The sequence below is a fragment of the Humulus lupulus genome, chromosome 8, assembly GCF_963169125.1.
Source record: "Humulus lupulus chromosome 8, drHumLupu1.1, whole genome shotgun sequence".
Taxonomy (NCBI): Eukaryota; Viridiplantae; Streptophyta; class Magnoliopsida; order Rosales; family Cannabaceae; genus Humulus; species Humulus lupulus.
Genome location: NC_084800.1, coordinates 117,279,953 through 117,351,668, shown reverse-complemented (window position 1 = coordinate 117,351,668; position 71,716 = coordinate 117,279,953). Strand labels below are relative to the sequence as shown.

The 71,716-nt window shown below is 37.3% G+C and overlaps 5 protein-coding genes across 10 annotated transcripts; 1 reads left to right on the top strand and 4 right to left on the bottom strand.

Annotated features, from left to right (window-relative positions):
* Positions 1-25,673: 25,673 nt before the first annotated feature.
* On the top strand, positions 25,674-30,253 carry LOC133798360 (protein DA1-related 2). Its single transcript, XM_062236612.1, has 12 exons — positions 25,674-25,853; positions 26,046-26,212; positions 27,106-27,196; positions 27,297-27,495; positions 27,867-27,987; positions 28,170-28,253; positions 28,363-28,482; positions 28,571-28,783; positions 28,875-28,937; positions 29,044-29,159; positions 29,603-29,661; positions 29,740-30,253. Exons 1-12 carry the CDS (start codon positions 25,808-25,810, stop codon positions 30,051-30,053), a joined length of 1,593 nt encoding a protein of 530 aa, XP_062092596.1. The 5' UTR covers positions 25,674-25,807; the 3' UTR covers positions 30,054-30,253.
* Positions 30,254-30,585: 332 nt separating this feature from the next.
* On the bottom strand, positions 30,586-34,432 carry LOC133798362 (uncharacterized). 5 transcript variants are annotated; one of them, XR_009875835.1, is made up of 9 exons: positions 33,837-34,432; positions 33,503-33,679; positions 33,247-33,396; positions 32,807-32,908; positions 32,656-32,726; positions 32,467-32,534; positions 31,994-32,102; positions 31,778-31,866; positions 30,904-31,041 (listed from the first exon to the last, which is right to left on the bottom strand). XR_009875835.1 is itself a non-coding variant. In XM_062236614.1 (7 exons), exons 1-7 carry the CDS (start codon positions 34,053-34,055, stop codon positions 32,047-32,049), a joined length of 843 nt encoding a protein of 280 aa, XP_062092598.1. In that variant the 5' UTR covers positions 34,056-34,431; the 3' UTR covers positions 30,586-32,046. The 5 variants fall into 5 exon arrangements, 2 of the variants coding, with proteins under 2 accessions (XP_062092598.1, XP_062092597.1); XR_009875833.1 differs by having other exon boundaries at positions 30,586-31,866; XR_009875834.1 differs by lacking the exon at positions 31,778-31,866 and having other exon boundaries at positions 30,903-31,041.
* Positions 34,433-36,026: 1,594 nt separating this feature from the next.
* On the bottom strand, positions 36,027-37,361 carry LOC133795983 (uncharacterized). Its single transcript, XM_062233465.1, has 3 exons — positions 36,872-37,361; positions 36,631-36,768; positions 36,027-36,478 (listed from the first exon to the last, which is right to left on the bottom strand). Exons 1-3 carry the CDS (start codon positions 37,359-37,361, stop codon positions 36,027-36,029), a joined length of 1,080 nt encoding a protein of 359 aa, XP_062089449.1.
* An 88-nt stretch (positions 37,362-37,449) lies between these two features.
* On the bottom strand, positions 37,450-39,770 carry LOC133794038 (L10-interacting MYB domain-containing protein-like). Its single transcript, XM_062231217.1, has 3 exons — positions 39,710-39,770; positions 38,293-38,640; positions 37,450-38,201 (listed from the first exon to the last, which is right to left on the bottom strand). The coding sequence occupies exons 2-3, from the start codon at positions 38,638-38,640 to the stop codon at positions 37,617-37,619; spliced, it is 933 nt and encodes a 310-aa protein (XP_062087201.1). The 5' UTR covers positions 39,710-39,770; the 3' UTR covers positions 37,450-37,616.
* A 28,485-nt stretch (positions 39,771-68,255) lies between these two features.
* Positions 68,256-71,484, bottom strand: LOC133794037 (BEL1-like homeodomain protein 9). Of its 2 annotated transcripts, XM_062231216.1 has the most exons (5): positions 70,570-71,484; positions 69,301-69,499; positions 69,087-69,213; positions 68,934-68,994; positions 68,256-68,845 (listed from the first exon to the last, which is right to left on the bottom strand). In XM_062231216.1, the coding sequence occupies exons 1-5, from the start codon at positions 71,101-71,103 to the stop codon at positions 68,549-68,551; spliced, it is 1,218 nt and encodes a 405-aa protein (XP_062087200.1). In that variant the 5' UTR covers positions 71,104-71,484; the 3' UTR covers positions 68,256-68,548. The 2 variants fall into 2 exon arrangements, with proteins under 2 accessions (XP_062087200.1, XP_062087199.1); XM_062231215.1 differs by having other exon boundaries at positions 69,087-69,499; positions 70,570-71,478.
* Between the last annotated feature and the right edge of the window lie 232 nt (positions 71,485-71,716).

Sequence of the window (71,716 nt, the reverse complement as noted above, 5' to 3'; positions counted from 1 at the left end):
CTACATAACCCGATATATTATTACCGTTGCTATTTCGTGCTCTTTTGTCATTGTCGGCCTGCTTACTATCAGGATGCTTTCTCTTCTGACCATTATTGTTGTGTTGGTGGTTGTTGTTGTGGTTCTGACAATTTTGCGTCTGATTCTGTTGCTTGGGTTCAAACTTGCTGGCCTCCTCCTTACTAACATTTGCTTGGAGTCTTTCCACCTCTATAGCCATTTCTAGAGCATCGGCATAAGAAGTGGTTCCAGGATTTTCTAGCTTGACTCCTAGCTCAATATTTGGTCTGAATCCCCTGGCAAAATTGGTGACCCTCAAGAAATCAGTTGGAACTAACTCTGGTGTGAACTTGGCTAGATGATCGAACTGTCGAGCATACTTGACTACTGTCAGATTGCCCTGCTTTAGACTGGCAAACTCATCCACCCTCGTAGCGATGATTGGCAAGTTGTGATACTTTTTGTGAAATAGCTCCATAAATCTAGCCTAAATCATGGTGGCGACGTCATGAGTTTGTTGTACCAAATCCCACCAGATTCTAGCATCCTTTTTTAGAAGAGAAGAAACGCAGGATATGCGATCTGTGTTGCCGAGGTTCATGTGTGCTAGGATCGGCTCTACATTCTAGAGCCATTCTTCCGCCTCAAAGGGGTCGGTTGTCCCTTCAAAGTTTGGAGCGTGCTACTTACGGAAACGCTCATAGACTGGCTCTATGTACTAAGCTGGATAAGGCGCATAGTTTTCCATCGACCATCCCCCATATGGACCTACTTGCTGGGTGCTTGAGCCGCTGGCTGAGGCTGGGGCTAAGTTTGAGGTTGTGGCTGAGTCTGTTGTCGTTGTTGCTGCAGCAGTTCTTCTACTTGCTGACATAGTCAGACAATCTCAGCGGGGTTGTCAACTGGAGGCACTGCATTTCTGTTGGAAGCAACATTGGTAGCACGCGTTCCTCTTCTTCGGACTGAAGGGGATTCGTTAGTCTCCTTGGCGGCGCTGGAGGCATTTCTGGCTGTGCGTGCAGACCTTCTGAGCGACATCTTTAGCAAAGTTCTAACATTCGAGAAAAACATGTTAGAACTTACCCTAATAGGCTCTAAGGCAAAACTTAGTCTAAGCAAACATAACTTGAACCTATCAGTTATGATTTCTTATGAAAAAAAATTATATAAGCCATCTTTATAATAAATGTGTGTTTCTATACTTAGAAAAATAAGCCATCTTTATTATTTTCTAAGTCTGTTTCTAACCATCTTATATGACTTAATTCTCAGGCTCGAAACTCGTCTCTGTTCCAAAGTTAACAATATTGAGGGAGGGCTGCGATTAGTAAAAATTTTCCCACTACTGTGGCCCCCTAAACTCTCAATACAAAACCCGATCCATTGATTTGTATCCACCCTCACCGAACTTATTCATTATTTATTGAAATTATTCTGAGTTTATTATGATTGTAAAAAAAAAATCAAACTCATACATGCCATTCAAAAATAACAACTTTATTCATTTAGAAAAATATTTTCACTTATTACAATCATAAATTCACAAATAAATAAATATGGAAATGAATAAACTAAACTAAAAAAATAACTAGGGTAAATCTAAAAATCAGGATCTTCTACATCTGACCCTTCATCCAACATATCATCATCTATTTCTTCATAATCATCATTACTATGAGCCTCGAAACTACCTCGGGGAATTTTTATTAAGATATTATGCTTTTGTTCATCAGTGAATTGAAATTCAAACTTAAAGGTGAACCTTAGTATAAGGAAATAATATCTCATGGCTACCGGTAAATCATCTTCATCATCTATAGCCTCCCATAATTCTTCTAATGTTGAAATTACAGAAGGAAAATATTTAAAAAGCCTAATTACTAGGACATATTTTTTGTGGCTCTCATCATAATTTGCCTATTGATTTGAAGGTGAACTATCTCTTTGTGAAGCAAGATCAATCTATGAGTGATTATTTCTAGCACTCTTATTGTATTCCTTGACTCTCTAATCATTTTCAATGCCTTAATGGCTCGGATATCTTGATAGGTCAAAGTTGTATTCATTCTTAACTGAAAACATAATGACTAAAACGTTAGCTATTAACATAAACATAATGATCATAACATAAACACTTAAATTGGTGGTTAGATTCGAAGCTTGTGCGTGTGTATCAAGGAGAACTTCATGCATATGAACTGTGGGCTCTGATACCAACTGTAATGCTCCGACTAATTCTAGACCTCAGACCATTAAAAACTACTAAACATAACTACTATTTTTTAATACATTCAATAAATAATAGAAACTTTATTAAAAATCCAAAATACAGTAGGAATACAAAATATGAGTATGGGGTCCCATTGTTTAATACATAAAACATAAACTTTAATTATTTAAATACTAAGTGCGGAAATACATAAAATCATAAATTAAAAGACTTGAAACAACTTCATCCTCGATCTTCCAGTAGTCCATTCAATCAGTCCTCTCCCAATACACATGCCAAGCTGCCACGAATCCATTCGGCCTTCCAAGTTTATTTTCTTGCACCATCTAAAATAAAAAAGAATGAGCCTAATGCCCAACAAGAAAAATCTACTAGAAACATATATCATACATCATAAGACTATATCATAAAACATATACTATAAGACATATACTAGGGTTGTTCATCAAACTGCCCAAACCGCCCGCACTGCACCACACCGCAAAAAAAATGTGGTTTGAAATTCTTCGCGGTGCGGTCGCGGTTTGAATTTTCACTAAACCGCGCGGTGCGGTGCGGTGCGGTGCGGTTTGCGGTTTTGAATTATTAAAATGCGGTTCAAACCGCACCGCACCGCATATTATAAAAATACTATTTTTTTATATTTATTTAAGTCTAATATGTTAAAGCCCAACCCAAATCCCACTAATTTTAGGGCAACACTCTCTTTTTTCACTCAGCCGTAGGGACCTCCTTTGCCACTCGTTCTTCTTCTTTGCTCTGTGAAAAAAAAAAATTGTTCATGCTCATGCCATTGTTCATCTCTCTCTCATTCTCACCATAGTTTTGTACATCTCTCTCTCTCCATTTCTCTCTTCTATATTTCACCTCTCATCCATGAACGTTCCAGGTATGGTATTTGTTCCTATATATATAATGATTATTTATTATAGTTTAATTATTTGGCGGTAGTCCAAACCACCCAAACCGCACCACACCGCACCATTTTTTTGCGGTGCGGTTTCTGCGATTTTTTAGTTTCGCGGTGCGGGTGCGGTTTGGAAAATTAGAAAAACCGCATGTGCAGGTTGGTTTGAAAAAATGGTCAAAAACCGCACCACCCGCACCGCGTACAGCCCTAACATATACTATAAAACATATGACGTAAAAACGTATATCATATAGGACTACAACATTAATGGCCATTAACTCATTACCATGGCATGTGATAAAACAATCTAGGTCCTCAGTCTACTAATTGAGGTAGGTTAGATCACAAAGTAGTATATGATAACCCATCTAGGTCCTCGATCTACTAATCGAGGTAGGGTAAATCATAACCATAAACCACGATAATGATAAAAAAATCTTGGGGTTTGCTATCTGAGAAACTATAACATAAAACATATTAATGAATATATATATAACATATCAACATAACATAATATATCACATAAACATATCATAACACGTATAATCTAACCTAGTTTCCTTACCACAAACCGGGATATTGGAGACAAGAACGGGATTGGAATACTCCTAAAACCAACAGTAAAAATCATGAGTTTCTAAAGTAAAAGAGATGAAAAATAGATCTAAACCATCAAGATAGAAACTTACCGAAGAACCTTAAGTTTTAAGAACTTAAATACCTAACTAAGAAGTCATAAAATCAAGTTAGGACTTGAAAGAAAATGAAAGAACTACGATGAACTAAATATGAGGATAAGAATACCTTGATAGACTAGAACTTCGATCTAGACCTCAATACTGAAATGTCACTCTATTGTAATGACCCAACTATTTCTAAGACCTTGGACCATTAAAACTACTAGACATAGCTACCACTTTTGAGAAACACATACATAAGAAATAATCATAACTCTATTAAAACCCCCAAAATAATATTGTGCATATTACAAAATAAAATTTAAAATACAGTATGGGTACCCATTGTTTGATAAAACATAAAACATAAACTTTAAATACTAGTTGCAAAATTACATCAAAAACATAATTTAAAAGACTAAAAATTCAACGTCATCCTCGATCGACATGCAGTCCATTCATTCCATTCATCCTCAACACAAACCAAGCTACCAAGAATCATTTCGCCTCCATATCTATTTTCCTACATCACACTAAAAATAAAGGAGTGAGCCTAATGCCCAACAAGGAAAATCTACTAACAATCATATAACATAAATCATAAACATAAGGCTATATAATAATCATATGACTATAAAAACATATATCATATAGGACTACAATGGCCATCATACTTCTTGGGGCTTGTTAGCTAAGCAAGTCATATGCCCATAAATTTGTGGGTCTTGCTAGCTAAGCAAGTCATATGCCCATAAATTCTTGGGGCTTGCTAGCTAAACAAGTCATATGCCCAAGGACTATTAAAACATACTATACATATACATATCATAACATATAAGCACATAAAAGCTATCCTATTTTCCTTACCAAAAGCCGGGATATTTGGGAACAAGAACGGGATTTAGAAACTCCTATAAACCAACAGTAAAATGGTGAGAATCTCTAAAGAATAAAGATGAAGTGAGAACTAAACCATCAAAAAGAAGCTTACCAAGAAGAACCTTAAGTTTCAAGAACTTAAATACCTAATCAAGAATCAATAACAAGAGTTAGGATCTGAATAAAAGAAACTAAAGAAAACTATAGAATCATAAAGAACTGGACTTAAGGTATAGGAATACCTTGAATAACCTTATGGATTGGTCTAAACCTCAATACTAAAATCACACTATTTCCCACTTCCCAAGTGTTTATAAAAGCTTAGAATGATAAAGCTTTAACCCAAAACCCAAGTGTATCTCTCTACAGTAACACTAGTACCTTGGAGGCTCTGATCAAATGTTTGAAGAATGAAGAAAATGGCTGAGCACTAAGTTCTGTTTATAGAGTTCAAGGAGTCAAACTAACCCATTTTAATATGAATAAATAAATGATTATAAAATGAAAAATATTTGAATTTTCGTTCAACTGACGCCCAGAACTCGGTCAAAATCGTTCAAAGGCAGGTCTAAGTGGTTAAACGTATTTTTAAAATTCAAAAATCAAACTTCCAAAAATACATTCATGGAGCCGATATATCGCCTCCTGCTATATTCCCGAGCCTCGTTCGATCGTTTGTGCAAAGTCAACGTGTTTTCCGTATCTTCCGTAGACGATATATCGGCCCCTATGCTAAGATATATCGGCATACGTAGATATATTAAACACGTATTTGCACTTTTTCAGCATAATTTGAATTGATAAATAGCTTTGACTAAGTCATAATACAATCCTAATAGCTGCTAGAAGGTTCTAGAGCTTCTAGATCTTTCTTCTATTAAAATTATTCATCAAAATACTTAATTCCTTAATAATCATGATTATAACAAGTGTCATGCTCTTATTGGCTCTATCTAAACCTTAGGTTATAACAAATAATATATCTAGGACCAGCAATATTAATCAAACTTTATGTTATAATTAATATTCTTAAAGTATAGGTTAAACTTATAAAATCCATAACTGTTGCTATGAGTATCCAACTAAGCCCCGACTTGAACCTAAATCCACGGTAACTAACATACTACTAACTAATACTAATTACTACCACTACTACTATCTAGCTAGGCTAAGTAAACATTCTGGGACTCTACATCTATTTTACATCCCAAGTGTTTATAAAGCTTAGATTGAAAAGCGTTTAAATCCCAAACCCTAGTATTTTCTCTCTAGAGTAAACTTAGCAGCTTGGAGGCTCTGAAGAATGCTTGAATGATGAGTGAAATGGCTGAGTACTAGGTCCTATTTATTGATTTCAAGGAGTGAAACTAACCCCTTTGAAAATGAATAAATAAATGAATATAAATTGAAAAGATTTGAATTTTCGTTTCAACAGATGCCCAGAACTCGGTCAAAAACGTTCAAGCGTAAGTCCATGTGGTTAAGGGTTGTTTCTAGCTCGGATTCCACGAAGTTTCAAAAACCAACCCAAGGGCTGATATATCGCCCAACCCTAGGCGATATATCGCCTAAGCCTATGCCCCGAGCCTTCGTGGTTTCGTTCGTGCGAAGTCGACCTGTTATCCGTATCTTCTGTAGGCGACATATCGACCCCTATAGCTGCGATATATTGGCATACGCAGATATTTTAAACACGTTTTTGCACACTTTTAGCATATTTGAAGTTTGTTAAAACAACTTTGACTGAGTTAAACGTAATCCTAACAACTGCTAGAAGGTCCTGGAGCTTCTAGATTCATCCGTTATTAATTAATTTATCTAAAATCCTTAAATCCTTACATAAACATGCTTGTGACAAGTGTCATGCTCTTAATTATTCTATCTAAACCTTAGGTTATAATAAATAATATTTCTAAACTATAGGTTAAACTTATAAAATCCATAACTATTTCTATGAATTTCCAAAAACATCTCGTCTTGAACAAATATCCACGAAAACTAAAATACTACAAGCTATTACTAACTACTACTACTATCTAGCTAAGTAAAATTCTGAGACCCTACATATGATTAATGAAAATTTTTATTTTTGTTTCTATATAATAAAATGTGCCCACTACGCCAATTTCATTGCATGCTCTGAATGTTTTTCCAATACCCTTGTACACTGATCGCAGGCTTTTGGGGTTTTACATCAATGAAATCACTAAGTCAACGTTGGTTATTACCATTCTCTGGGGCCGAACCACTATAACTTCCTTGTGTCGTTTACATTCTTGTATTCAGCTCTATAATCCTTATCGTTTGTCGTGACTCCGTGTCGTTGACTAAATCATGGGTCAACAAACGTCAAAGGAATATGTAACGCCCTGGATAGCCAAGACCGTTAAATTGTGTGTTTATAAAAGTGCTAGACTTGCTAATCAAGTCGTTTAATCAAGAATGTGTTACTGAAACTGTAAAGGAACTAGGGTTAAAATGTTTTGGTCTAAAAAGTCACATTTCTCATAAAGAAACATTTCCTGTTCGCATGGGATCCCAAAAGTATTAAGATTAAAACCATTCATAAAAGATTCAAGAAATAAATACAGTATTAGCCATATTAAGGCAAAATAGACAACTAGGCAATCTCTGTCCTGATCCACTCCTCGGCCATGGCGACCGAACAGCTGGTTATGTACATTCAACCCCGCAGCTCTCCATCTCAGGACTGGTCTAACTTGCCTTTGCCTTTACCTGCACCACGTAGCACCCGTGAGCCAAGGCTCAGCAAGAAAACACAGCAACAACAGAGCATAAGCAATCAACAAACAATTCAATATCTCATTTTGCATATCATATTCTCAACCATATAAACATTCAGAATAATCAAGCATTCAGCATGCTAAACATATCAACCCATATCATATATCAATTTACAAATGATAACTAGGGTTAGCGCCCTCAGGCCGCACCCTCCGTTATCCCACTGACTCCGGCCCGCTTAAACTGAGCTCAGTGAATATTAAGCTGTCCTCGGCTACCAGTGGCCAAGTCGCGCCCTGTGCGCAAATATTGTCTACGGCACCCTTAGGCCGCTATCACATGTCTCAGGGAATAATACCATCATTGAAATTATAAAGATATCGGGAGCACTTAGTCCCATCACAAACATATAAACGGGTGCAGTTTTCTTACCTTTAGATTCGCTAGCTTTGTTCACTTGATTCCTTGAGCACGATCCCTCACGAGCCCTAGCGCTCACCTAATCACAACCGTAGATCAAAGTCATCACCAAACCTCAAGTCCAAAACCTAGCCTCGAGACTAATCCCGAGCTCTTGGGAAGTCCTAATTCCCCCAAACAGGGTGGTGGAATCGAACCCCGAACCCTTGCTCAAAAACCCTTGTAAATAACCCTAAAATCCCTTTCAGAAGACAGGGTAGCGCTACAATGCTCATTGGAGGGCGCTACAGCACTACAAATAGAAACAAAATTCCCTCAGCAAGCTTGGCCTAGCGCTACAGCGCCCAAAGGCTAGCGCTGTAGCGCTAGTCACAGACAAGTAATACCTCATTTTCCTTTCTTGCGATTTCCTCGAGCCAAACTCAACCAAAACTTCTCCAAACCTTTACCAAACTTAAAAACAAGCTTATTAACACACTCCACTCATCCCAAGCATCCCAAATACTCAAAACCCAAGCACATGCATCCCTAATCTCAAAATTCACCATAGTTGACCCTAAACTCAGAAACTCAGCAGAACCCATCAAAACTTCAAAGTTAAAAGCTTAGAATTTTATACCTTTAATGGGATTTCGACTTTGAGTTAGCTTCTTGACCTCCTTAGCTTGCTCCTCCTCAAACCTTGGCTTGAATTCCCCTAAAGTTCCCATCAACTCAGCTTAGACACCATAGCTTAAACCAGCCAAACCAGAAACTGAAAACTCTAAAGGCTTACCTCAAATATTGATGTGTTCTTGCTAATCCTTTGCCAGCCCTTCAAGCTTAGCTTAGTACTCTTGTTACCCAGCTTAACCTAGCTCCCTTCTGAGTTTTTCTCCAAGAAGAATGAAGAGAAATGGTGAGAGAACCACAAACCGACCCTAAGAGAACTACTCTGTTTTCCTTCCTTTTATTTTTCTTTCTTTTCCTTCTTTTCTTTCTTTCCTCAGCCTTCTGCCTTTTTCTACAATTTCCACTAAGTATAAAGCCTCAGCACACTTATCTCTTGTAAGACAATTGACCATTATGCCCTCCCTTTTAATTTTAAACCTTTAAGTGCATCTAGGGCATTTTAGTCATTTTACCCAATTCCCGCTAATTCCTCGAGTGTCTCTAATATTTTCCACTTACCTCCCGATACCTAATTAATCACCAATTATATTCCTCGATGTCAAAATAGACTCCAATATACTCACTAAATTCCCATTTATACCCCCAGGCTCGCCCTGTGCCGGGTATAAATCCCCGTCGTGACTTTTCCACTAAACCGCTCACTAAGATCGTCTCGAGTCACATATCACAAATATATCCACATAATAATGTGGTCTCAACAATTATCACATATATAAATACAGTTATGCCCATAATGGCCAAAATTACGATTATGCCCTTCTAACCTAATCAGGGCCTACATGCATACTAATACACATAGTCATGCATCTCGAATATTCAAATAGTCATATAACATGCTTTAGATCATAATCATGCAGTTTACTCATTAAAGTCACACATAATTCCCATTATGCCCTCCAGGCACACTAATCAAGGCCCTTAAGCCTTATTGGCGAATTTGGGTCGTTACAGAATAATACCCGTGAGAGTGTATCTTTTTAAGCTCGAGATCACGGGACATCTGAAAGAAAAAATGAGCAGTTAAGTACTTGGTCAAAGAAAATGGACACTAAGATACTCATATTAACATAGAATAGAGGGTACTACTCGCGAAGGCAAAAGGGACATAATTGAAACCCAAAAAGAAGGGACTGGAACTTTAACATTTGTTAACCTTAGGAACCACAAATAATGACATACACAAAAAATTCCTACATAAAATATACAGATACCCACCATCCTAGACAGGCATACCAAGGATAGTAGGAAAAGAGAAACTTACGTGCTAGGAATTGCTTGTATGTTTGATATGTGGTCTCACGTGGATATGGCGATGTCCTTTGACTTTAAATATTCTTTGCAAGCTATTGGGGTGGTTAATCAGCTCAAGACCCGACAATAAGCAGATGAATGATGAGCAACTGAAAAGGTGAAAATGGCAAAAAATTGCAAGCTGAGTTTTCAAAATTAGAAATCTACGACCAGATTTAAAGCCCAAGTACTCAAGTGCCATCCGACAACCCATATTGGGAAAGACAGTCTTAAGACTCAGATTGATATGACAGCCTACCCCCTAAGCATAATGAGTAGGTGCAGTCGTAGAGACCCGACCACTCGACGGGCGACGCACGTCTCTTCATTTAATGCAATCACAGAGGTCAACCACCCAATATGTGACACGTATCTTCCATTGGGAGCTTGACATGAACCCTGAGGGTGCACTGATGACTAACATGTATCCTTCCAACCACATGTTTTCTGACCTGGTTTTCGAATGGATTATTGCCACATGTCCGTTAGTGATAAGTCTCCACTGTATGAAATACACTAGAGACTTGGGGGAAAATGTTTCAAGCATTTCTCTGGGATTAATTCCACATCAGCAATCTATACACGTGGCCAATAGCCTCACGTTCTTCGAGGAATCCATGGAGGGATGCCACATCAGTTGTATTCAAGAAAGTCATCAGAAATCTCTCGAGTAACTACGTCTTTGAGAAGAGAGCTCGGAATAAGAGGCAAACACACGGGGTCTCCCGGGATATAACTTCTTAGAAATTCCCCCGAGGAAGTACTCGGGAAGAAATGTTTATGTTGATCCCTCGAAGAACCTGACAAACCTCATTAAGAAACGGATCAAGGGATTTCCTGGAAGGCTTAAGGACCACAAGATATACCAAGTGTTGACCTCAGCTTCAAGGTGGTCCCCTGCACCTTTTTGTTAGTATTTTGGGGACCACACCTTTATCATAAAGAAACGGTCTAAAGGTGATTGCCACCCAGCCGACCTCATTACTCGTCGACACATGTTAGGTGTCTTATGCATAACCCCCACTTAATTGGGACATAAATGTAGACGTTTCATCTTTAATTACTTAGTTGTAATCCCTCCACGTGACTTATAAATAGGGCATGAAAGAGTAATTTGTAGGGATCTGAAACCCTATTTTTTGGACTCTCATTTTTATCTTGGAGCAAGACTATCCTCTACCCAAGCTGTAAAACCCTAATAGGCTTATGATTCTAGCAAGCCTTCTTCAATGCAAATGACTCGTGGACTAGGCCTCGTTAACGGTCGAACCACGTTCTATTTTGTTTTCTACAAGATCTTCTATTAATTTTGTAGTTGATTAAAATTTGGGTCAACAACCTCCTAAAATAAACTATCTTAATACTTTACAAATAAAAAATAAGATTTCCATATTTTGTTTTATATCAATTTATCTTTTACACCAAAATACAACAATAATATAAAATATCACACACAAACATAAACAAAAATTCACTAATTATTATTCTAATTTTCTAAATATTAATTAATCCTAATATTTTATAAACACATTCACATTTATATACACATATATATATAATAAATGTATATATACCAAAACATTTATAACTAGCCACCCAAAAAATGAGAAAAGATAAATATATACATGATTTTGTATTGTTAATCCTCCCGAACTCGGATATTTTGCCTCCTTGCTTGTGAAAAAAAATCACTACACTCAATAATATATAATCTTATATAACCGACCACACCCAAAAAAAATGAGATTTTTTTTCAACCACTTAGAACTGAAGATTGTGGTTGTTTGCTTGAATAAATGGAGAAAGGGAACACCATCGTTAGAGTTGTCGTCACCACCGCCTGCATCCATGAATAAAGGGAGGGAGAGAATAGGTCAGCTGCCAAAAAAATAAAGGAAACACAAAAAAAAATGGGGAAAACTTATCAATAGGGTTGAGATATTGAAGGGGCTTGGCCAAAAATGGCGTTTCACACCGATAGAGGGATCGAAATAGGAACTCTTTGATTGGGATGCGAATTAAATCAGATAACAAAAAAGGCAATCAATGCAATGGGGAAGAAGAGGGCTTTTGTTTCGATATATATGCAGACCTGATAACTCTATGATATAGAGTTATTTATCTTAATTTTAAACTTGATTTTATAAGAAAAGAGTGATGAATTGAGCATTTAGTTGTTGAATTTTTAATTAATTTCATCTTTGTATCTTGTGTAGTTTAATTTTACAGTTGAGTTTTGTATTTACTTATTTTGGAATTAAATAATTAATTTGCTTTCATTTTCTATGTAAAAGGCGTCTAAACTAGTAAGGAAAACATGGCAAAAAGAAATTGGTAAATGTTGAAATGTGCATAATTGCTAAAAAGATTGCTGCAGCATTCTGGAGCTGTGTGGACAATTACATCCCAGCTGTAATAGGTCATTTTAAATTAGCTTGGACAGCTGGCTTGTAGTGGGAAAAGTGCCACATGGCGTACTTGTGTCGGGAGAGAGATGGACCAAATAGGAGTGGGCCTAAAAGTGAAAAGAAGGATATGTACTTTCTAAAATGGAAAAAGAAGTAAAATATACCCTATAATATTTAATAAGGACCAAGCTAAAAATAAAAAGTGAAGGAAGCCACCATTTTAGAAGTAGAATCCTAGAGTTGCCATAGCACTTAAGTACAAAAGAAAAAGAGAATGAAGAAGAAGAAAAGAAGGACAATGTGGAGTTAATTATTCCCCATCATCTTGAGAATTTGTTTGTGTTCTTATTTCTCTCTAACTTTTGTATTTTCTATTGTTGAATAGCTATTTTAGTAACTCATGGATTTTTAGATTTGAATCTGGGCAAAATATTGATTTAGGGAAATTTAGTAATCCAACTCCACTTTTCATTGGTGAATCTATTTTTGTTGTTATTTCCAACTTATTGGTGATTATTATAAGCATTTTTAAATTTATTTTATTTTAGTTTAAGCTTTCAAAAATCATTCCAATTAATTTTGCTTTATCCATGTTGTTAAGTATTGATTTTACCTTATTTATTGCTAACTCAATCCTTGTGGAGACAATACTCACTTATCATTATATTACTTGTTGATTGTGTATACTTGCACATTATTGATCAAATTATATCACAAAAAGTTTTTGGCGCCGTTGTCGTGGATTGGATTTAGTGAGATTTTGTTTGTTGAAATCAGTTGCTTTTCAATATGGTTTCTTATTTTTTCTTTTGTTTATTTTTATTTTTCTATTTTACGCTTTTGTTCGTTGATTTCTTACGAGGTACTTAAGAAGTCACATCAACAAGTCCTCTTGAATTTCATTCAACATGACTTGGAGCCTTTGTACAAACCATGGTGGAGATACAAGGAGTTGCTAATGAGGTTCCCATATCACAATTTCTCTAAAGAGTGTCAACTTGAAGTCTTTCTTAATGGGTTGAATGCCACAACAAGAGAGTGGGTAGAAAAAGGAGATGATACCACCAATTTCTACCAAGTATCCGTGGATGAAGCTTATTGGATGTTGGAAGACATGGAAGAATACAATGAATAATGGAATTGGAATTTTTCTATGACCAACCATATATGGGAGAGCAATTGCAAAAATATGGAGCCAACTTTTGACACTTGCACTCAAGGACCAAATGAGGAGAATTTAAATTTTCAAAAATTAATCATAGAAGAGGAACCTCGCCAAGTGGCTCAATCAAGTTTGTTGGAGGCATTGATGATGGAGTTTATGGATAAAAATGATGCCTTGATTAAGAGCCAATATGCATCCTTGAAGAAGTTGGAGAATCAAATTGGTTATTGGCCAAAGAGTTGTTTAGTGATATGAAAAATGCAAGGGGAAATGAGCAAAGTGAGGAGTTCATTTTGAGAAGTGGTGAAGAGTTAGAGACGCTTTGGGAAAATTTTGAGCGGCGAAAGGAGTCGACTTCATTCCAAAGTAGCAAAGAAAAAGGAGAGAAAATAGTCAAGTTAAGTTTGTCAAGTTCTATCTCTACCCAAGATGTTGAGAAAATGTTTGAGCAAAATAAAGCTGAAAAGTTAAATGGCAACCCACCACCACCCCTTATGCAACACTTACAAGAACAATGAGTCCTCGATTCTCAACTATGGAAGCCACTAGTCATGGAAGCATACACATATGAAGATCCGTTTTGGCCACCACCTCCTCTGCCATCAATAGCATTGTATCTTGGTGTCCATCACACTCATTCATAAAAACCAAGTCGAGTTGAGTGCATGAGCCCTTCAATCCCACTTCTCACCAAGCTTGAGGATGTCCATGATGAAGAACCATATGTGAGGGCTTATGCCACTCTCTATGGGCGAAAGCCGCTCTTTGATGAGCATTTTTCAACAAAGTCAAGCTGAAGACTTTAAATCAAGCACATCTTGGAGGCAACCCAAGTTTCCAAACTATGTTTTTAATTTTGTTTTACTAATTTAGTTAATTTCATTGCATTTCCTTTATTGAATATTTTTATTTTTGTTAGGTGTATTTCAAGAAAGAAAAAAAATAGTTTTTATTTTTCCTTATTTTTCTTGATTTTCTTCTTTCACTTGGTCTTTGGTGTTTCATTTTATGGTGCAGGAGTTTGGTTTAGAAAGATGGTGATTTGGAGTGAACAATTCAAGTTTTGGAATGTTTTGGAGGTGTGGTAGGTGAACAAAAAGGTGGGGAGCTAAAGAAAGAAAATTTGAAATTCTGGGTTGCAATGCTTCGAAAAATGCTGCAGCAATCTGGGCTAAGTGCACAACATGTTTATGCCATTTTGGTGGTTTTAGGCAGAGAGATCTGTGATGTGTCGCCACCTACTGGGCGACACATTACCTGCAATTTTGACAAAAAAAAAACAATCAAAAAATAAAGCAAAAGACTCAAACACCCAGCCCGTTACATTCCTTTTTCTTCTACTCCTATCCACCATTTGTAACCCTAGTTGCCACCCTTCTTATCTCCACCACCTTGACCCACCATCACCTTTGGCTTGCACCATCACCACTGTAATGCCCTGCTACCTTAGAGCTGTTAAAAGTGAGTTTAAAATGTAACAATCACTCACTAATTCAGTTTTAGGTTAAAAGTGTAGCTAAGTTGAGATAAAAACCCGTGCTCAGTCATTAAATAGAAAATATTTGGATACTCATTGAAAATATCATAAATTTTTACAGTTGGGAACCCAAAACGCTGTTTAGAAATATTTACAACTCAAAATACATTTAAGGTCAACTAAACGATAAAATTCAGGTTAATACATATCATTTCCCAAAAATAACCCTAGCCGTGGCAACCAGGCAGGCCGAACATGTACACGTTGCTTCACGCTCTCCGTATTCATGGTTGGTCGACCTTTCCCTCGCCCTTACATGCACCTGTGAGCTGAAGCCCAGCAAGAAAACTCAACACAAACATTTAACGTATGCATATCTATCAATCAACATATAACAAGCAGCCAACAGGCTGAACACATAGCAGCCAAGCCATCCCAGACGCTTTACCAAGCCCTAGGTTCGCGGTCTACACCGTGAGGATGACTCATGCATCCAAGAAGGGTCTCACCCTAACGGCTTGCACTCCGCATGCTCAATGTCGTTCCTGGCCCTTTGTCGTACTCGGCCTTGCACTCCACATGCTTAACGCCATTCCTGGCCCCTTGCCATATTCGGCTTCCTGCCATTCTCGGCCTTCGTCATTCCCGGCCTTCTCCATTCATTCACAAATATGAAATACATAGCATATAATCTACAAATACATAATATAAACAATAGGGCTACGCCCTGCAATTCAATCACATAGGGTCGTGCCCTGTAATACAAACTATAGGCCCACGTCCTGCTTTACGGGTACAACAGTTTGCCTTAAATTTTTGGTTCATGAGCCAAAAACCTTCTCGGGGTCCAAAAAACCCCTAAGAGTCGTGGCCCCATGACCTTGTGTCGCGGCCCGCCTCAACCAGAGGCTCAGCCTCCCTAAACCTTAGACACGCGTCGCGGCCCAGCCATTGTGGCACCGTGGCCCGCCCATGTAGCAGGGCCCTCCTTGGCTCCCATTTGTTCTAGAGGGTCGCGACACACCAAGAATAGAGCCGTGACCCACCCCCTTTGAACCCAGAAAACCTCCATTTTCAGCAGCCAAATCCTATCCCATTTAACCCAAAATCATCCCAATAACATAGTTCAATCAGCACAACAATTCTATTATGTTCCCAACAACAAAACCCAACAGAAAACTAATCCCAAAACTCACCCAAATAACCAAGAGAAATTCACAATTTAGCTCACAAGCATAAACTTATAATTCTAACCAAAACTCAACAGAATTCAATTTGATCATTAGGTTTTAAAGCTTACCTTTGAACTTAATTAAGTCTCTGAATTAATCCCCTGAGTTCCAACTACTAGCCTTCCAAACTCAAGCCTTGAGTTCCTCCCTTGATCCCAAAGAAGATTAGCTCTTCTTCTCCTTCTTTTCCTAGCTTCTGGTTTCCTCTAAAGCTTCCAAAAGAAAACTCAAGTATATGCCTAAGTGTGAGTAACGTGAAAGACTTCTCCTCAACCAAGTCTATCCACCCTTAAGGCCAAATTACCACTTTGCCCCTTCTCCTAATAAAATTCCTATACTAACCTCAAGGGCAATTTTGTCATTTACCCAAATCCCGTTAAGTCTCCGAGTATTCCTATAAATCCCCATTTAACCCCGACATGTCCAAATGATTACTAAATTACTACCTGTTACTCCATAAATTCCAAACACATATTATATACCCAAAATACCCTCAGGCTCCTCCCGAGCCGTGCATTTGACCTTGTTGTGACTTTCTAGCTAAACCACTCCCTAGGACTGTCTCGGATCGTGCATCACAAATATATCACCACTCACATATGTAAAGATCACAATATACACAAATATTGCATTTATGGCCCTCAACAAGCTAAAATTACAAACATGCCCCTAACAACCAAATGGGGCCCACATGCATATTTAATTCACCTAAACATGCAGTTCTAATCACATACTCATCAAATTCACATATCAATATAATAAATCAAGTATTTCCTTCCAGGCACGCTAATCAAGGCCCTAAGCCTTATTAGCAAATTTGTGATGCTACAACCACTACCACCTCCGACCACCACCCTGTTGAACTCAGCCGCATCTCCGAGCCTCCCAAGCACGCGAAATCCACCCAAGCCCCAAAGGCCTGCACCTCTGTTCTTTCCATCCGAGAGAACCCAGCCCAGTCGTAAGCTCCTAGCAACCCAAGCCCCTAAGAGCGAGCCCAAGCGTACCCCAAATCGACCTACCCCAGGTCGTTGTCGCTTCCCCCTCTTGCGCAGCCCAGGTGTGCGCATTCGAGAGCTCCAACATGCCGAACCCACTCACACCACCCTCACTCCCCCAGATTCAAGAGCCCAATACGCGATTCCAACCGTCGAGCTCAACCTTATATGAGAAAAACCCAAAAGCATTCCAAACATCAAAGTCGTAACTCAAGCTCCAAAGTTCAACCCAAAACCCAGCGCCTAAATCTCTTCATCTCTAGCCTTTCCCGTCTAAACTCGACCCCTGAAACTTATCTAATGCATTTTCGCTCTTAACAGTTCAAGTTGCTCATCACTTGAGACCTTTGTGATTTGGAAATTTCAATGAGTTACCTTGCTTTTTTGTTGTGATTCAGAATAATGTCCTTTCTCATAGACTTAATACTCTCACTACTCCATTATTTTGCAATATGTCCATATTTCCACTGCTATTTGGGTCTCCAAATTTTTTAGCATGCCAACCTCTTGATTGGCTATTCCAGATTTGGCTGACTATTTGTGCTTCACCAAGCTATTTTGGGTCGTTCATTGAAGTAATTTTTTCTAATAGTAGTGTGCTTTTGGGTAATATTTGTTATCTTTCCTCTCATGTAGCTAATTTATTGATGGTGGTATGAGAGATCATTTCGGGGCTTGGATAACTCATACTATTGCAAATTTGGTTAGAGAATTTCATTGAATCCTCTTGCAAATTTTCCAGATTTTTGCTCAGCCACCACCATCTTTTTGAATGAGAATTTCTCAACTCAACTCTCTACTTTTGATTTGTTTTGTGATTCTATCTGTCTGTGATTAGCTTTTGTTTGAAGTTTTGGATGGATTTCTTAATTTATGACTTTGTTGATGATCTGTTTGGTGCTATTGTTTTTGTTAATAGTTTCTAATTTTGTCTTTGGTCATGGAGCAGGTGCAATAAAAAATGCATCCCCCTTGAATGTGGAGATGTGGTTGTTTAGTCATTTTGGTTATCTTGGTTAATTTCAGTCATTTAGTATTGTGTTTGTGCTTTGTGAGTTTGTGTTGTGGTGTTGGTCATGTAATTTGTCATTGTCTTTCTTTTGTTGTTTTTGTTGTCTTTGAGAGGACATTGCTTACTTTAGTAGTATTTTACTTGGAGCTCGATGATGAACAATCTAAAAAAAATGCATTCATGTCACAAATCCATCCCCTCGCCTTTTGTTTAGTGTTATAGGCTCGTAGTACTCAAGTGTTAATGGAGTTTGAAAAATCTTGATGATAATGTTGACCCCCATTTTGTGTGCATAGCTTGACCAATAATTTCTTGAACCCTTAAAGTTAGCTAGACTTTTGAGACAACTTAAGTTTCTAGAACTGCTTAGTGGTTCCTTTGAGGTGAAATCCTAGACAACACTAATCCAATGACATGATTTAGGCCATCTTTTGACCATTTGAGCCTTTCAAGCCACCCATGTTATACTTTTTATCCCTAGTCGCCCCATTGAGCTTAGTTAACTCATTTTCTTTCTTTACCACATGTTAGCCTAGCTATATACACTTCTGTTTACCATACCCTTTGAGCACCTTGGTCTTTCTTGGATATATGTTGAGTGTTGCATCATGAGGGAGGGTGATAGGAGTGTGCCTTTGTTGAGTGGTTTTTTGGTGAGTGCTTACATTGTTTTCCTTTCTTGTTTTCAACATTAGGCACAATGTTGATTATTAAGTTTGGGGGGAGTGTGTGTCTCATCTTAATGTTTTCTTTCCATGTATATATGCTTATAATTGAAAAAAAAAAAAAGTGAAAAAAAAATAGTGTTTGTGCAAAGAGTGAACCCCTAGAAAAAAATGAAGAAAAAAACAAAATAGAAAAATAAAAAGAGTTTGAAAATTATCTACATATAGTTAAAAGCAAGTTTGGGGGTGTAGGATCTTAAAAAAAAAATTATGTGTCATTTTCTTTCTTTCTTTCTATTTAGCAATAAAGGATAATGGCAAGAGTAACATTGATTTTTGTGGGTTAATCTTTTGGGAAAGTGTTGGTGAGCTCTTACTTGGTCTTAGGAAATTAAGGTGCTTTTAATGTGTCTTGAGCCTAATATGACGTCTTTTAACCACCCTCACCTAAGCCTTACATTACAAACTTAATAAAGTCCTTTCGATCTTTGGTTTAGTGTATGTCTACATTAGTGGAGAGGGAATCGTTAAGTCAACCTATGGAGGCAATTATTAGGCTTTAGGATCAAGGTTTAGTTTGCTTTGGGAGAGAATTGAGAATGTTTGGGAAGAGCTATGTATGCACTTTAGGGAGAAACACTTGATTCTTGGTTTGATAGCATCATTAGCATTTGAGGAATTTGGTTGAAAGCACTTACAAGAGGCATCATTCCATCATCATCATTTTCAATAAAGTTTCTGAGAGCATATCTCTTATTAAGCCAAATACTAAGTAAGCTTCTCCTCTTTGTAGTTGTGTATTTTGTTTTTTTTTTTTTTTGTTGTGTTGTCTTGTAGTTAGTTAGTTTTTCTAGTATTTTTTTTTTCTAGATTCATCACTTGAGGACGAGAAATTACTTAAGTTTGAGGATGTGATAATTCTAGGATATAGAGTTATTTATCCTACTTTTAAACTTGATTTTATAAGAAAAGAGTGATGAATTGAGCATTTAGTTGTTGAATTTTTAATTACTTTCATCTTTGTGTCTTGTGTAATTTAATTTTAGAGTTGAGTTTTGTATTTAGCTATTTTAGAATTAAATAATTAATTTGCTTTCATTTTCTATGTAAAATGAGTCTAAACTAGTAAAGAAAGCAAAAGGGATGAAAAGATGGCAAAAAGAAATTGGTAAATGCTGAAATATGCATAATTGCTAAAAAGATTGCTACAACATTCTGGAGCTGCGTAGACAATTACAGCCCAGCTGTAAAATGTCATTTTAAATTGGTTTGGATAGCTGGCTTGTAGTAGGAAAAGTGCCACATGGCATACTTGTGTCAGGAGAGAGATGGACCAAATAGGAGTGGGCCTAAAAGTGGAAAGAAGGATATGGGCTTTCTAAAAGGGAAAAAGAAGTAAAATATGCCCTATCATATTTAATAAGGACCAAGTTGAAAATAAAAGGCAGGCGTAGGCAGCCACCATTTTAGAAGGAGAATTCTAGAGCTGCCATAGCAGAAAGTACAGAAGAAAAAGAGAATGAAGAAGAAGAAAAGAAGGACAACATGGAGTTATTCCCCATCTTCTTGAGAATTTGTTCTTGTTCTTATTTCTCTCTAACTTTTGTATTTTCTATTGTTGAATATCTATTTTTGTAACTCGTGGATTATAGATTTGAATTTGGGTTTGTGTTTACTAAATTAGTTACGAGCTAATAAACTTTTTGAGACTTGGATTGCTAATGAGCCCTAAATCATAGTTATGAAGTTTTAATGCATTATTAAGTTAAATCTCTCTTTTTTCATCCAAGTGTGTTTAATGCCTATTTCTTGTTGTTGCTTGGCCATCAATGGCAAGTTGATTAACTAGATTTAATGCTGGAAATATTAGATTTAGTGAAAATTACTTGGTTGATGCAAGATATTAGCATTTGTTAGGTTGTATTTAGTGAATAATATAGGGATATATTATTTGCCTTGCATAACTCATGAAAATTTATACTTATATTTGTATTCTTACATTTGAATTGGCATAGGAATATGTTTAATTAGGAGGAGGAACTTTAGTCATATGATTTGGAAAAATCCTATGAAATTATTGAGAATTTTTGTTACTCTAGCAAGTTTTGCTAAAAATAATGTTGTAGCATTTTGGGCAGAATAATGATTTAGGGGAATTTAGTTATCCAAATCTACTTTTCATTGGTGAATCTATTTTCGCTCTTATTTCTTGCTTAATGGTAATTATTTTAAGCATTTTTAAATTTATTTTATTTTTAGTTTAGGATTTCAAAAATCATTCCAATTAATTTTGCTTTATCCAAGTTGTTAAGTATTGATTTTACCTAATTTGTTGCTAACTCAATCCCTGTGGATACGATACTCACTTATCATTATATTACGTGTTGATTGTGTACACTTGCACATTATTGATCAAATTATATCACAACAAGACCCTACTGTGAAGACAAAGTTGTCACCCAATGCTGTCCCTGTAAAGCTATACGGTGTCGTTTTTGTTAATGAAACTCACGTCTCTATGATGTCCATTTTTTCTATAGCGACAACGTGTTGTTGCGACCTATAGCAACGACATATCATCGATGAATACCTTTTTGATTTTCGGAGGATGCAACCAATATCCCACCATGAGTGGGTGCTAAAATTTTCGTTCTCTATGGCATCGCCATAGAGTTAGATATTTTTGCCTGTAAGCAACACTCCCTCGAAAAGATACCGCAAAAAATTTCAAGTTCTAAAGCGTCAATTAGTCGTCGGTATAGTTAATTCATTTCCCCGCCAAAGATATGCGCCAAATTTTGGAACCTATGGCGACGAAATGTCGTTGCAATAGGGAATAAATTAAATAAAAAATAAAAATATTTTTACTTGGTCATTTTAGGACATTTTATGTGACGACAACTGTGTTGTTGCAGTAGATGTGGTCGCAGTAAGACCATCTTCTTGTATTGATGAGAGTAGAGGAACAATTTGTTTTGAATAATAGACACACTGTTTGCAAGGGTAGAACCTAGCGTAAAGGTGGAAGTTTAAAGTTGAGCACGTGATAGGTCGATCAACCACCATTGTCAAGAAAGATTATTGGCATTCCCCAACGGATGACAGTATTTTAATCAATACAGATGTTGCTGTTAATAGGAAGGAAAATGTGTGTACTATAGGTGTGGTAAAGATAGAACAATTATAGTTAGAGCTTGTTAATGTAAGTGCAATAATCAGTCTCTCAGCCTTTTGGCGGTGGAGCTCCTTGCTATATAGCATGATTTAAAGCTAGCTAAGGATATGCACTTTGAAAGCTTTTCTATTTCCTCTAATTGTCTTGTAGCAATCAACTTGTTAAATGGGAAGTCTTCTAACTAGGTTGATTTGGATTAGCTAGTCAAGGAGAACAGTGATGATTTTTTATTTTGGGGTTCTCTTAGCTTCTATTTTATCCAAAAATCAACCAATTCTTTAACATATTTTTTCGCAAGATATGCATTAAAAAGTAAAGCTTCAGCTAGCTAGAGTGAGGGTTTTCCCTCAATGGCCTCTCATTCTTATTTATCTTGCTGGCCTTTCCTTATTTTGTTTTCCGTGGTCTTTGTAATTTTTTCTTCAAAAAAATAAGTTTATCAAATTTGAATGTGAATTATCCTCAATAAATGAGAACTAGAAGTGTTCATTGATGGATTTGGTCGAATTATAACATATTTTAATCAAGTTAATGTAAAAATTGGATTGCAAAAATCTAACTCTAACCCATCTATTTAAGAAAAAAAATTAACACGTCTAATGTTTTAAGCGGTTTGGTCGGGTTAACCCGTCCAAACCAATCTTAAGTTCTTTTAAAAAAAAATTCAAATATTTAGATTCAATAAACTAAAAGTATAACATACATCTATCAAACATTTATTTTAAATTGAAACTTTTTTTTGACAAATTTCTAAATTGAAACTTTAAAACATTATTATGAATTCATTTTTAAAAATTTAAAAACAATATTTAATATTATATATAATATATGTAATAATATACGTAATATATATGTATGAATCAATAAAAAAAAATTAATCAATTTATTCGGATTATATTAGGTGGGTTTGTATAAGTTACAAACCATCCAACATAATAATTAAGCAGTTTTAATTTTTATTGGTTTATTCGGGTAGCATTTTTGTCGGTTTGGTTTAGATAATTTATTCAAGTTGGACTGTCGGCAACAAATTTTGCACGACCCATTATTGTTATTTTGTCATTTTTGACTATTTATCTTTATTCTTTTATAAATAGGGAAATTAAAATTATTTGTATAGAAGCTGACTTTTTGCTTACTAAAGGTTTGTAGTGTGCTTAGAAAGCTTTAAACAATAACAAATGTAGGACTTCTTAAGCTGGATCACATTAATATTATTAAAAATAATAACAGTAGAACACATTTGTAACATCAAATTGAAAACCTATACACATATATAACACGTGAAAAAATGGCTTCACTTGGGCGACTCGGTCCCCTTTGTATTCATGTTCTAATTGCTCATCTCGGAATAAAAAATGAAAAGACAAAGGAGAGGCTAAAGCTTAAGTCTTGATCATGAATTTCGCTACCAAGGTGGAAAAAGAGCTCTTGGAAAAAAAAAATTCAATATAGTTAATGTGGTATTTTGTATTTTGTTCTTAAGGAGATAATAAGATTCTTCCATTGACTTTAATTCTTTTGAAAAGTCCATTGACTTTAATTTATTATCATATCATTAAGTTAAGTCTAAGACAGCAACATCGTTTCCAATCTATATATAAGAGAAGCTGCCCAAGTACTCTACATTACATATAGTATTTCCCATTTTTGAAAATTATATTTTAAATTAAAAAGTATTCAGTTTGTTAAATTGGTTTTTTAAAATTAAATATATATATATTCTTTTTGATCTCGGAACTTCCTGATCATGTAACTGGTTTCTCCCCAGTAACAAATAACCAAGCTTGTTTGGTAGTGCAGTTGCCACATACATATTGTATGTTGAAAAATATAGACAGTGTAATTTTTTAGTGTAAATTATGAGGTTCCCATATTATTAACAAAGAGATGAAAAATTGAAATTTAATTATATGAAAGAGGTGAAGCAAATAATATATAAATATATATAACGGATCATGTTGACAACTAATGGACATGTCAAAAGAAAGGAAATACAAATTAATATTGCTTCTTCTTTGTTAAAAGTGCTTCTCAATTTTATTTAGTTAATCGTTGCATTGTATTAATTGTTGGGTAACCGAGAATTTTAATCCACTTAGAGAAAATACGACAGAACAACCCATGAGAATATATATATATGTGTGTGTGTACACATTCATGACATAAAAAGTGGATTCCTGCATCTGTTTTGAGCTGTGTTTGAGATCAAAAAGATCAACTAGAGAGATGTACTATTTTCCTTTACTAACTCCTTATTAGAGAATGTCACAATCATGCCCAAATTTAAACAAAAAGAATGAAAACGTATCTCATTCCATGGAAAAGCTAGCTAGCTATGGCATAAATAAATAAAAATTAATAACCCTTTGCTTTCATGTTTGACAACCTAAAAGCATAAGAATTTAGAATATAATTTGCAACTTCTAAATATTGTAAATGGAACATTTCCTATTCTAATAAACATCAATTTTATATAAACCCTCACTCTTATTAATTTACCACAGACATAATATTTTTTAAAAAAAATAATAATCATAAAAACATTGAAATCTCAAGCTTATTATATTCTTTATGAGATGCTTTGTAAACAAAAAGCCTTATGACATACATAAATATATTTATATATATATATTGTAAAGTATTTTTTTGACATCTGGCTACGTGATACATAACTTTTGAGAGTTGTGGTATTGCTATTTGGTATTTTAAGGTATTCAACACTATATAAGCTGATACTATATAGTTGATTAGTGATAATTTATAATACTTATTAAATTTAAATATGTGGGATACGGTATTAGAATGTATCAATAATGATACCCACTTTCTTGTGGTATTGAGCATTGGTGGTGCCTCTTAGCAAGTTGAATTTAACATATTTTAAAAAAAAATATTAAGAGTATTGATAGTGTCCAATACTATATGAAAGTGGTGTATTATTATTTGTGTAATTTAATATGAAAATCACATTATTTAAATTTATAATTAATAGAGTATTGCTGAAGAATTATCGGAGCCACCTAAGGTCACAAATAGCGTTACCCTAATTTAAAAGTTTAATTTGTTTTTGACAATTATTCACAGGGAATGAAGTCCTTTGTGATTTTGACTTAGATTGGGAAAGTCGTAATTGTAAGTCAGCGACCTAAATAGAAAGAAAAGAAAAGAAACGTCCCAAACAGTCCTCCTTCAGACAACTGTACCACCACGAGAAATTCCGTGGCATATCTGTAAATTGAGAGAATTCCCAAACCCTTTTTCAAAATAACAACGGCCGCATTTTTGTTAAGAAACATCAAAACCAGAAAGCAAGAACAATTCTTTTACGCGCCAAAAAATAAAAATAAAACAGAAGTTAAGTGTGCACGAAAGGAAAAAAAAAAACTTTTGTTATAAATCTTGTTAGCGCTACTTGGCATAAAAGTTTTGATGTCTTCTGATTCTGAAAGAGAGAGAGAGAGAAGAGTAGGGTTGTCCTCCACCGTTGCTTTATTGTGCTCCGCCTCAGCAGATTCCCGCTTTCTCTCACTCTTTCTCTTCTGCTAGATAGCTTTATCAAGTCAAGAATCTTGTCTTCTCTTCTCTTTCTCTCTCTAAAATCATTGTCCTCTCTCTCTCTCTCATATATTCTCTTTCTTTCCTTACAAAATAAATAAACAAATAAATAAACAAATATAAAATTAACGATGTCTAATGCCGTGTTCTTCTTCTCCTTTATTTTCAAGCCGTTGCTTGAAATTTGTTTTCTCTCTCTCCATTTCTCTGGTTCTGTTCTCTGTTTTCTCTCTCTGTGCGTCACTGTCGAATTTTAGGTTCCTTATTCCGGCGAAGCCTATATAGTTCGATATCATGACTTCTTCTGAAGTCACTCATCTCTCTCAGCCTTGCATTTACGGTAGGAATATATGTATACATACATTTATATATATATACATACACACACATATATTCTAATTATTTTGATCCTCAGATAGTTCGGTTCCACATCAAATTTGTACAGTTTTATTTCTAAAAGTTTTTGTAAAAATTAATCTTCTTGATTGAATTGGATTGGATTTAACTGATTTTATAATGTTTGTGGTTGCAGGGGACATTGTTTCTTCTTATGGTGAGAGGAAATCCCGCTTTATGAAATGGCTCACTAAGCTTTTCAAAGGCGGTTCGAGTAGAAGAGGAGGAAGCGGCGGCGGCGGCAATAATCCACAGCTTATTGGCGACGAAAACATGTCTTGGCGCGCACCAATTAGATCCTTGGTGAGATTTTTTTTTAAATTATATTTATTCTTTTCGTATTATTCTTGCGTTATGTGTGAACTTGTATAATTATTAGAATAAGTCATTATCATCTTTATGTTATTCTATACTTCCATTACACATTAATCATCGATGGCAACTCTTCCATTAAACAGCTGATAAATCAATTACGAAATTTATCTTCGATTTTATAACATGATTAGCTTCCCTATCCGAATAAATTAATTTGGAATTATAAATTAATATTTTTTTCGCATTGAAATTTATGATGCTCATCAACTCAACTTATACAAATATTAGATGTAAAATTTAACATATTTGTATTAATATACGATGACGAGCATTTTCGGTTAAATTAATGTATTAATCTTAAACAGTAAAGATTTAGTTTGTTTTTTAATGTACTTTTGGGCATGTAAATTCGGTGTTTCGCTGATATATTAAATGTTTAATCAAGAAAGTTTGTTTGCGGCTTGTATATTTTAATAGTCTTGTAATACATACAAATATTTAATTTTGATGTGTAGTTTGGTCAAGTGTAAGACACTTCAACACCTTTTTTTAAAAAAAACATTATAATTTCTATTATGTACGGATACTGATACTTCCAATAATTGTTTTGCACCAAATGTTCCTCAAACTTTGGTTGCAGAGCAATATAGCTCTGTTGTAATTTTAAGTCTAAGACAGAACATCGACAATGTATGTGTACGATATTTTCCCTCTCTTGTATAGTGGAACAATGCATTCATCTTGGAACCTTTCAACATAAAGAAAGCCAGTGCTGTATTCTGATGCATTCTCTTGATTTCATAAACCACCAATTTATTAAAGAAGTAAATTCTTCTCTATAGGCAACATTGTCACTAAGTTGTTATGGTTTGTTTCATCAGGGTGATCATCGCCCCAGAGCTCGGAAGGAGAGCGATGAGTTGGAACATGCAATTGCGCTATCTTTGGCTGACGATTTGAGAAGACCAACAGGTATGTTTTTCGATATCTATGTGTGTAAACATATATGTTTGTGTATGTTCCCAAGGGATAATATTGAGATTCAGCCTACTCTTTTTATAATCTCTCTCAGGGCGTAGATGGCGGCGAGACCACGATGAAGATTTTGCCAGGGCACTTCACGATAGTCTGGCTTCGCCATATTCTTCTCCGCGTTCTCGTCCACACCCACACCCACATCCTCATCCACATATTCCTTCACACCCCACTCCGTATGTCCCTGCACACCCACCTTCTCATCCCCCTCAGCAGTATTACCCTTGGGGATACAAGTAAGATTTCTCAATCCAAACAATTAATGCATGATTTTTGTGTGTCAAATGATTAATGACAAGCAGCTTGAGATATAAAATGAGTTCATTACTTTTTAACTGTATTAGTTGAACATTGTAATCTATTTAAAAGATCTTTCAAAGCCTCTTCTCTTGTGATACATTTTAATCTCAGATAAGTAGTCCAAGAAGATTCTTTGTTGTTATTTTCTTATGGTTTGCTAATTTTCTTTGGACCTTTAAACGATTTGGAGAGGAGAATTTGAATCCTTATAGCTCTGTTCTGCTTCAATCCCATTTGATGTGTATTTTGAGTCCAAAGTAGTGAGATTTTTTTTCTTTTTTTTTTTTGATAAATGGCTCGTTCACAGAATATGTGGTGGCTGCAAACGTGAAATACGTTATGGAAATTATCTAGGATGCATGGGAACGTACTACCATCCTCCGTGCTTCCGCTGTCATTCTTGCGAACAGCCAATAACTGAGAATGAGGTACATTTTTGGTCCCTGCCATCTAACTCCTAAGCTTTTCATGTTAATGTTTTCTTTTTATTAATTTTCAACTTTCATTTTGTTCTTGAACTAGTTTTATTACATTTGAACTTCATATTATAAGGTTGCCAAGTCTTATATCAATAATCCAGCTCTTACAGTTGTTTTTTTCTTGATCCAAGTTCTCTCTGTCAGGAAAAGATCCATATCACAAGACCTGCTTCAAAGAGCTGGCTCATCCCAAGTGTGATGTCTGCCATCACTTTGTAAGAAAAAGTTCACTTTTGCTCATTTATAATTGTTCATCATCAAAACTTGGATTGCTTCCATTTGATTAAGATTGACAGTGAGTTATTTTGTTTTAACAAATTTCAGATACCGACCAATCGAGCTGGTTTAATTGAGTATAGGTGCCACCCCTTTTGGTCTCAAAAATACTGTCCTTCACATGAACATGACGACACAGCTCGCTGCTGCAGTTGTGAGCGCTTAGAGGTACTAATCTAAGCCACTAGATTTGATCTTCTAATCAAATTGTGCTATGTACAAATTTCCTCCTCCTAATTTTTTTCCGCTCGTGAAGTCCTGGGATGCAAGATATATTTCATTGGGAGATGGACGGAGTTTATGCTTCGAGTGCATGGAATCTGCTATTATGGATACTGGTGATTGTCAGCCCCTTTACCATGCCATCAGAGACTTTTACGAAGGACTGAACATGAAACTAGATCAGCAAATCCCCATGCTTCTGGTTGAAAGACACGCACTTAATGAAGCAATAGTTGGAGAGAAAGGCGTAAGTGATGTTTCTCCATACATTTATGTGATCTTTAGTATCTCTTTGGTTTGTGGATATATCACTGATAGGGGGCTTTGTTTATTTTCAGGGTATACATCACATGCCTGAGACAAGGGGTTTATGCCTTTCTGAAGAGCAGACTGTCACTAGTGTATGATATTATTAGATAACGTACTATTTGGTTTTTCTTCCTTATAATGTCTCAAATGATGAAAAGAAAAGGTACCAATGGTTTATTTTATGTTCTGAATGATCAGATACTCAGAAGGCCGAAAATCGGAGGTCACCAATTTATAGGAATGAGAACTCAACCTCAAAAGCTGACTCGAAGATGTGAAGTAACAGCTATTCTTGTTCTCTATGGTCTTCCAAGGTGACTTTCCAAATTTCCTTGTAGATTTTCAGTCATCCTTGTTTTTGTAGTTTTATCTAGTCTCATAATTTTGCAATTTTGTGATTCTTTGTTTAGTTTGTAGGTTATCATATAACAAAATACAGTCTCCAATTATGCTGTTATAAATATAGGAATAAGCGTATATGCCAAAATAGATTGCTACGATGCTAGGAGGAATATTGTAGGCAAAATGTTTTTCGCGCGTTGGAACAGTTAATCGAAAAATATGATTCAAAGGGCTGTTATTCTTTTCAAATTAAGTCGAGATCAAAAGGTTCAGGAAAATTTCCTTTTAAACTTTGGATCTAAAAACAACTGCCCTTAAACTCAAATTTACAATGCTAGACATATTTGTAATTAGTTTTCTCATTTTATTTTTATTTTATTTTATTTTTTTGTTTAAAATTCCTTTCTGGATGCAGATTACTAACTGGTGCTATTCTTGCCCATGAGTTGATGCATGGCTGGCTACGCCTTAAAGGTAAAAAGGATATACCAAGCTTTTCTTCGATCCATCATTTAGGGGTATTTTTTTCTCATTCAACTTAAAATGATACAGGTTTTCGTAACCTTAATCCGGAAGTAGAGGAAGGTATCTGTCAGGTGCTTTCCCACATGTGGCTTGAATCGGAAGTAATGCCAGTGTCTCGAAACATGCCTTCAACATCAACAGCTTCTTCTTCCTCCTCATCTAAGAAAGGCGGAAAGTCAAACGCCGAAAGCAAACTCGGAGAGTTTTTCATGCACCAAATTGCCCACGATGCGTCTCCAGCATATGGGGGAGGGTTCAGGGCAGCAAATGCAGCAGTCAACAAGTATGGTTTACCTCCTACTCTGAAACACATTCATCTCACGGGAACTTTCCCCTTGTAATGAGAATTTCGAATCATTCTCTCTTTATCTCTGTTAGTTGCCTTACATGCCCATTGGAGATATTCTTTTTCTCCCCTAAAAAAAAATTAAGCTGCCTACTAAAGCTTCAAGCAGCACCCCTTCTAATTTCATGGGGTCCTGCAAGGATACAAGCTAAGAAATGAGTCCCTCAATCTAATAAAGATTCATAATGTTATTTTTATTGATCTAGAAACAGAAATTACCTTCGTTTGATTCTTTATTTTGAAATGTCATTGAACATGATATTATGACGTTAATTCAATAAGAGGTGGGATTTGGAAAGTGCAACTCGCACATACATGTACATACACAAAAAAATATACATGCCGTGTAATAAGAAACTTCGAATAACGCATCAAATGGTATATCACTACAAGATACTTGGAGTAAACACAACCTCCAGCCTTCAAATTGAACAATTCCAACCCAGGCTTCCCTGTCCTGTTTTATATGGTAAAGACGATAAACCATCTCCGATTGAAACTAAAATGCAAATAGGAAAGATCGGGAATCATGGAGAACAAGTATGCTGCCATAAACTTATAATTTGTAATATGAAATATGAAATCTATACATGGAAAAATGTAATTCTCACGGTAGTGTCACGATATTAAGATTAACTACTATGAGAATCCAGAAAAAGAAAATGAGCTCTGTTGTTACAAAACAGTCAGTTCCAATAGTCTCCCCACCTTAGTTGCAGTTCCCAGTGTTATTATCAGCTACTATAGATTATCGTCAGCATCTGCTAAGAGCATCTTCAGGGTCTCGTAAGTCATAAAACAAATTCCAACACCAGGCACCACCTTGTAGTATTCTGGCAGAATTCCCCGGTACAGGCCACGCAGACCTTCAGTCCTATAAATGTGTTTAAATGTACCTAGAAGGCCTGTTGTGTAGACACGAGCTCGACCACCTGCTCCCTCTAACTGTTTTCTTCTTCTAACAAGATCCAATGGGAAAGTTGCTGCACAGTTGTAGTAAAGAACAAAATAAAATGACCTGTAGATATTCTAGTGCAGCCAAATGGGACTCTTCCAATGCACTTGATTTGAGAAGGTTAGGAATGACCTTTCCAATTCTCAAGGTAAGGAAATAGGAAAAGAAAAATCCATTATAATAAAAATCTAAAAAACAAATGCTTCTTAATATACATACAGCCAGCATCACACCATTAGACTAGAAAGACATCATACAGAACATTTGATATCATCGTGCAACAAAAATTCAGTGCATGAAAGCAGCCTATAGGTGAGAAAACAGGAGGTGTGGGTCATGTTTTAGGCTACAGTGTCAGTAACATGCTGCCATGTCAAAAGAGGATACTATCATACTAGAGTCTTGGTTCTACAGATTAGTAGTCACAAAAACGAAGTTAAACCAGAGATTGTCAAAATTAGGACCTATGTGAACACTAAACACAACACTACAAAGCCATACTCAGCTATCTCAAAGCTACTAGTGACCAGGATTGAGATCAGCATGAAAGTTTTGTTCTCTACTGCACAATATCCAACACTTGCAAAAGAACCACTTGATTAAAATTAGATTCAGCAATTTTTATTATGACATTTTGATTGTGTTGTGTGTAATCTATATATTAGCAGATCATTGAACAGAGTACTCCCATAAGCGGTGGCGAGGCTTGCAAAATCCAATACACTTGAAGTCATTGGAAAAGGAACGCCAAGTGAGAAGCATACCTCAAAGAGGACACCTCTCACATTGATAATTGAGATAACATAGGTTCACCTGAAAGTAGTGCCCCCCAATAAAGGAACCCACTGCAAGGCTTGGGAGACACGTCATTGAATAAAATGTGGAAAGATGAGGTTAATCCAAGTAAAGATCTTTATATAACATAAAGTTGGATGATTGACAAAAGAAAAGAAAAAACAATTTCTTATCGTCATTCTTACTAAAACTTTCAAATGCCAGATTAAAAAAAACCACTCCAGTCTGGTCTCAGGTTCTAGGGGTCAATCTGGTTAGATAATTGGTGCAGAGCCTGCACCACACCTTGTTTCTCTGCAAGCAAAAGCATAGTAGACAGCTATAGGTATTACTTATCTATTACAAAATGTCTAATTATGAAAATAAAAGTAATCCAACCAAAATCTCATTTGCACTTAGCAGTGGGTTTGGATGCACTTGTTTGAGGCTAGTCTAAAAATTAACAACAAAGAAAGGTCATCATTAACTAAAACAAATTTTACCCAAAGAAACAAGACAAAAAATAGAGAGAACTACGCACAGAAAAATAAAAAACACCTACCAAGGGAAATTTGGTACTAACATGAAGTCTAAGAATAAAAGCTACTGTACAATTAAAAATTTCCATTAAAGCTTCAAAGTATATATCAATCAAGCTGGTTTACAATCAATCACTCACCTGTCGATGATGCAATTCCTGAAAGACTGCCGCAAGCCAAACTAACTAGGACAGGAGAATCATGAGGCCTGCAGTTAAAAACGGAATTGTAAAGATATTAGCATTGAACATAAGAAAAAGAATATTACAAAAGACAACCAGGAAAAGTCGTATTAACACCCCAGAAACACTAAATCAATATCTGCCTACCTATGCAACTGCCAATGAGATCTCAAACTCTCGTACACTGAAAAGCTTAGAGCTATGTTGGGGCCAACACCCTGCATTAATACAGAACAGCAATCAGATACGCACTAAAAGATAAGTAGCACAAATAAACTGAAAATACTTCCAAGCATACCAAGAGAGTTGCTCCAAGTCCTTTATATAGTCCCAAAATTCCCTCCTCGCACGTAATAGTTCGCAAAGCATGCCCAATACCTCTATAATAGATCATATTTGTCTGCAAGTTTCAAAACCAAGTTTTCAAGCAAGATGCGAATAAACATACAAAACACAATGAATTAAAAGCAACGACAAACTAATTTTTCAAGTAATTATAAAGTCCTCCTGCAGAAGCCTAGCAAATTCTACAATCTTTGGGAGACAGAAAATAAGTCCCATAAAGAATCCAACCTAGACCTCGCAGGAAGAAACCATGCGTCTGATCACTGGACCTAATTGATTGGTACTAAATTTCCAAATATTTTGTCAACCCATCTTTTCCGCCCAACAAAAAGGGAATTAGTACCGAAAAATGGTAAAGGAAAACAATGATTCAATGCAAACCAAATTTATTACCTGGGCAGCTAGGCGTGTTCTCACAAGATCCAATGGATATGTGGCTGTGGCTGCTGTTATTCCTGCCATGCCACCACCTACAAAATGTACACAGAGGTTCGTACTCATATTTTCCCTATGATTTTCTAGTCCTGGAATCATTTGTAGTAACTGCACCAATAAACAAAAAAAGGGAAACAAAATCAAAACCAGCTAAAATGGGCAACTAAATTTGAGAGGAAACAAAAAAAGGCAAGATACACTGTTTTCTCCAAACCTTTTTGTAGTGTTCATACGCATAAAAGTTAGCTGAAGAATACGGAAGACGATGAGCTATTGTAACTAGATTTCCCTTCCAGAAAGCTCGAAATCCTTCTTCACCAACGATTCGTGAAGCCTCACGCCATATGCTTGCCTTGCTCAATGTAGCAACATCAGAGTGCATACCTTGCACCTGTATTATTAATTATTACGACATTCACATAAAATTCACAATTTTGATTGATAATAATCAAAACAACTATTCTTTCCCCCCAAACATATATAGATATACATATATATGATGTTAATTAAACATTAAAATTCCATCAAAACAAATAAATAAGCCGAACCTGAAAGAGAATAGTAAGTCTAGCAAGCGGGGCCGTACAGGTCTTACTTAATGCTCCGGCTACGCCTCCGGCGAGAAGCTGAGATAGGGTACTGATCTGAGACAGCTGGAGCGACTGCGGCGGTGGCGGCTTTGACTGTGGCACCGCCACGCTTCCATGGACAGTATTCAAAGCTCTCTGACCTTCGACCACCATCCCCACTCTAGCCTCCGTCTGCATAGTTAATCAAGAATCTAAACCTCCCCCCCACTCTCCCTCTTTCTAAAACCAGTGAAAACGTCACGGAGTCAGAAATTTCAGAAACCTCAAATAACCAATACAAATATGACGAAACCCTCAGGAAGAAGACTCCTCAACTCAAACTCCGAAACTATTCTTCTTCCTCTTCTTCAACCTCTAAACCTCCCTCATTCCCAAAGCAACAGTCTTCGGTTTCTCTGTTATTGCGTTCCTTTAAAGCAGAGGTATTTCCACAAACGACGTCGTTCCAGTGCAACTCAAAGTAAAAAAGCGGTAAATAGTTCGGCTTCGACGCCCTCGGTCCTACAATAGTCGGAGCCCTAGCCAAATTCTTCTTAGAGTGCAATCGTAAATTTTAGTACCATATTCTTGATTGGTAACATGTGGTTACGTGGCAATTTATATATGAGGCCTTATATTGTTTAATATAGGAGCGGATACACAGAAATAGAATCCAGTTACGGGATATCACAATAATAGTTTTGGAATATTCGTGGAATAGAGTTGGTGTGTGCGCGGATGCCAGTTGTGAGATTTTATCGTTAAGTCGGTCAAGAGAGTCCTTTCTGATGTTGCCACGTGCAAACAACGTTGGAAAACGGCGAAGTCAGGTTTCGCAATTTTTCTTATTAAACTTTATATTTTAATAAGGTAAGGTTCACCATGTTGTAGCGCCATCACAGGAGTCAGGAGGAGTACTGGTAGCGCTGACTGCTCTTCTAACACATCTTTTAAAATGTTTTTCCAAAATATATATTTTTTTATTTTATTTTTAAGTTTTACATCATATTATACTTCTATTTTTAAGTTTTACATTATATTATATATGAAATTTTTTTTTCTATATAATTTAAATATTATATTTTTAAACATTTTTATTCATTTTAAATATTTTCTATAAGTATCAATAATATTCTTATATATTTTAATATTTACAATATCTACTCATATATAATATCACGTAATTATATTATAATATAAATTTATCCTAATTTATAGGATAAACTAAAATATCAATAAATCTAAAAAAAATTACAAATAAGAAATGTATTATTATCAAAGTATATCTTGAGAGTATTTATTGAAAATATTTAAATATAATATTTTTGGAAAGATTAAGAAAAGAGAGAGAAGTGAAAAATTAATAAAATATTGTGTTGAAGGATGAATAGTATACATTAGATATAGCTTTTTACTGTAGATGTATCTAAAAATATTTGTAAAATGAATCATCCAATGTATACCTCTTCTTCTTAGTTTTAGCTGTTTTTTCAATTTTTGGTAATATGGCTCACCAGTTGGGAGTGCTCTTACCAAGAGTGATGATTATTTTTGGAATAAGGACCAACAACAGCACTGCTGCACCCAAAAATTTCGTTTTAGAATGTGCATGAATATCAAAATATAAATAAAATGTAGTAAATTGTAAAATTTACAAGACATAAATGTAAAAATTTACATAAAAAGTACTAAACTATAAAGGGCCAGTTTGGTATAGCTGTGCTGTGGGAAAAAGCAGCTGTAGCTGTGCTGCGAGAAAAAGCTGTTGAGTGTTTGGTAAATTATAACTTTAGAAATACTGTGAGTTGGAAAAGTTGTATATAAGTGTTTGGTAAACTAGATTATTAGATAGCTGTTAAATACAGAATGACCAAAATAGGTATCATATGTATTTAACTAATTTTGTTTGAATAAATTTATACATATTAACATATTTATAATTATTTTTTATTTTATTAAAAATAATAATGATTTTTTATAATATTTAATTCTTTTAATATATGCGTATAATAAAATGATTAATTAAATTTTAAAAAATAAAAAATCAACATAAATATTGTCTATTTTTAAATTATTATAAATTTTGATCATAACAAATAATTTAAATTTAGTCAATTTGATACGACAAAATACAAAACTTAAATAAAATAAAATAGATAAGAATATAGTTTAATTATATCCCATTAAACTTGCAGCAATCAGATCTCTAGTATTGTCCATTTCATTTAAATTTGAAGCTCTAACTGTCTCATCTTCATCTTCAATATTAGTTTGATCTTCTACACAATAATATGGATTATCTCTAATTTTCTCAAAATGTCGATCACGTTTTGCATGCCTTCGAATGTAATTATGCAAGGTCATTGATGCAATCACTATTTTCACTTGCTTCTGATATGGATAACTAGGCATATCTCTTAATATTTTCCATCTTTTCTTCCATACTCCAAAAGTTCTTTCAATAACACTTCGAAGAGAAGAATGTGTCTGGTTGAATACCTCTTTATAACCAATAGGTTTGCTACCTCGTTGAAATTGTGGTAGATAGTATCTTTGGCCTTTATATGGTCCTAAAAAACCTGTAATTTGTGGGTATTCCGCATCCACTAAATAATATTTTCCTGTCAAATAAAATATAAAAATATAATTACAAAATTATAAAGACTTTAATATTTTGTAAATGTGTTTAGATGACAACCTTGGGGAGGTTTTGGAAAATTTGAAGTTGAATCACGTAAAGTTGTATAGAAAATTCTTGTATCATGAGCAAAACCTTCCCACCCAGCATATGCATATATAAATTGCATATCAAAATTACATATTGCCATGACATTCTGAGTTGGTATCCCTTTTCTACCAACAAATGGTACTTGATCTTCAGGTGGAATTACAGCATTCACATGTACACCGTCTATTGCGCCAATACAGTTTTAGAAAAAAAAATACAAGATTATAAAAATATACTCTAGTTAGAAAAAAAATTATTAAAAAATTGTATAATTTTAAAGTATGACTTACCTTAAAATGAGGCATATATCTAGAATCTTTCAATATCTCTTCAGGAACATCTTTAAATTCTGGGTCTGGTGGTTTTAATACATCTACACTCATATGACATAAAACATCTAAAACCTTGTTGAAATATCGACTAACTGTCTCGCCTGAGTGTTGGAATCGCTCTTGTGTTAATCGGTTTCCAGCACCGTGACCTAATGTAAATAAAAACATGCCTAATATCTCAAGAGCACACATTCTCTTTGAACCCTTAAATCCATAATTAGCTTCCAATTCATCGCATAATTTAATGAAAACATCTTTCTCCATCCTAAACATGCTATAACATCTACTTTCATTTCCTTTTAATATTTCCATCAACCACATATGACCAGTTTGAGAAGAATTCATACAAGGTGTCTTTTCAATATATGTTGTATAATAATGTTGAACAAAGTATGTAGTTATAGACGCCGATTGTAACTCAATCTCCTCATCTGTGTCTGCCATTATTTCTAATTTAAAATAAACCTGTGTATATTAAAGAGTATATAAAATACATGCCAAATAGCCATAAATTCTTCATAACAAATGCAAGTGAAAAACATAATAAAGCATATTTATATTAAATAGTGACAACACCAAGTCTTGAGAGCAATTTAAAAAAAAAGTCTGTAAAGAAATAACATAATAAACATATACTAACGTCATAACACAAAGTTTAGAAAATAAATACTACTACTACTATAAGTCATAGTATTATAATTATCCCAGAGTATGCTCATTCTTGAGCCAAGTAAGCATCAACTCAGGTTCTTCCAATGAAGCAAACATCTCTCTCTTCTCTTTCATGATAAACAAGCGAGTTGCAAATAAATACAAGCTGCTCCCTTTCTCAATTCCAGGCAAAGAATTTAAAATTTTCATAACTTCGGTAATACTATTCTCCTTTCTAGCTGTTTCAATATTTCTACTCCTTGTCTCCACAGCATCAGCAAGGCGACCAATTTGTTCAAATATCATTAAAGGCCCTGTCTTCTTCATTTTTCCTTTTCCATGTTTCATTGCTTTATTTTGTTTCTCAAGTGGCTCGGCTAATCTCTTGTTATTTTTCTCTCTAAGAAATCTATCAGTATTAGGCATCTCTAGATCATCGTCACTACTCTCAAGTTGTTCATGTAAGGTTTCAATATTGTTAAAAGGTTTTTCAGACTCAGATGGAATTATTCCAGATGAAGGTGTCCAAACATACTCTCCTGTAGCAACAGTGTTCATGAAAATCCTATCTAATTTTTCCTCTACCTCTGGTTCAATTCCCCGAATGCGAAACTTTGCAGCATCGGGATGACTCTACAAAAAAAATTTGTTAATTAAATGTAACATTTATGAAAAAAAAAAGTCTTTTAGTTTCATATAAATATTTAACAAGATTATAATGTACCTGTAATTTACTATTCCACCAATCTTCAGTTGCATCAATTGTATTCTTTTTTATATTCCATCCTAAGCCAGTTTCTTTTCCCTTGAGTTGCTTCCAAAGCTTCCATTCATTTTTTAATCCATCCCACTTATTTTTCAATTGTGGTCTAGTGTAATCTCTTCCAGTTGCTTTCTTCATATTTGTAATCAAGTTTACATATCCAACTTTATCTAAATAAGTAGTAGGACGATGCCCATCATCAACCTCTTTGATACAGAAGTCTAAGAAAAAATTCAAACTCTCTGAATTCCATATTGCTTTACTTCTTGGTACGTCACTCTTGGTGCAAATATTATTTTCATTTTCCATCTAATAAAAGTGAAATGATAAGTATAAAAAAAATACAAAAGTAAAATGATGTATCCATATACGCAACAACTCTTATCAATCACTACCATCTATGTAAAACTAAATAATTCAACTAAAGTTCAACATATCCAACTTCAAGACTATTCTTAAAGAATCCCTTGGGAGAAGATAAAACACACACATATGTACATTCATATACATGTAAAAAGGTTACTATAAATCAACTTTTGAAGTGAGAAAATTAAGTAAAAATAAAAGAACTAAAAAGATATTTTTGTTATGTATATGGCAACCATAAATGATTCATCTTTGAATGTAAAAATTGTATTTTTAATGTCCACTTCTCGGCTGAGAGAGCAGACAACCATAAATGAAATTATTTTAATTATAGATATTGTTAGACAAAATATATCTCCTTTATATTGTTTATTTCACTCAAAACAAAAAGATAGAAATCTAATCTAGTTTTTGTATTAAAAAAGCATATCTATTCTTTCATGGTAATTCTTATTCTTTATTATTAAAGTTTATTTAGAAAAAAGATTAAAAAAAAAAAGGTTGTGTACTCTCTCTCTGTGTCGTACTCTATTGGCACCCATCACTCTGTATTTTTCTTGGTCAATCACAAAGGCTCCTTTTTCAGTCAGTGTTGAATATTCAACTCTACATATGACTTTAATTCTCTCAGTATTGAATATAATTCTATATACGACTTTAATTCTCTCTCTCTCTCTCCTCTGCGTCCTACTCTATATATCCATTAGAAACAAAAAAAATCTATCTCCTCTGCGTCGTACTCTATATATCCATTAGAAACAAAAAAAAACCAAATGCACTCTATATATCCATTAGAAACAAAAAAGGAAATGCATCAAAATAAACCATTAAACAAGTCCAACCCATATATATATATATATATACACACAAATATACTGGTATGAAAAAGATCGAATAACCCAGTATCATAGAAACAATAATCAAACCACTGTACAAATATATATATATATATAAAATGCCCTTTAATAAATCTGTGTTTAATATAGTATTAAAAAAAAAGTTAGAGAAATACCTTGACTTGATTGTGCTGGAGTTTTTGACAGAGAAGTGTAGTCCGTGAGGAAGAAGGAAGAAGAAATGGTGAAGCAAGGTGAAGAAGATTTAACGATTGAAAAAGAAGACCTAATAATTCTAATTTAAATGAGGGTATTTTGGTCCAAAAAAAATATCATTAAACCACAATTTCAGCTTCCCGTATAAGCTAAAATCCCAAAGTTGGTGTGGGCCAACTTTGATAAAAAGCTATAATTTTAACCTAAATTCCTAAAAAAGCTATTTTTTTTATTTTACCAAACACTTTTTAGTCAATAGCTTTTTTAAAAAGTGCTTTGGGTTTTTCAAAAAGCCATTCCAAACGGGGCCAAAGTTTAAAATGCATAAATGTCAAAATTTACATAAAAATGATTAAATTGTAAAAATAATATTAAACTTTTATTTTGAAAAAAAAAATGAGTGTGGGCATCAGCCCACCTTATGGCCTGTTTGCCATTGTTTTCTGTTTTTTGTTTTTTGTTTTCAAAATTGTGTTATCAGAAATGAGAACAGAAAACTATTTTTGTAGTTTTCAAAAAACAAGAGGTGTTTGGTTAATGTTTTCTAAAAACAATTTTTTAGTTTTTTTTTAAATCTTAAATAAAAAATTAACAAATATATTTATAAAGAGAAAAATATTTTAAAAGTTTTTAATAAATAATGAGATAAAATAATTTGAAAGAAAAAATGATGAAAAATAAGAAGTGAGAAAGTAAGGAAAGAAAATTTGACAACAATAGAAAACAACTTTTTGTTGTTCTCAAAATTTTATGTTTTTTGTAATTTTGTTTTTAAAAATTATTTTCTGAAAACAATGCCAAACATCCAAACTTGTTTTCAAAAAACTGTTTTTAGCTTTTAAAAACAAAAAACAGTTTTTTAGTTAAGGTGCCAAACACCCTCTTAGTCTCCATGTGGATCCGTCAGTGCCAACAGGTGTGGCAAACTTCAAAATTTGATTGCATAATTTTTAAGGCAATAATAATTTGATTGCACAAAGTTTGACTCTCAATCATCGGAAAACAAACATTCATGCAAATAATTATTTGATTGCACAAGTCCAATAATTGTTTGCATGGGACTTGTTTTGAGTACAACTAATATTCACTTGATTGACTTGTTGTTACCTATTGAACCTAACACTAGTTGAATAACTAGTGTTAAGATATGTTACCATCAATCGTGAATCTCTTTAGGGAGTTTAAGTCTCATTCCTCGAGATGATGCAGCAACTAAGTCTCTCGTTAGTGGCTTAGTGAAAGGATCCGCTAGATTTTCACTTGTTCTCACATAGGATATTGAGATGATTCCTCTTTGAATCAATTCTCTTACATATCCATGTCTTAGACTAATGTGTCTAGACTTCCCATTATACACTCCATTGTATGCTCTAGCCAATGTCGCTTGGCTATCACAATGTATCGATATAGTAGATACATTCTCTTTTATTAGGGTATCTCTATCAACATATCCCTTAACCATTCGGCATCTTTGTCGATAGCAGCCAGAGCTATAAACTCTGCTTCCATAGTGGAATGAGATATACAGGTTTGTTTCTTGGAACCCCAAGAAATTGCACCCCCACCAAGTGTAAATACCCAACCAGTTGTGGACAAGTTGTCCCCAAGATTGGATATCCAGCTTGCATCTCTATATCCTTCTAAGATTGAAGGAAATTTGGAGTAATGAAGGCTTAGTTCTTTGGTTTTCTTGAGATAGCCTAGGACTCTTCCAATAGCCTTCCAGTGATCCATACTTGGATTAATTGTAAACCTACTAAGTTTACTTACTGCAAATGCTATATCAGGTCTAGTACATTGAGCAGTGTACATTAGACTTTCTATAGCACTAGCGTACTCCAATTGAGCCACCGCTCTTCCTTCATTCTTCTCTAGTTTTACACTATGATCGAATGGAGTATTGGTATCTTTAACCTTGAGATGGTTAAATTTGTTCAATACTTTCTCAACATAGTGGGCTTGACCCAATGCAAAACCCCCCACTATGTTTCTTTACTTTGATACCAAGTATGGTGTCAACTTCTCCAAGATCTTTCATCTTGAAGGTTGATGAAAACAACCTCTTCGTTTCTTCTATCCCTTTCATGCTATCACTTAGAATAAGCATGTCATCCACATATAAGCAAACAATGATCACATATTCCTTACAAGTTTTTGAATACAAACACTTGTCTCCATTGTTATGTCTAAACCCATTAGACATGATGGCTTGATCAAACTTCTCATGCCATTGCTTAGGAGCTTGTTTCAATCCATATCAGGATTTTACAAGTCTACACACTTTATGTTCATATTTTGGTAGGACAAACCCTTCGGGTTGTTCTATATAGACCTCCTCATTGAGGTCACCATTAATGAATGCTGTTTTGACATCCATTTGATGAACATACAAGTTGTGTATAGAAGCTAAAGCGAACAAAATTCTTATAGAAGTTGTTCTTGCAACAGGGGCATAGGTATCAAAATAATTGATACCCTCCTTTTGCCTAAACCCTTTAGCTACTAATCTAGCTTTAAAGGTTTGGATAGTGTCGTCAGTGTGGTATTTTCTCCTAAATACCCACTTACACCCAATTGGCTTATGTAATGCCCCGAATTCTCCGATGTGGTTTAGTGGCGGTTTAGTTGGCCGGGAGGGCCGTAATTGTTTAATTACGCCATTAAATGAATATATGCATGTTTATGTGAATTATATTATAATATGATGATATATGCATGCATGTGGGTCCACATTTGAAATATGATGCTATTTTGCTAATTTGGCCCATTGAGGGTAAATTTGTGTATTTGGGTGCATGATGTGATTTGTGAATGAGATTCCATTATTATGGAGATATATTCGAGCTATTCGGAATGAGACAGTCATTTTTAGTGGATTAGCGGTTTTGTCATAACGGGGTCAATTTTAGGGTAATAGGAATGTTTATTTGATGATAAATTGGGAATATTTGAAATCAGGGTGAAATTCTGGAAGTTTTGACTATAATGTCCCCGGGGGTGATTTCGGGACCCCGAGCATTAGGTTTTATTTGAGGTTACTTAAGCTTGAAGTAGTTGTCAGATAGAACGTACGATTAGAAAACCTCTCGTTCTCCTTCGTTAGTTCATTTTTGCCACCTGAAGCATATTTGAAGAAATCTTAAGTTCTAGGAGTCAGAATCGAGCGAGGATTGAGGCATAGCGATCCTAGGAAAGATTAGAAGCTTCTTGACCGAAGGATTTGACGGAAAACAACCTAATCGAAGGTAATCTAAGTTTGAAGTTTTGAGTTTTTAAAGTTTCTAAGCTTTGAATTGGACTTTGTGAATTGTTGAGTTTTCGATTCGTTTGAACCTTGGGTTTTGAGGTTCTTGGAGCATTGGGAAGCTTAGGAATCTTGTTTTGATGATTGGGGAATGTTTAGGTATGATTTTGGAGGTTTTGGAGTGTTAAAAACACGTTTGGGAATGACCCAGAGTTGAGGGTCGCGGCCCTGTTCTTGGGGTGCCGCGGCCCTGCTTTGAAGAAGCAGGTGGGGGGGGGGGGGGGGGGGGAGATGTACCTGCTGGGCGCCGCGGCCCTTGCTTCAGGGAACTCTGGGGGCCGCGGCCCAAGGTGCTAGGGCCGCAGCCCTTGCCCAGTTTTCGCCCCGTTTGCTCGTTTTGACCCCGGGAACCTAGTTTTAGGCCTCATGAGTGTCCCTACTACTTGGATTAGTTTGAATTTGTAACGACCCCAAATTCACTATTAAGGCTTAAGGGCCTGGAGTAGCGTGCCTGGAGGGCATAATGGGATTTGGTGTGTGTCTTTAATGAGTTTTATGCATGATTATGATTTAATGCACGTTATATGACTATTTGATTATTTGAGATGCATGACTATGTGAATTAGTATGCATGTAGACCTGATTGTCTTAAAAAGAGCATAATTGTAATCTGGCCATTTTAGGGCATAACTGTGATAATTGTATTATGTGATTTGTGCCATGTGAGTGTGGTGTTTTTATCAGGATGCACGCATCGAGACGGTCCTAGTGAGCCAATTAGTCTAAAAGTCACAACGGGATTTTATACCCGGCTCGGGAGGAGCCTAGGGGTACTTTAGGAATTTCGTAAGTTGAAGTGAGAACTAATGGCTATAGTTTTGGCGATTGAGTAACCTGGGTAACCATTTGTAACTGCTGTGAGTAACAAGTTTTAGATAGAAAATGGTAGAAATGAAATAGAAGTGAAAGGACTTATGTGCCCTTGAAGGTTTAGTTAGGAAGGGTTATTAGGAAGGGATAAATTGGTCATTTGGCAAGGCAATTAGACAATTTTCAGCTGGGTTTATGGGGTACACGGTTTGGGCATTGGGTCATTTGGTGTTTTGATAAAATTGGAAGAGAAGAAAAAGAAGAAGAAGAAAGAAAGGCTAGGGCAAGAAGAAGAAAGGAGAAGAGGTGTAGAAGGGGCTGAAGTGGGAGCTTAGGAGGAGATCAAGGAAGCTTTTAGGGTGGATTCTCCACTTGAGGTAAGGATCTTATGCATATTTAAGTTTGATTTCTGTTTTGACTTGTGAATCTAAAGCTTGGGTTAGTTTTTTTGAGTTTTGGTTTGAGTTGCTGAAATTAGAATCAAGGGGTGGATTTTTGGGTGTGATGGTGTTTTGCTCTTGATTCTAGTATCTATAGGTTGTTAGATGGTTCATATGAGGTTTTGATTTGATTTTGGGGTTTAGGTATTTGTTTGGGGTGATTTGGAGAGGTTGAAGCTCGGGAAAAACGCATGGGAAAACCCAGAAAATCTGGGTTCGCGAAGGAACGCCGCGGCCCTGTTCTTGGGCGCCGCGGCGCGAGGATGCTTCAAGATGAGGGCCAAGCTGCTGGGCGCCGCGGCCCTTGAAGGGAGTGCCGCGGCCCTAGGTCATTTTGGCAGCCAAAAAGTTGGGTTTTTAGGGCTTTTGCCCGGGGACACGGGGGATGGTTCCGATGTTTTGTGTTATGGATTTAGAGGTCCCGGGAGTGCGGGATTGGTCCCGGGAAGTGGTCTTGGGCTTGGTTAGTATTAAAAGTGTTTTATGTGTGTTGTGACTAGGATTTCGGGGAGGCTCGTACTAGAGGACCGTGCTTGTGACCTTGGTGCATCGGAAAGCTCGGGATACAGGTAAGAAAACCGTAACACCCGAGAATAGGGCATGGGCCCACAGTGTGATTGCAGGGCATGACCCTAGATTGTATTATGTGCAAATGTGTAATCTTAGATGAACTATTATATGTTTGAATGTTTATTTCAAAATGTATTATACGTGCTATTATAATGAAATGAACGGCTAAGGCCGAGAGCGGCGAAGGCCGGGTACGGCCTTGGGGCCGGAAGTAACACTCAGCACATGGGATGCTTATAACCAGGGTGGGACCCACGGGATACATGAGTTATCCTTACGGTGAGGACCGAGACCCCAGGCTTTGGTAAGGCCTCTGGGGCGGCATGGCCGTGCTTGTTTAAGACTGATGGCTTTCCTATTTATCAGTGTATTATGTCAGCTATATTATTTGCATATGTTATGTACTATTTGGGTTTTCTTGCTGGGCTTCGGCTCACGGGTGCTCCGTGTTGCAGGTAAAAGCAAAGAGTCAATCAACCGGCCATGAGTATGGAGAGCGTGGGGGTGGCGCGTACATGTTCGGCCTGCCCGACTGCTTTGGTTGGGGGCATTTTTGTATATGGCTGTATTTACCATTCTTTTGATAGTTGATCAAGTGTAAATCTAATTTTGAGTTGTAAATATTTTGTAAACCTTATTTTGGGATCCCAGATGTTTTATACTTAACGTTTTCAATGAAGCTAAACATTTTAAAAGAGTACAGCCTTAAACTTTGATTTATTCACACTTTTGGTTTTAGAAACCACTTAGAGTCAGTCAAAAGCACGATTTCTGTCTTCAACTCACTAAGTAGCGGCTCTAAGGTAGTAGGGCGTTACAGAATTGATCTCTTGGAGGCTAGATATTGGTTTGAGAACCTTTGATTATCATGTTATTGATGGTATCCTATAATGTGTTATGATTAGGTAACCGCTAAAGGACTAAAAGCTAAACCGTTCTCAAGGGTCGTTCTTTTGTTCATTCTAGCTCGAATCAGAGGTAAGAAAACTACACCCCAAATGTGACATGCATGGTTATTCATGAGGCATGTTGGTTGTATAAATGTGGACATGAATTGATTGCGGAATACTTAGCAAATGTTGCTCACTTGTGCATGGTATTGACTCATTAGTCAGATTTGGCAAAGGTGCTAGTATCAACTGTGAAGCTGTGACTCATTAGTCAGGTTTGGCAGTGGTACTGGGCATTGGTCACACTGCGCTGACTCATTAGTCAGGACGGCCTTAGCGTGTTCAACGCAAGCTAATAAAGATTAGATCTAATGGACTTTCTGCATTGAATGACTCAAAGAGCATTAATGCCGGACCGACCTCAAGTTCGATGAATATTATAAGCGCTTGAAGGCTAGTGGCTTACCCAGCAGCCACTCTTCCATTTGAATTAGTGACCTGCTTGTCAGTCACTCAATATGGTTTACCAGAACCTGTTGAAGGCTAATGGCTTACCCAACATCACTCTTCCATTTGAATTAGTGACTTGCTTGTCAGTCACTCAGTATGGTTTACCAGAACCTCAAGTGATATTCACTCATTTGTTTGAAAGCTATGAACTCTGCGTGATTATAATGATAATCATTTGATGATGTTTACATATAATGCAATGTTTTCTTGTTTGGCTTTGGCTCATGGGTGCTATGTGGTGCAGGTAAAGGGAAAGAAAAGCTCACCTAGCCTTGAGTGGAGAGCTTAGGTGGTGATGTGTACATATGCGGCCGCTTGACCACCACGGCCAAGGAGTTCTCAGAGGAACTAGGGGATTTACCCTATTTTTGCCGCTTAGGTCGGCGGGGTTTGAAATTTTGGAATAGTAATGACCTTTTTGAGTTGTGAATAACTTGTAAATGTTCTTGTGGGCCCATGAACAGTTTTATGTATCAAATAAAACATATCCTTTTCCTTTTATTTGGTTTTCACCTTAACTTGTTAATAACACTTAGCACACGTTTTTAACCAAAGGACTCAGGCAATGAGTCAAATTTTCGGTTCACTGTTCACCGTAACTGTTCTGGGGTAACCAGGGCGTTACAACTTGGTATCAGAGCAATGCCAAGGTTAAGGTTCCTGTAGACTAACTGGGCATGCACACACATCACTGAAGTCAAGCTCGACTCATGGTTTGGTAACTATTTATGTAGTTATGAGCATAACTGCCTAAATGTGGTGCATATGCTTTACCTGTATGCATGAGACACTGTGTTGAACCTGTGCCCTTGAAATATTATGAATTGTTATGTGATACATGCTGAGTGCTGAATGCCATAAACATGTATCTGCTTGTGAATATTGAATGACTGTGGAATATGATAATTGTCTGCTTGTTCTTGGACTATGAGGCAGCAAGAGGTTTAGTTATTACTACCTGACTGGCCGTATTGATCAATGTTTCAGCAAGGTATATCAGAAATAAGAATGAATCCAGAACAGACAGATACTACAGCTGGCCAAAGTGATCAGGGCCAGAATAATAATAACAGCTAGGGTCAGGAAAATGACCAATCTCAGATTCCATAGCCAGCTCCTGCAAACTGGCAGCAGTTGTTTAATGAGTTGCAGGCGACAGTGTTGAAACAAGGAGAGGAGCTTCGTCTCCTGAGATAGCAACAAGTGCATGCAGTGGTTAGTGTATCAGAGGCACCTCCTGTGTCGGTGCCATCAACAGAACAGCTGCCTGAGGTAGGAAATAAATGGGAACCTCTTTATGAAAGGTTCAGGAAGCAACAACCTCCTGTTTTTTAGGGCAGTGCAGATCCTGCCAATGCAGAACAATGGATGAGTATGATTACCACTATCCTTGACTTTATGAGGGTAGCTGGTAATGAGAGGGTGGCCTGTGCTACCTATATGTTTCGGGAGGATGCCCGGATTTGGTGGGAAGTGATTACCTAGACCAAGAATGTGAATGCCCTGAGCTCGGAGGAGTTTCAGACCTTGTTTAATGAAAATTATTATAATAATGCTATCAAGGCAGCTAAAGCTGAGGAGTTTATTCGGCTAGTTCAGGGAAGTTTATCAGTTACTGAATATGCCTTAAAATTTGACCGTTTGGCAAAGTTTGCCAAGGAACTGGTGCCCACTGATGGGACCAGGAGAGAGAGATTCCTTCAGGGGCTACAGCCCAGACTAGCCCGTGATGTACGTATTACCACTGTGGCAGGGGTTACTACCTATGCACAGGTGGTTGAGAAGGCACTCACAGCTGAGAGTGCAGAGCCCAAGATCTGGCGTGACAGTGCAACCAGAAAGGATTCCAGGATGACAGTTCCTCCATTTGTGGGTTCTGGTAGGGGTGTTGGCCCCAGTGATCAAAAAAGGAAGGTTCCTGATACCTTCTGTAACGCCCCAACTCCTGGGACCGTTACGGTGTGCCTTGTAAACAGTGCTAAACTAACTAATCGAGTCATTTGGCCAAAACGTGATCTAAGTATGATTAGCGGTTTAGGGTTTAAACACTGTGGTTATGATGTAACGTTTAATATATACATTGGGATCCCAAAAATATAAATTTCAGAGTTTATTACAGAAAATATTTACTACAAGCCGTTCTAAGCGGCAAAACAGGGTTCAACCCTAGTTCCACTTTAAACCTCGGCCGTAGCGGTCGAGCAGCTGCATATGTACACATCATCACCTAAGCTCTCCAACTCAAGGATGGTCTAGCTTCCTCTTGCCTTTACCTGCACCACGTAGCACCCGTGAGCCGAAGCCCAGCAAGAAAACACAATAAAGCTTGATATAATATTAACAACGATCATAATAACCATTCAGGACTATCAGTCCAAGCAAATAGGTGACAATAGCCAATAGTCACAATAATGAGCATCGCTCCCTCTAGCCATGTGACGATAGGGTCACCAGGGCTAAACTGATAAGTGATACTTTCATAAGTTGGATCAGGACAGGTGCATGGTGAATGGTCACCAACATAACCTTCCTCCCGACTCTAGAGTCGTGCTATGGACAACGTCCCCTAGCCATGTGACAAACAGTCACCGGGGTCATATACCTTGGCTATAAACATCTGGTCATAGACCAGGCAAGCGCTTATAATTTTCATTGACCTTCTGGTCGATCCAGCATTAATACCCCATATGAGTCATTCAATTCCAACCTCAATTAGATCTAATCTCCCGACTCTAGAGTCGTAACTATGGACAGCGTCCCCTAGCCATGTGACAAACAGTCACCGGGGTCATATACCTTGGCTATAGTCATCTGGTCGTAGACTAGGCAAGCGCTTATAGTTTTCATTGACTTCCAGTCGGTCCAGCATTAATACCCCATATGAGTCATTCAATGCCGACCTCAATTAGATCTAATCTCCACTTGGCCCGGCGTTTACAACGCACAGCCACTTCTGACCCTTGGGTCAGTGAAACACCACCAGTGCTCAGCCCGTTGTGAACTTAACTAATAAGTCACAGCTTCACAGACGGATCTGACACCATTGTCGATTCTGACTAATAAGTCAGCGCCATACATAGGTAAGCCATGCCACCAAACATATATCACATGTATGTTATCCATAAACAAGGTATTCAGCATGCTTACTTAACAGGTATTAGTACAATTAGGACTATGCATAAACACAGAGGCTCAAGCTCTGAACGATATCATACACGGTATACAAAGCATGTCCTAATCACATGTTTCTCATGCATCATATGCAATATATCCAGCAATTCAACATGCACCAATAATAGCCATTCATGTCACGTTTAATAGTCAACCAACATGCATCAAGAATAGCCATGCATGTCATACATAATAATCAACCAACATGCATCAATAATAGCCATGCATGTCACATATACACAGGGTGCAGTTTTCTTACCTTTGGTCCAAGCACAGGTTACCAACAAATGAGCAACAAGCACGATCCTGATTCCAAGCCTCTAGTGATAACCTAGTCACAACCACAAATGGTAATCCAATGGGTTCAAGTTCTAAAACCAAACCCGGAACCAAGACCTAGCCTCCGAGACATCAAACGCCACCCATCCGGGTAGTAGGAATGATCCTGAGGCCTAAGGTTTGAGTTCCCATGACTAAAAACCCATAAAACCCAAGTCTCAAATCACCCAAAAACACAACAAAACACAAAATCCAATTCAAGCTTAAAAACTTTAAAAACTTGGAACTTAAAAACTTGAATTACCTCCGATTAAGTTGTTTCCAACTAAATCTTCCGGCTAATAAGCTTCTAATCTTTCCTAGGATCGCTATGCCTCGATCATCGCTTGAATCCGAGTCCTAGAACTCCAGTTATCTTCGAAAAAGCGATCGGAAGACAAAAAGGGAACTTTTAGGGAGAGAGAACGTATAGAACGTTCTTTTTATTCTTTTAAAAGGTTACTTCAAGCTTAAGTAGCCTCAACCAAATCATAATGCTCGGGGTCCCGAAAACACCCCCGGGGACAAAATAGTCAAAACCTCCAGAATTTCCCCCTGATCTTACTAACTCCCAATTTATCACCAAATATTAATTCCCATTACCCAATAACTCGGTAATGCTCTAAATACCCCTTGACTTACTCCAAGTCAAGCTTAAACCCCGTTGTGACTTTCCCACTAGCTTACCTCCTAGGATCGTCTTGTGCTGGGTAACCCTGGCATAACCAAATAATAATAAAGCACCACACCCATTTCACATATATGCCAAAAATGCCCGAAATGGCCAACATATGAAAATCACCCAATTAATCACAATTCGGTTCACATGCATATTTAATACACCTAAACATGCATATTATCATTAAATAGCATAATAAATCAATTATGGCCCTCCCGGCCTCCTAATCAAGGTCTTAATCCTTATTAGGAAATTTGGGGCATTACAACTATCCCCTCCTTACAGAAATTTCGTCCTCGAAATTTATCTGAACAGCCCGAAATAAGAATTCCGCACAACCGATTCCAGTTTCCCAGGTCATTCTCTTGACCTCACTGTTTCTGCAATATACTTTAAATCATGGTATACTTTGTTCCTCAGAACCTTGTAACTCAACTCATGAGTTCTTTTAACCCATGTCCACTGCATGGAGACACATAAAACAATGTACAACCGTCGGAATCAAAACTATGGTCCAACAAAAGAAAATCTGATCAGTCCTATCTAGGACTCAAACTGTCATACCAATCTAGACTCAACTTGCCTTTATTCATCACCTCTTTCCATGGTGATTCTTTAGGAAGACATAACTTCCTACCTGGAACTCCATGTTCCCGCTTTTCAGTTTAGTATCACTTTCCATTTAATCTAAGAAGTGAGCATCCTTGCTCCAACCTCTAATAACCTCTGTGGTTCCCTGAACCATCTCATGATCCAGATGTAACATCTCACCCATCTCATTCCAATGTACAGGTGATGAACATGTTCTACCAAGTCTTATCTCATAAGATACCCTTTCAACACTGAACAGTTCTCCCGCTGATTATGATCAGCCCGAGAACAAAGGTCTGTACAAAATTCTATCTATAACCTTATTCATCGCCTTTTCTCACCCTTCCATAACCTGGAAGTAACATTAGAGTCTTCATCTGATAAGATGAACCTTGAGTTCACGAAGGCTCTCTATCCTTCTCACAAGGAGATTCAAATATAGATCAACTATACTATTCACCTGTCCTTACTGATACACTAAACTCACTTGGACTACCAGTCCACAATGACTTAATGCCAAATCATTTCGATCCATCAACCTGGGAGTCCCACCGCGTAACCCATCGCGATGCTCACTCATTCCCCACTATGAAATTCCCAAAAGCTGTAATGGCCTTGCTGTTTCCTGATACACTGTCTCGACCTGCTAACAGGTTAAGAACTTTACACATGCCTCAATATATGCCTCTTCATCTCAGGCCATCACTATAAAATTTCATATCCTGTTACCTTTCCACGATGCCTGAATGAAGAAAATAAAAGAATAGCATGAGATTCATCCAGAATCTCCCAGATAATCTCAATGTCCATCGGATTCCAAATCCGATCTCTTATATCACAGTAAATCCATATCTGTCACCGTACAACTTCTAGCCAATCCAGTTGAAGCTTTCCATTCAATCTTTTCCATCTATGGCTCACTTAACCATCTTTTTTTATCTTCCTTGAGATAATGATCTCAAACAATAAACTGGCCACCTGGCCCACCAGAAACCCTACTTCAGTTCTGGTCAGATTCTTTAATCACATGTTGCATAGACAACCACTTTTCTCTATTACTAGGATGTCATAATAACCCTCTAACTGATCATGGTCTATAAAGACCCAGCACTTCCTCCCCAAGGCACCTAAAATATCTGTACTATCCATGGACACCTCTGTCCCCAAGGCACTCTTCACTCTTGGCAATTCTTCGCAGAGAAAATGCCACTATTTCATCGTCCAAGACAATCACAAATCCCATTTCAAACAAATCCTTGAATGCTCTATTCATCTGATTCACAAACACTTAGCATCAAGCCAATTCTCAAGATATATTCAGCACTCACAGTGCTCTAATTTGATATCAACACAATCCTTTACATAATCTTCCCTCTCTGATCCCTAACTGGTCTTAGCCAGATCCAAGATCCACCTTAAAGGGTTCCATCTTACTCAACAACTAACTCTTTAATTCTTATAACTCCATTGAGCCACTAGAAACAGTGTTTACATCTAATTTCATCTCTGGCACTAAACCAATCACCATTCTAATTTCCTGTTATAACAAGAAGCCCTGGCAAACCACCTGAGAACACATTCAGAACCCACAGACTAATCCAGTCTGTCCTGATCTCACTGACACAACCTAAGTGGTATCCACCATGCTAGCTAAGAGTTCCATGCATCTCCCTGCACAAAACTCTAGCTCTCGCTACAGGTATTATAAGGGTATAAAACCATGCACCATGCCAACTATCACAAGGCTTCCCACTCTCAAACCCAAGAGTTACTATATTTTTCCTTATCATTCAAGATTGTTCTTTAATTACTTAACCAATCCATACCTGGATCAAACCAAAGCTAGTCAGTCATAACTAACTCATGAAAACCATTGATAAGTCCTTTCCATAATCTAACTCGTCCCTTGGATTACCAATACTGTATTACATTTCTCATCACATCATAACCATGTGATCTACATAGCAACTCTATGCCTCTCTATATACAACAAACAAGGGAAAAACATGGCACCAAAACCAACCAGCATAGCTTAGAAATCAGAACCAGAAAGCTAACCTGCCATCCCTGAGGAACTAGTCTCAGACTCAGACTCTGACTGCCCTGGAATAAACACTTGAGTTAGAATCGAGCTGTCTATCCTCTTTTGCTCAAGCTCCCTTAGCCTTGGACAGTCCTTCTTGAGATGTCCAACCATGTCACATAGGAAACATGCCCTTGCTCGACATTCTCCCAGATGACGCCTCTTGCACCGGGTGCATATTGGACGAGCTTTCTAGCTTTCTTTCTTACTTGCTCCAATAAGTGGAGATACCACTATCTGGGCTCCATGCTCTCCCGCACTCTGCTGCCCAACTACTATACTCTCAACAGCAAGAGCCTTCTCTACCACCTGAGCATAGGTAGAGACTTCATACACTGGGGCAACTCTAATGCCCTGAACTATTCCAGGATTCAACCCCTGAATAAATCTTTCCTTCCGAGCCATATCTGTGGGTACCATGTCTAAGGCAGACTTGGCCAACTCACCAAATTTAGTAACATACTCGGTCACTGATGCATTGCCCTGAACAAGATTCAGAAACTCATTCATCTTGGCAGTCTTAGCTACATCACAATAGTACTTCTCATTAAACAGCTGCCTAAACTCTTTCCAGTCCATCACAGCTGTGTCCCGTGTCTAGGATACTACCTCCCACCATGTCCGGGCATCATCCCGCAGCACACATGTAGCACAGATCACTCTATCATGACCTACCAGTCCCATACTATCAAGAATGGAGCTGATCATACCCATCCATTGCTCAGCTCTGAATGGATCTAGGCCTCCCTCAAAGATTGGAGGATAAAACTTCAGGAATCTTCCACAGAGAAATTCTCATCTGTTCTCAACCCTAGACCGAGCTGAAACTGATGCCACTCCTGGCATAGAAAAGGAAGAGGTACTACCCAACAGACTCCGCTGTTGCTTCAAATACCTGATCTCTTCCTCTTGCCTCTGCAATCTTAATTGCAAATCTGTAAGCGTCTGCTGAACATTCAGAGATGCAGACGAAGAACTAATACCCTGGCTGTAACTCCCAGCCCCTATGTAACTATCACCAGGCCTCATAATCTACCTTGAATATAAACCTGCTGATTCAATCTACAGTCAATAACTTGATCCATTAGTCACAATAACCATATCAAGGGCTTTTCCCATGGGATAAATCTTACCACACCACAACCATAATCCACTTGCAGTGCTACAAACATGCCCATGGCATTCATACATACTCATAATTCCTGCTCTTCCAATACTCAAACCATGCCTCCAATCCCAGCATGCAAATAACACAATTATATACTCATGGAGCAGGCAATCATATGATCATGCTCATAAACATTTCCATGGAGCATATAATCATATAGTCAAGAGCCAGGCTCTATCAGAATCTCATGCTCCCTAATACAAAATACAGGTAAAGCATTCACATTTTATTCAAACAGCTATACACATAGCTACAGAAATATTTACCATTCCTTGAGTGAAGCTATCTTCAGTGATGAGTGTACATACCCAGCATGTCTTCAGGAACCATAAACCTTGGCTTGCTCTGATACCAAGTTGTAACACCCCAACTCCTGGGACCGTTACGGTGTGCCTTGTAAACAGTGCTAAACTCGCTAATCGAGTCATTTGGCCAAAACGTGATCTAAGTATGATTAGCGGTTTAGGGTTTAAACACTGTGGTTATGATGTAACGTTTCATTAGAACGTTTAATATATACATTGGGATCCCAAAAATATAAATTTCAGAGTTTATTACAGAAAATATTTACTACAAGCCGTTCTAAGCGGCAAAACAGGGTTCAACCCTAGTTCCACTTTAAACCTCGGCCGTAGCGGTCGAGCAGCTGCATATGTACACATCATCACCTAAGCTCTCCAACTCAAGGATGGTCTAGCTTCCTCTTGCCTTTACCTGCACCACGTAGCACCCGTGAGCCGAAGCCCAGCAAGAAAACACAATAAAGCTTGATATAATATTAACAACGATCATAATAACCATTCAGGACTATCAGTCCAAGCAAATAGGTGACACTAGCCAAAAGTCACAATAATGAGCATCGCTCCCTCTAGCCATGTGACGATAGGGTCACCAGGGCTTAACTGATAAGTGATACTTTCATAAGTTGGATCAGGACAGGTGCATGGTGAATGGTCACCAACATAACCTTCCTCCCGACTCTAGAGTCGTGCTATGGACAGCGTCCCCTAGCCATGTGACAAACAGTCACTGAGGTCATATACCTTGGCTATAAACATCTGGTCATAGACCAGGCAAGCGCTTATAATTTTCATTGACCTTCTGGTCGATCCAGCATTAATACCCTATATGAGTCATTCAATGCCAACCTCAATTAGATCTAATCTCCCGACTCTAGAGTCATAACTATGGACAGCGTCCCCTAGCCATGTGACAAACAGTCACCGGGGTCATATACCTTGGCTATAGTCATCTGGTCGTAGACCAGGCAAGCGCTTATAGTTTTCATTGACTTCCAGTCGGTCCAGCATTAATACCCCATATGAGTCATTCAATGCCGACCTCGATTAGATCTAATCTCCACTTGGCCCGGCATTTACAACGCACTGCCACTTTTGACCCTTGGGTCAGTGAAACACGACCAGTGCTCAGCCCGTTGTGAACTTAACTAATAAGTCACAGCTTCACAGACGGATCTGACACCATTGTCGATTCTGACTAATAAGTCAGCGCCATACACAGGTAAGCCATGCCACCAAACATATATCACATGTATGTTATCCATAAACAAGGTATTCATCATGCTTACTTAACATGTATTAGTACAATTAGGACTATGCATAAACACAGAGGCTCAAGCTCTGAACGATATCATACACGGTATACAAAGCATGTCCTAATCACATGTCTCTCATGCATCATATGCAATATATCCAGCAATCCAACATGCACCAATAACAGCCATGCATGTCACGTTTAATAGTCAACCAACATGCATCAAGAATAGCCATGCATGTCATACATAATAATCAACCAACATGCATCAATAATAGCCATGCATGTCACATATACACAAGGTGCAGTTTTCTTACCTTTGGTCCAAGCACAGGTTACCAACAAACGAGCAACAAGCACGATCCTGATTCCAAGCCTCTAGTGATAACCTAGTCACAACCACAAATGGTGATCCAATGAGTTCAAGTTCTAAAACCAAACCCGGAACCATGACCTAGCCTCCGAGACATCAAACGCCACCCATCCGGGTAGTAGGAATGATCCCGAGGCCTAAGGTTTGAGTTCCCATGACTAAAAACCCATAAAACCCAAGTCCCAAATCACCCAAAAACACAACAAAACACAAAATCCAATTCAAGCTTAAAAACTTTAAAAACTTAGAACTTAAAAACTTGAATTACCTCTGATTGAGTTGTTTCCAACTAAATCGTCCGGCTAATAAGCTTCTAATCTTTCCTAGGATCTCTATGCCTCGATCATCGCTTGAATCCGAGTCCTAGAACTCATGTTATCTTCGAAAAAGCGATCGGAAGACAAAAAGGGAACTTTTAGGGAGAGAGAACGTATAGAACGTTCTTTTTATTCTTTTAAAAGGTTACTTCAAGCTTAAGTAGCCTCAACCAAATCATAATGCTCGGGGTCCCGAAAACACCCCCGGGGACAAAATAGTCAAAACCTCCAGAATTTCCCCCTGATCTTACTAACTCCCAATTTATCACCAAATATTAATTCCCATTACCCAATAACTCGGTAATGCTCTAAATACCCCTTGACTTACTCCAAGTCAAGCTTAAACCCCGTTGTGACTTTCCCACTAGCTTACCTCCTAGGATCGTCTTGTGCTGGGTAACCCTGACATAACCAAATAATAATAAAGCACCACACCCATTTCACATATATGCCAAAAATGCCCGAAATGGCCAACATATGAAAATCACCCAATTAATCACAACTCGGTTCACATGCATATTTAATACACCTAAACATGCATATTATCATTAAATAGCATAATAAATCAATTATGGCCCTCCCGGCCTCCTAATCAAGGTCTTAATCCTTATTAGGAAATTTGGGGCATTACACCTTCCCAGTTCCAGGTCCTGATAGGAGGCCCCGTGGCATTACAATTGGTCGTCCTGGGGGTAGTGAAGCCTGGAAGACTCATCCTGAATGCCCTAGATGTAAGAGGCGTCTTTTGGGAGAGTGTAGGGCAAAGGCCTGCTACTTGTGTGGAGCGGTGGGTCGTCTTAAGAAAGATTGCCCTCAGGTAGGGAAAGAAGAACCCAGGAAGGTGGACAGCTCAGCCCCAGCTCGAGTGTTCACGTTGACACAAGCAGAAGCTGAGGCTTCCCCCTCAGTTGTTAAAGGTCAGCTTCTTAGTGCTGGAATCCCTTATAATGAGTTGATTGATTCTGGTGCTACACATTCCTTTGTTTCTAGTAGTGTCATTGATAGATTGTGTAGACCTTGTGATTTTTATGCTATGGGATTTGGTACTTTGTTACCCACTGGAGAGTTAATGGTATCCAGGAGATGGGTCAGATCTTTGTCAGTGACAGTGGAGGGCAAAGAGTTACCAGTGGACTTGATAGAGTTGGTTATGACTAACTTTGATATGATACTGGGTATGGATTGGTTGACAAAGTATGGGGTAACTATTGACTGCAGAAGGAAGATGGTCACCTTTTAGCCTGAAGGTGAGGATCCTTTTGTGTTTGTTGGTGTTGTGCATGGACCTCGCATTCATATGATTTCTGTGTTGAGGGCCAGGGATCTATTGCAAAGAGGTTGCATTGGATTCTTAGCCAGTGTGGTTGATACCACTCAGGTCATGCCAGTGAGACTAGAGGATACCAGACTTGTATGTGAATTCCTGGATGTGTTTCCAGAAGATTTGCCAGGATTGCCACCACATAGGGAATGAAGACTATGAATGAAGACTCAATGGAGTTTGTGCGAAAATGCGATAAGTGTCAGAGATTTTGCAAGATCCCACGCGCAGCTCCCAACGAGTTAAAGCAGATGCAGAGTCTGTGGCCCTTCGCAGTATGGGGTATCGATTTGATTGGATCTTTGCCAACAGGAAAGGGTGGAGTAAAATACGCAGTCGTAGCAATCGACTACTTCACCAAATGGGCCGAAGCTGAGCCGCTCGCTACCATAACGACCAAGAAAGTTCTTGACTTTGTCATCAAAAACATTGTTTGCCGATATGGTTTGCCTTGAAAAATTGTCTCAGACAATGGCACCCAGTTTGACAGTGACCTATTCACAGACTTCTGCGAAAGGTATGGAATCGTCAAAAGCTTTTCTTCAGTCGTGCATCCACAAGAAAATGGGCAAGTCGAAGCAGTGAATAAAACACTTAAAGATACCCTGAAGAAAAGACTCAAAGACGCTAAAGGAGCAGTGCCAGAACAACTGCCTGAAGTACTCTGGTTGTATAGAACTTCTCATCGAACAGCAACAGGTCATACCCCATTTTCCTTAGCATACGGGTATGAAGCTATGTTGCCAGTCGAGTTAGATCTCCCCTCACATCGAAGAATCACATACGACCATGACCAGAATAGCCAACTGATGATGGAGTCCCTAGACTCGCTTGACGAAAAACGGGAAAGAGCCCAACTTCGAGTAGCTGCGTACCAGCAAAAAGTCGCCCGGTATTTTAATTCAAAAGTGAAAGAAAGAAAGTTCAACGTCAGAGACCTAGTACTTCACGAGTTTTCTTAAGCACCCGCGACCCAGCTGCTGGAGTACTCGGACCAAACTGGGAAGGACCTTACCAGATTGAAGAAGTCCTTCATCCAGGCACTTACAAGCTTGCACGCTTAAACAGAGATCTCGTTCCACGCTATTGGAATGAAGAACACCTGCGCAAGTATTACCAATAAACAGTCCTTTTTAAAGGACTGGCTTGTATTAATTTTTACTTTTTACAAGTTTTGGAAAAGGGTTAGCTTATAAGTGTAAGATCTTTTTAAGATCACTCGTAAAGACATGTTTAGTCCATTTTAATACGAGAATTATAAGGGACTGTGCGCAGCCAGTCATTCTTGCCAACCTTTGTAAATTCTTTTTACAAGTATTTGTTCATTACGTGTATTGTTTTGCTGTATTATAAGTGTTGCATTTCTTACCGAGCAATAATGTTCGTACAGGTCGTGGTCAAGGCAAGTGACCAAGGACCTAAAGCTCCTTAGTCACTTGGGGGGCATATAAGGTACGTCGATAGCAAAGCATACCAAGAGGTATGTAAACACATGAACAAAATGAGTGAAAGCATACTACGGTACTTAGAGTATTTTATATTTTGTTAAATCAGGCCAAAGTACTATGCTAAGTTCGGTCATGCGAACAGATGTTATAATAAGCATAAATATTATAATATCAAAAGGAATTCTTTTACACCGCAAACAGTACTGCTTGGATGTAATTGTTTAAAGTAAAAGAAAAATATGTTGCCCATGTAGCAAAATTAAAAATAAAATCCAGTCTTTACATCACGACCCATGGGTCGTGTAATTAAAGAAAAATAAAAGAATAAATTTTTTTAAGGAGCATTAGGAGCAGGAGGATCTTGGCCAGCAATCTGGTCGACTACATCCCCGGTGGCTTCTCCTCCCTCCGCTTCTGCAACTGGCTGAATGCTTGGGGAAGCAGGAACTCTAGCTCTCTCTTCGACGGCCAACTGAGCAGTACAGCGGGCTAACTCGGCATTCCTGGCGTCATCTGGGAGGTAGCTGAAGTTGGCACCTTGGTTGTGTTTCCAAAAATCGTAGAAACGCCAAAGTGTCACGTTCTTATACCTCTCCAGGTCCCTGGCATTAGTTAGCTTAAGCTGTTCCCCCTGGCTTTTGAGGAAGGCATTGGTCGCATCCTTAGCGAGATGCTCCTCCCTAAGTTTCTTGACTTCACGCCAGTGGATTCGGCTGGACTCCAGGTATTCATCCCACTGCTTCCTCAGAGTTTCTTGAGAAGCTTGCTTCTCTGCCAGTTCTGCCACCGCAGCATCCCTCTACTGGGTGACCACCTAAAACTCCCCAGCATGCCTAGCCTTCGTGGCCTTAAGCTCCTCAACAACCTTCGCCCAGGACTGTTCGATGCTAACAATGGTGCGAGTGCGAGCAGCGGTCATTGTCAGCATGGCCTGCAGTCAAAGAATAAAAGTTAGGCTATATTACAAGAAGGAAAGATAAAGGCCAAGAGAAAGAGTACTTACACTAGCCACTTCATTAAGGGCCCTGTTAAGGATCTGATCGACTCCCATGCTCTCAGCTTCAGCCATTGCTTCCCTGCAACGGTCATGCTTCAGGATGTGAGCAAGGTGATCTTTAGCTGATCGCAAGGAACAGCTCGAGAGTCTGGCCCCGGGAAGTTCCTCTTGCGGGGCATGTTCTTTTTGAGCCGCAGGCGAAGGGTTGGCAACAGGGGTAGTCTCCTTCTCAGCATAAACAAGAGGTTGGGCAGAAGGTTGGCCAGTGGGCCAATCATTGGAAGGATCAGCTGTTCGACCCTTCTTGGCCGAGGGTGCTTGGCTTGATTCGCCATCGTGTCTCCTAGCCGATTTCCTCCATCGGACCAGGGGGACCTCCTCTTCCTCTTGAGTCTAGTACAGATCAAAAACATTGGGGGAATCCATCTCTGCAGGAAAAGAAAAGCATGGAGACAGTAAGACAAAAATAGATGAAAAATCATGGCAAATAAAAAAAGAGGTCACAAAGTTTAATACCCGAGCTACAACTACTTGTCACTACACTACTGAATCTATTAGTCATACACTCACTCTCTGGCACGAATAAGTCTGGCCCTAGATTTGGAGTATACGTAAAATTGTCGTCCCCGTCAAACAAGTGACAGGGAATTGGCAAGCTATTTAAAAGCAGAATAACAGTACTGTTTTCGTTTGAAGACTCATCCAAGTCTATGACGGGCTCTGTTGCCTTTTATTTCCCCTTCCCTTGGGGCGCAGAAGGCCTCTCTGTTGAAGGGTCGCTAGTGGGTTCCCTAATCGTAACCCCCATTGGCCTCCTTCAGGGAGGAGACGCTAAGGGTTGCAGCTCGGGATCCCGCTCGGCAGTGGCGTCTGCCACCACGGGTCCCCTCGTTTCATGACGAGGAGCCAGGAGGCCAAATAGCCTCAGGTTTTCATCAGTGATCAAGGACTTAACGCTTTTTTCAGCGTCTGCCATCCTGGCCAGTGCGTTGGACCTCAACACCATGCCTGGTATTGGGTTCGGGCGTAACCATGGTCCTGAAAAGCACAATATACTTTAGAGAAGTGCAGAAGAACTAGCGAAGGAAAAGTAGCGACCAGTGAAAAGGGACATTTAACTCATCGAGCGAAGGCCAGGTTGTTCGAAGTCATGTCTGGTGTGAGGAAATACTCTTGATTGTACTTCCCCACGTTGGAAATATGAGTAGTGTCACTCAGGAACGTTCGGTTTGTTTCCTGGTGACAAAGATGAAAAAAGTCCGTCCCGTATTGTTGAGGGTTGGACTTAAGGTCAAAGAGGAAGTTGACCTCGTGAGGAGTGGGTTCTGGCCATTCTTTGAGTTTGTAAAGGATATAGAGTGCGGCCAGCATTCTATATCCATTTGGGGTAATTTGAAAGGGGGCAACACCGAAGTAGTTGGCCACCCCCTAATAAAATGGATGTAGAGGAAGGATAGCTCCCGCCTCTATGTGATACATTGACCAAGCGCTATAGATGCTCCCAGGCAGGTTAGCTCTTTGGTCGGCAGCCGGGATTTTGAGATTAACTCCGGTAAGAGGATACTTCCTAAGGTAATTGGTAAGCATCCAGGGAGTCACCTGGCTGGTGGGAGAAAGATACCACTCGACATCAGGAAGGTTTTGATGCCGAGGGCGAGCCCTAACTTGAATGCGAGGGTCTGGGGCAACGTTTTATCGACCACTGGTCGAGGGAACCCTAGCCTGCGAATCAGGCTGGGCAGGTGGATTTGCATTGTTTTCGGGGTTTGGTTTTTTCTTGCCTGGAGATTTAGAGCGGGCCATTTGAGGTGGTGATGGTTGAGGTCTAGAAGAAGTTCTTGAAAACGGAATCTCGTTAACACGCTGGGCCGGCTGTTCTTCGCCTTCAAGCAGTTGTGCAAGAAGATCGTCGTCGATTGGCCGCTCACCTCCCCACAAATCTGGCATTAAAATTTGCGAACAGAAGAATGAGGAGGTGAGGATGAAGAATCTAGAAAGTTTTTTAGAATAACGCTGGTCGAGTATAAAAGTCAAACTTTTATACAAGAGCATTCTAACAAAAAACTATTTTTTTTTCACACGAACAGTTTGAAAAATAGATAAAAAAGTGAAAGCAAAAAGCTTTTTTAAAAAAATCTTTTTCAACTCCTTTTAGGGCGGGAAAAACTTAGTTTTTCAACTGGCATAAAAATCGAATTTTTACTTCGGTTTTGCGTCCTAAAGTTGTGATCTCAATTATCAAACTAACTCGTAACTCCTTAATGGCAAAGAAATATCATCCTATACAGCATCACCCATTAAACCCCCTACTGTCATGCATCTCAACCCTGGAACATAAGAGCTTAACAGTCAATTCACAGAGGCATGCACGACAAAAATAGAGAGCATAAAAGTTCTGAGACTTACCAGAGAAAAGATCGTGGAGACTTAAGAGAGTTTCAAGCGTCGACAAACTGACGGGCTGGATCTTGAAACACTGGAAGATGGTCTCCAGAAGAGAATGGAAGTTCTGAGTTTAGGGTTTCTTGAAGGAGGAATAACTTGCGTAAAAAGGAAAAGAAGACTCTGGGAAGGCTATATATATTTTGTCTGTGGCATGAAAGAGGAAGTAATCATCAGTTTCCTCTTTTTCGAAGCATGGGGAAGGGTGATGACCGTCGAAAGGTTACTTGGGAACCGAAAAGCCGTGATTAGACAAGGGTAGGTTACTTTTCCCAAGGTTGCATGAACTACTCTGACAGATCTGGTGGGGTAATCGAAGGGTCGTTTCCTTAAAGTTTATTTATTGTTGGTCGTAATAAATAAACTTGGGGGGCAAATGTTATCCAAAAAACAGGCACGGATGACGTGGCAGGTGATTTCTAAACATGTGGCTGACACCTGGCAGAGTTCTGTTAGAGTATCGATCAGTAAGATATTGCAAGCATGACGATTGAAGTTTTTCTTACGACCAGCCTGGTCGTACACTCCGCATATTTCAAGATGATTTTATAAAGATCATAGTCAATCCCGAGATTGTCTCCAATAATTCCTGATGATCCGATTAATTAGGAGAGAATATCTGTAACAAATTAATGTAATCCTCCTTGAGCCTATAAATAGAGAAAGATAGTTCAAGGAGGGGACTTTTCGCTTTTTGATTACTTGAGAGTATAGATTTACGAGAGAATCAGAGCTAATACATTACGATATATTGTTTATTCTTCAGAGGTTGGTGAAACTCATAAAACCCTAGTTCTTTGATCACTACTCTGAGATCTCATATCAATAATAGCTCAAGTGGACGTAGGTTATTACCAGTTTCTAGGGCTGAACCACTATAAATTCTTGTGTGATTTACTGTTTTTGTCATTATATTCATTCCAACATATCTGTCCATATCAAGCATTTTGACTCCGTGTCAGTTGACCAAAATCAGGGTCAACACAACCATTAGGCTAATATTATATATTATTTTATTGATTTTTTTAATAAAATAAATGATCTAACTGAGCCTATAAAAGAAATGCCAAGTGAGAGTTGAAATTAGATTTTAGAAAAACTATCTGACAAAAGATCAGAAGATCTATTCTTGCTGCTCTAGGTTTTAGATTATCTCTACAACATAAGTCATTTTCTAAGCCTCAATATTCTATTCTATTCTTATTCTCTTTGTATCTATCTCATGTGTTGAGAATAGCCCACTCTAGTCTAGGTGATTCTAAGGATACTTTGGAAGACTGAAGAAAATTGAAGATCGGTTCAGTTTCTTGGTGATACCATGCGACAGAAAGGATTCAAGGGTTAGAGAAACTGAAGGATTCTACTGCATATAATGTAAGTTTTCTAATCATTATCTTTGTTTAAATTCAATTATAGAAACATGTTCCAAGTTTTCTTATATTAATGTGTTTAATATATAATTTACATAAAAATAATTAAGATCATGTATAAGTTTTCCCACCATTAACTTGTTGTCATCGCATGACATTTTCTTAAAGAACTCAACCTATCTAGATTCAATTATTACATTAGACTCCAAGTCTAATAATCTATTAGCTTTTCTATTTTGGACATAGCCCACAAATGCACATCTTATAGCTCTTGGACCTAACTTGGTCCTTTTAGGATCAGAGCCCTTGCAATAAGCAAGATACCCCCACACTTTAAGATAACCAATGTTTGGTTTCTTTTCTTTCCATAACTCATATAGAGATATATTATTTTTCTTCATGGGAATACGATTAAAAAATATGACAAACAGATAGCAAGGCTTCACCCCACAAACTAAAACTCAATTTAGAATGTAATAGCATAGCATTAAACATCTCAATAAATGTTCTATTCTTTCTTTTTGCTATACCATTTTGTTGTGGAGTATAAGGGATTGTATGAACTATTCCATGTTCTTCACAAAATAAGTTAAATTCATTTGAAAATTATTCATCACTCCTATCACTTCTAAGTATTTTAATTTTCCTTTCAAGTTGATTTTCAACTTTCGCTTTATACACTTTAAACACATCAAATGCTTCATCTTTATTTTTAAGAAAATATACATATGTGAACCTAAAGCAATCATCAATGAAAATAATAAAATATCTACTTCCTCCTCTAATCAACATTCCATTAAGTTCACACAAATCACTATGTATCCAATCTAACAACTTAGAGTTTCTTTCAACACTAGGAAAACGTTTCTTTACCATTTTAGATTTAACACATAATTCACATTTTTCATGCTCAACACTATCACAATCAATTAATCCACATTTGACAGCCCTTTCAATTGTGCTAAATCCTATATGTGCAAGTCTAACATGCCACAAAGTAATAGAATTTGAGTCAAGCATATAACAACAAGAAGAAACTTTATTGTTCACATGGTCAATAGAAGCAAAGTTTAAACATGTCATCACAAGCATATCTCTTTCCAACAAAAACATTGTCTTTTGATAAAATGAGCTTACCAGAATCTATCACAACCTTGATTCCCGGTTTGCTAAGAAAATTGCCACTCACAAGGTTTCCACTCATTTTCAGTACATACAAAACATTAGTGAGTAGAACCTTCTTGCCGGATGTGAAGAACAAGTCAATATTTTCCTTTCTTCAACCTTGGACCTTTTCTCATTGTCCATTTGGATTTCATGTCCTTCCTTTGAAGATTCAAACGTCTTGAATAGAGATCTATCATAGGTTACATGAATGGTAGCACAAGTATCATACCACCACCCACTCACCTTTCCATGAATGGCATTGACCTCACTTAGTATAGCCACTAGCTCCTCTTGAGCCGAGTTGACCTTTGCTTCATTGTTATGGCTCCTTTTGATCCTACAATCTCTAACAAAGTGGCCATTCTTGCCACACACAAAGCAAGGTCCCTTGGAACTCTTGAATTGACCCTCATTCTTCTTGGGCCCCAAGGGTTTTTGGCCTTTGCCCTTGTTCGTGTCATTTCCTTTGCCCTTGTTAGGTTGATTTGCCACTACATTGACCTTAGAAGTCTCCCCTTTGGACTTCTCATCATTCAAATCTCTAAATCGAGATTCCTCCTCAATTCTCAAGTGCTTGAGAATTTCCTCCAAAGAAATCTCTTCATTTCTATGGAGCATCTTTTTCCTATAGCCTCTCCATGAAGGAGGTAACATGACTATAACAGCACCAATAAGAAATTATTCCGGCAATACAATTTTAAGAGTAGACAATTTATGTACAATAATTTGCAGCTCATGAATTTGAGGGAGAAGGGGTTTATCATCATAAAATTTAAATTCCATATATTGATTAATAAAGAATTTCTTTGTACCTTCCTCTTCCACTTTGTACTTGTTTTCCAAAGCCTCTCAAATCTCACTGGCGGTCTTGGTGTTGTTATAGAGATCGTATAGCCTATCCAAGAGGGGATTGAGGATGTGACCCCAGCATATCAACTCATCTTCTTCGCTCTTCTTCCTTTCTTTCACAACTTATTGAGTATCATCTTCCTTGGGCTCTTCCAAGTCCTTTAGATCTTTATCCAAGACATAGGAAATCTTCAAAGTAGTAAGCAAGAACCTAATCTTGTCTTACCAACGCACAAAATTAGTCTCATCAAGTCTATCAAATCTAACAAAGTCTTGTGTCATGAATCTCAAAGTCGAAAGAGAGTTAGATTCTCCCATGATATGCTATCTTAGATTATAGAGTATTAGAATGTTAGGGGAGAGTGAAATAACACCATTACAAAAAATAGAATCTACACGAAATTTGGATTGACAGAGACTTAAAAAAGAATGAGAAAGAATTTGCAAACCTAGGATCAATGGAGTTCTTCAATATTTGATGAAGCTTCAAAACCCTAAGCAAGACTACCACTTTCTTTGAGCAAATCCTTCAAGCAAATCAAACCACAAAACCAAGGCTTATACACATTGAGAAACGCTATCTTAATAGTCTATTTCTCAATCACCATTGATGCTTGAGGCCTTCTCTTGAGGATTGAGATTGAGCAAGCCTTCAACTCTCTAAGTCAAGCACTTTCTTGGAGAGTTTTTGGAAAAAACTAGAGATTCTTGGAGCTAGAGATAGAATGAGGGTAGAGATATATTAGAGAGGGGAATCAAGTCTCCCAAATCACTGATTTTGACCCATACATAGAGTAGGCACCATTATTAGATCTAACCAATAGATTAGACTTACAAAACACTCCTGGGTATCGCCATATCGTCACCCGCTCCGACTTTGGACACTTCGAAAGGTCCAAAAAATGCTTCAAATGACACCAAATTTGTTGGGAACCATTAAATACTTTTATGTATCACTTTGGTTGTTACTACAGCTGAGAAATTCCCCTCTCAAGTCTCTCAGCCTCCCCTCTTAATATCTCCTTTGCATCGCCTCAACCTCCTTCCTGATTTCTCATCACCCCCACTTTTAATTTTTCCTCTGCAACGCCTCAGCTTCCCTCCCTCTCAATCCTTCCTGCGGTGCACCAACGAGCAAGACAAGGACAACGATGGAGCACGACGAGGATGGCGATGTGATCTAAGTCTTTCCCTCCAACTCGTTTCTCCGTCAAGGTTGCGATGGGCACAACGAAGATGCCATGTAGTCTAGCTAACTCTCTCAGTCTTTCTCTCTTGAAGGCAGCGATGGGGCACAGCTTTGGATGGTGGGGTCGAATGGTGTTGCTGACTTTGGGTGGCTCGCGGCATCTTCGACTTTGCAGCAACATTGTTTAAGTATTTTTTTCTTCTATTTTGTTGTCTATTAATTGATTCTCATTTGCTTTTTTTTTTTTTAATTTTTGGGGGTGATTCTCATCTATTTGGTTAGTGGGAAAACAGAGAGAAATGAGAAATAAGACATGTTTAAAGTGGGTTACTTTTATGTTTGTACTTGTATTTCTATGTAATCTTTTTATGATGAGTAGACGTTAAATCTGCATTCATTTGAACATTGAATCTTGTGTTTTATTAGATTATTTTCTTGAAAAGTTAAGAGATTTTAGGATTTGTTGATGTTTGTATATAAGCCTGAACAAAAAAAAAAAATCATATTGTTTAATTAATGAAGTTTGTCAATTGCCAAGCTAATTTTTTGGCAACTCAGCTTTTTAGATGAACCTACAGGCACGATGAGATGAGTTATATGCAATTTTTTATGTGTATTGTTTATTAATTTGTTGGTAAAGAACGTCTGGATTTCCGATTATATATACAACTTTTTGTAAAAAAAAATTCAAAACAACCGAAGTTAAATATATATCTATACTTTGGTGATAGCATAGTAACCGAAGTGGAAATGATGGTAAATGGGAACATTCACTATTAAGATAGACTTTCTACTTGGTTGTATACATAAAAACAGAAGTGAGAAAGGGAACACTTCTGTATATCGCAACCGAGGTGGTTGCACCTTAAAAACCAAGTAGTACAGTGAAAGCTTCGGATCTATGTCCAAGGCGCTCATACCATATTAGTTGTAAGAAAACAGAGAGAAAAGGAAATGAAGAATTCTCTAATTGAACGCAAAAACGTTACAGAACAAGTGTACTAATCAGCTACTGAAATGAAAGAATTAGCTATTAATCAGCTAACAACTTCTCAGCTGTACTAACAACCAAAACTAACTCAAAACTAATTACACAGCTACTTCTAACAAACATCCCATCTGTTGAAAGATTGTGATGGTGATGACGAATCAACCTCATTACTATTTAAGCAGGTTCACATTCAAAGCAGTCAATATTGCTAGATTAGTGACCAACGTTAACACAAGGCACAATATCATTAGTCCTTTTCTTCACTCTGCTGAGCATTGTGGGAACTACTGATCATCATCTCATGATGATGGCGATCATTTGTTGATCGTTTGCATAAAATCTCTCGACCTTTTTCTCCTGGACGAAGATTCTCCATTGAAATTGGGTTATCAAGATACGATTTAAGAGATGGAGTAGAGCCGTTAGCATGGTGATTCATGGTCGTATCTGAATGAGATTGATTTTGTTGTGTTTGAAGACCCTGTATTTCTTCCACCATTGGCTTCCATAGCCTTACCCTTGAGTTTATAAACCAATTTGAAACCTGCCCAAATCAAATTTGATGAGTTACACTCAAATGAATAAATGACTATATTAATGAATGATAATTTGATTAAAGGAAAAGGCTTCACTTGAGTTCTTGATAGCCCTGTTTGTTGAGTCAGCATTTGCTTTTCCGAATCAGTAGGATACCTAAATACGATCACAAACAATATGAACTTTTTTTAATCACGAAACGATATATATTTCTAACAAAAAAAATAACGAGATAAACTGAATCGTACGGATGAAGGAAGTGCTCAAAGAGCCATTTTCTGAGTACGGCCACTGCGTGTTCAGGGAGTCCTCTTTGGGATCGCCAAGCAGAACGGGGAAAATTGGTCAAGTTGTGAATTGGGTTATGACCCAGGCCTGTTTTAGATGCCCAAACTAATTTCAAAATATGATCGTCTTTAACAGCAGTATTGGAATAATCAAAACCAGTAGTAGCAGAATTACTATTAGTTCTACAACTGTTGTTCTTGGCAGAGAAGTTAAGTTGGTCCAAAATGGCGATTTTTAAAGAACCAAAGTGGTTTAAAATGGCTCTGATAGCAGAAGAGACGAACAGTGCTGCGTTTCCAAGGCCAGCCACCGTTTCAAATGATGTAACCACTGATTGTATCTGTTGGCAGTATAGCTTACATCTCTTGTAAATCTACAAACAATAATATTTATCATCTTAGTAGATTTCATTTTAATCACATACATAAATCATTATTATTTATTGATATATTCATTTACTATAACTCAAGTTTATCACATGATCTATTTTAAATGAAAATTTCCCATTTTTTAAAAAATGATAAGAAAATCTTTATAGCGTCCCATCAGAAATGTAAATTGCAATAAATTACACATAATCATTAGGAACCTATAGCTAGTGGTAGTGGACAAGACAGCGTCTCACATTTCCATAACCTTCTTTAACAAGTAATGCAGTTCATCTCTTCTTCAAGCAAAACAATAATAATGATGCTATTTCATCTTAGTAACACAATTAATGCATGAATTTTTTTTTTTTAAAATATGTATAAAAGTAAAAAAAAAAAAAAAAAGTAGAACTGAGAAATTTAACATTGACAAGACAAGACACCTTTTTCATTTTTTTTTCTGTCGTAGTCTACTGCCTCAGATCAAATCAAACAATCTATACCCGAGATATTGATTCCAAACTGACACTAACCATCAAATCATCATTATTTTTGTTCAATAAAAACAAATGACCATCCTCTTGCCTATACCTAACTAGGAAAATAAATATATAAATAAAATGTTGATATTAAAACAAAAAGATAAGCTCATGTGGAGATATCCAGGTTTAGGATTAGGAATGAAGCTGGGATAATTCAGAATCAGGTATCTCATACAAAATTTCCCTCAATATAAAGTCTCCTCATGATGCTTACAATTAACTTAAATTATATATTTTAACTATATTTTAATCAAATTGAGATATTAAAAAAAGATTTATCAAACTTATACTCATCATGCGAGAGTTTGGTGACAATAAGAATTAAATCAAACTAGGATATATTTAACACAAAACTTTGTGATTATTTTTTTAATTATGTGGTAATTAAGGAAAATGTGGTCTCTGAGAAGTGAAAACAAGCTTAATTTAAAATTAAAAAAAAACGTAATTTTTTGAAATAATGTGCACGTAATATGGATAGTTAGCTAGGTAGCTCTCTATGAAATAAAACTTAATGTATGCATATATGGTACCTCCTCCAGCATGAAAATCAGGCTCGAATTCTTAAACTGATACGCAGACCGATCTTTGCAACCCACCTCATCGACCGTTGGAATACCCCAAACCCGACGATCCAACCCACAAAACTCCTCCAGGAGCTGCTGCGCAGGCTTCAGAAAACTCGAACGCCTCAGAATAGAAGCGTAACCAGTGAAGGGACCCAACGGAACAGAGCTTCTTAAACTAGGGTCCGGCAACGATAAATGATCCACTGGCCGTAACGAAACGACACCGTTTCGCATGTCGTCAGAGAAAAGTCGATAGAGGGGTCCTGGTGGGTGTGATGATGAGTTGATGGCTGCATGGCGAGAAGATGGTGATAACATTTGGTCATGGTGAAAATTTAAAGCGGCATCGTTTGGGCCAATGGATAGGGGTGAGGGTCGTTGTGTGAGAGGAGATGGAGTAGTAGTACTACGTGTTTGGAAGAGTAGTGCTGCAGATTGGAGTTTATTTTCTGTTTTGACTTTTTGGGGGACATGGAAAAGTTCTAAGCCCTCCGCCATGGACAGCTTTGAGCGAGCGAGGTAGCTAGAGAAGGATTGGATTTAAGTAAAGGAGAGAAACTAAGAGACAGTAGATAGAGAGAGAGAAAGGCAGAGAGATGTGGCAGGATCTCGGAGTTTAAGCTTAATTACCTAACAAAGAAACACTCGTACACTACTGTTCGTACATCGGGACACTCATACACTGTATTTAGAAGCAACAAAATATTATTCCATGTGTTCCACGTCAAATCTAATTATAAGTTATTATTATTTTTTAAGTTGTAACTATATTATTTTTTATTTTTACTAAAATTTTATTTATTTTAAATTATTAAAAGGTTTCTCATTTGGGGACAATCGCAGCCGTCCATTCCATTTTTTTAACAATTATGATTTTTACCCGTTCAAACTAATTTTTTTAATAAAAAAGTAGTAGTAATACCAAATTGTGCTTTTGGAATTTTTTTCATTATTAAAAATTTATCCAAATTATTACTATTACTAAATTAACATGTAATGTTTTCACACACCATGAGGTATTGTTATTGTAAAATTGTGACACTGATTAATTATTGCTTTATAGAATTGTGTCCCTCCAATTATTATTTAGTAAATAGGTCTTTGAATGTGA

Coding starts and splice junctions, on each gene's coding strand:
- LOC133798360 (XM_062236612.1), top strand. CDS start 25,808: ATGACTTCTTCTGAAGTCACTCATCTCTCTCAGCCTTGCATTTACG. Junction 27,496..27,866: donor TATTACCCTTGGGGATACAA/GTAAGATTTCTC, acceptor GCTCGTTCACAG/AATATGTGGTGGCTGCAAAC. Junction 28,784..28,874: donor CAATAGTTGGAGAGAAAGGC/GTAAGTGATGTT, acceptor GTTTATTTTCAG/GGTATACATCACATGCCTGA.
- LOC133798362 (XM_062236613.1), bottom strand. CDS start 34,055: ATGCAGACGGAGGCTAGAGTGGGGATGGTGGTCGAAGGTCAGAGAGCT. Junction 32,727..32,806: donor GACTTGGAGCAACTCTCTTG/GTATGCTTGGAA, acceptor GTATTAATGCAG/GGTGTTGGCCCCAACATAGC. Junction 31,042..32,466: donor AGGAATTGCATCATCGACAG/GTGAGTGATTGA, acceptor ACAACTGTGCAG/CAACTTTCCCATTGGATCTT.
- LOC133795983 (XM_062233465.1), bottom strand. CDS start 37,361: ATGGCAGACACAGATGAGGAGATTGAGTTACAATCGGCGTCTATAACT. Junction 36,769..36,871: donor TATGCCTCATTTTAAGGTAA/GTCATACTTTAA, acceptor TTGGCGCAATAG/ACGGTGTACATGTGAATGCT. Junction 36,479..36,630: donor TGCATATGCTGGGTGGGAAG/GTTTTGCTCATG, acceptor TTTATTTGACAG/GAAAATATTATTTAGTGGAT.
- LOC133794038 (XM_062231217.1), bottom strand. CDS start 38,640: ATGGAAAATGAAAATAATATTTGCACCAAGAGTGACGTACCAAGAAGT. Junction 38,202..38,292: donor GGTGGAATAGTAAATTACAG/GTACATTATAAT, acceptor TTTTTTTTGTAG/AGTCATCCCGATGCTGCAAA.
- LOC133794037 (XM_062231215.1), bottom strand. CDS start 71,103: ATGGCGGAGGGCTTAGAACTTTTCCATGTCCCCCAAAAAGTCAAAACA. Junction 69,500..70,569: donor TGATTTTCATGCTGGAGGAG/GTACCATATATG, acceptor TATTGTTTGTAG/ATTTACAAGAGATGTAAGCT. Junction 68,995..69,086: donor TTTGAGCACTTCCTTCATCC/GTACGATTCAGT, acceptor GATCGTATTTAG/GTATCCTACTGATTCGGAAA.